Below are 72,089 nucleotides of genomic sequence, written 5' to 3' on the forward strand. Positions count from 1 at the left end.
AAGTGGTCTAACCAATGTCATCTACAGCCACAACATAACTTCCCAACTCCAATACTCAGTCAGAGGATTGCGAAAGCTTTCAAAACCCACAAAAAACAAACAGGAAAAAATGAAGGGTCAAACCGAAGTTTTGAGAGTCAGCTTGGAAGCATCAATGAGAAATCGGCGGACTGGGTTTATTGGGTACCCGTTCTCCTTAAATAAACCAAATACGTATTTCTCTTGTGCTTTTCGTAGTTTCTCTGTGCTGCAGTGTGTCGTGGCTCGTTGAAATAATGTCCTGGTGCAGCTACGTTTGTGGGTGTTGGAATGATTGCTTCTGTGGTTAAGTATTTGGTTTGTGGGTGTTGTTTTTCTGTAGACGCTAGTTTGAAGTTCCCCATTGACTGTTCGCACTACTATGACATCTAAAAATGGCACTTTGTTGTTGTTCTCCTTTTCAAACCAGGAGCCTGCGCTCAGGCCATGGACTCACCACTTGGAACACTAAAATAGACGAGTCGAAGGACACCACTGAAGACTAAAACACCAAGTCGAAGATTCATTCCATCCAAGAATTCCTGAACACCAAAGACACTAAGATAGAAGAGGATGGAATAATGTTGTCCTTTGACATAACAGCCCTATTCACATCTATTAACATCAACGTGACCAAAGAAAACTGAAGACACTAGTCGAAGAACCAAAGACACAAACACAGCACCAACTTCATCAGCAAAGACAGCACTGTCCAGCTCGTGGAACTGTGCATTATCACCCACTTCATATTCAGTAACAAGCCCTACAAACAAATCAACGAAACACCCATGAAACCACCAGTGTCAGGATTCCTAGCAGAAGCAATAATGCAGAGACTCGAACAAACAGCCCTTCCAACGATTCAACCCAAACTTTGTGACCGCCACTTTTATCATCAAAAAATGAAACAAATTAGAAGAATCCTACAACACCATCAACAATATCCTTATTGGCATAAAACTCACAAAAGAGGAGAACAACAACAAAGTGCCATTTCTAGATGTCACAGTAGAGCGAACAGTCAATGGTAAATTCAAAACAGCGTCGACAGGAAAACAATACATATGAACCAAGGACTTAACTACAGAAGCAAACATCCCTACACATACAAACAAATCTGCATCAGGACATTATTTCAACGAGCCACTACACACTGCAGCACCCAGGAACGACGAAGATCAATAAATAACTGTACAGCGCATTTGAGAAGGACGGGTAGCCAATAGACCACCGGGAAAATGCTTCCCTGACCGGGAATCGAACCCGGGCCGCGGTGGTGCGAGCACCGAATCCTCACCACTCGACCACCAGTGAGATGCGGCTGCGTAACGTCAGCCCTACTGAAAGTTACTGCTGCCTCACAGCGCCAGAGACCCGGGTTCAATTCCCGTCTCAGGCGACTGACTGTGTGGAGTTTGCACGTTCTCCCCGTGTCTGCGTGGGTTTCCTCCGGGTGCTCCGGTTTCCTCCACAGTCCAAAGATGTGCAGGTTAGGTGAATTGGCCATGATAAGTTGCCCGTAGTGTTAGGTAAGGGGTAAATGTAGGGGTATGGGTGGGCTGCGCTTCGGCGGGTCGGTGTGGACTTGTTGGGCCGAAGGGCCTGTTTCCACACTGTGAGTAATACAATCTAATCTAAAATCGAATCTGGGCCGTGGTAGTAAACAGGCTATCACCTGTGCATCCAACAATGTCATTTCTTGTATCCATTGCTCCCGATGTGGTCTCCTCTTCATTGGGGAGACTGGAGAATCCTCGCAGAGTCAAGACACAGCCCTTGAGGGAACATCTCCAGGACACCCGGAACAATCAACCCCATCGCTCTATGGCCCAACATTTCAACCCCCCTTCCCACTCTGCCGAGGACATGCAGGTACTGGGCCTCCTCCATCGCAGCTCCCTCCCCACCCGATGCCTGGAGGAAGAACGCCCCATCTTCCGCCTCAGATAAATTCAAACCCAGGACATCAATGTGGACTTCACCAGTTTCCTCATTTCCCCCACCTCAGTTCCAACCTTCCAGCTCAGCGCTGTCCACATGACCTGTCCGACCTGCCAATCTCCCTTCCCACCTATCCAATCCACCCTCCTTTCTGACCTGTCACCTCCATCCCCACCCCCATTCACCTCTTGTACTCTTTGCTACCTTTGGCCCAGCACGCCCCGACCCCCAATTTTTCTCTCCACCCTGGAGGCGTCCTGCCTCAATTCCTGATGAAGGGCTTTGGCCCGAAACGTCCATTTTCCTGCTCCTTGGAAGCTGTCTGACCTGCTGTGCTTTTCCAGCACCACTCTGATCTAAACTCTGGTTTCCAGCATCTGCAATCCGCACTTTCAACGACCCAATAAACCCAGTGTGCCGATTTCACATCAACAAACTGACACTAGCATTCACAACGTCTGCAGAAACCCTAGCCACATTACTTTACATTAAAGACATCTGGGAAATGAAGTCCAGACAACTCAACGCTCTGAGTATCACGGTAGCCCACAAACCTACCAACACACTTAAACAGCCCCTAGTGAACCTGAAATATCCGATACAATCAAGCAGTAAACGAATGTTTTTTTACAAAATACCATACAAGGAAATATATACATGAACTCTGCTGCACAGTTCTCTGTGGCAAGAAATGCTGGGATGAGATAAAGAAGTTTTTTTTCAGCCAAAACGAATCGGCACTGACTGGACAGCCATTTAAAATCAACGCTGTCAGCCCAGGATGGAAGATCCAACGGGATGAACAGCTTTCTTATTTCCTGAAGATTTACCAAGCTGAGACTGGGTATTGGTGTTTGTTGAAAATGTGTTGCTGGTCAAGCACAGCAGGTCAGGCAGCATCCAAGGAACAGGAGAATCGACGTTTCGGGCATAAGCCCTTCATCAGGAATGAGGAAAGTGTGTTCAGCAGGCTAAGATGAAAGGTATTGGTGTTTGTTCCCTTTCCACTCCCAGGAGCCACAGTGGTTGGGGCGGTGAGGTGGGGAAAGTGAAATGTGCGCATGAGCAGCGTGTGGAGCTCTTTCAGGTTCCCCTCCTCTGACAGCACTGTGACGTGATTCTGGTGTTCGCAGGGACACTTACTGACGCGAGACAGTGAAAAGAGTCTCGTTCTGCAGATCAGGAATTCAAACCGTATGCCGGTTTCAGGACAATGAGAAAGATTAATTGGGGTATGTGAAGAAGCTGTGAGCTGCATTTCAAACAGGTAGGTGGAGTCAGATGCGTCATCCATTGCGCCCCTGGCACTGTGCGTACCTGACGCCGCCATGCTGCAGAGTTCTATAGTTAACACGGACATGCGCAGCCATGGGAACATTCACAAGAGGAACAGCCAAAGATAATCACCATCACTACTTCCCTTCCATAGTCCCAACTTTGTGAAGCAGTATCTTTCACTGGCAAATAAAACACCTTTGTTCTCAGGTGCCTGCTTCATTTCGATCACGACTTCACGCCCCTCACTGTTCTCGTCTCATTTCCAAACACTTGGCTCATTGCCTCAAAAGCAGTTCTGTGGGTATCTGCTTGTTCCACCCTGACAGACAGTGGGTTGCAGATTCCCGACCAGTCCCAATGTGATTGAAATATTTCAACCCCTCCATTGATTTGCATCTTTAAAAAACCGTTGGAGCAATCTCCCTTGCTTTTTGAGACAGTTCTCAACTGTAGTCGGCAGGGTTCACACCTGCGTGGGGAAACCGCAATGGATTTCATATCCATCACAACTCGGTGATGGACATGAATGCATTCACCACTCGGCCCACCAACACAGAACCACATTGACAGCTTCAATTCCTAGGTCTATCCCTAAAGATGAAATGGACGTTCAGTTTAAAACAAAACCAGAAATTGCAGGACCAACGCAGCAGGTCAGGCAGCATCTGTGGAAAGAGAATCAGAGACAACATTTCAGAACTCTTTTCTTTCTCATCCAGGTACAGCCAAACCTGCTGAGTTTCTCCAGCAGTTTCTCTTTCTGTCTCGGAGTCTCAGCATCCGCAGTCCTTCATGTTAGAATTTAAATCAATTCAGAAACCCCTTTGTGCTTGCTCAGTGGCGAAGATTTCCTTTTGGGAAACATTTTGTTGACACCTTCGCAGCCAAGAAAGCGGTAGAAGCGAGATCAAAAAACACTCCGCCCCTGGGTGTTGTCGAACCACCAACCTTTCGGTTAACAGCCAATTGCGCCACAGAGACAGGACGCGGAGCCAGCCGCACCATCTCTTTGAGGAATTATGAACTATTCAATTCATAATTCAACCTGCCCCGCCCAGAATTACCATTGTCTTCTATCAGTTTTACTTTTTCATAATAAAGCCTTGGCATTCATTGTGGAGACATGGGGACAGTCTGATCCCATCATCTGCAGGCACACCCATGTCACGAGGAAGTAGCCCCCCCTCCCCTACACCGTACCATCGCCCTCCGAGCCATTCAGTGTTTTGCCTCTTCCCGAATTTTCTCATTGTCCCCGAGCCGACAAGGGGTTTGAATTCCTGATGTGCAGAGAATTCTTTCAATGTCTGAGATCAGTTCATGTCCCGAGAATATCAGAGTCAAACCCACGGCCTCTTAAACAAGGGGACGATGTCTGGACTGTCTCTCTAATTCCAAGAAAGCGGAAGGAGCGAGATCAAAAAACGCTCCACCCCTGGGTGGTCGCGAAGCACCAACCTGTCAGTCAATAGCCGAACCCGCTAACCAATTGCACCACAGAGACAGGAAAGCAGCATTTGTGCATAACAAACACTTGGAATACTGCAGAAAGCCAACGGGTCGAGCAGCATCTGTGGAAAGGTAAACAGAGCCGACGTTTTGAGTGAGCTACTGTTTTTGTTCAGAACTCGAGTTTCCTGCATGGCAATGAATTCCCAGGCGTGAGTAAACGTGACTTTATTGAGACGGGTTTTGTGAAGTTTGAGCGATAATGCAACCAACAGAAAGTCTTTTAAAATCGCCAGCGAAAAGCATAGTCAGCCGGATTCCAACCTGGGGCGGGGGAACCCCAAAGGGTGTCTAAGGTAGCAACGCAAATGTTCGGCCACAATTAGAGGCCTCAAGTTGTGGCCTAATATTTCTTATGGAATAGTTCCAACAGGAAAGGTGAGTCATGGCCGCGTCATAACCCCAATGTTTCCTGTTCCCCTGGATTTGATCAGAACAGAGGAGCAGATGGGAAACTGAACTGAACTGCATAAAGTGATGAGAGGTAGAGCGGGTGGGAAATATCCATTTCTATGTAAAGAGAGATTAATAGTCAGGGCCGAAAATAAGGAGCCACTTCAAGAAATTTGAGGTTCATTCAGCAAAGCTAATGTAGAACTGTTCACAAAAACTTGAGATGAAAGTCTGTCGTGTTATTTTAATGAGGAGTGTTGATGATGCTAATACAATTGATAGGATGAACGTAGTTTGGTAAATGTATTTGGTAACACTTCTGTTCTAGCCCTGTGAGCGAAACCTGGATCTGACAGAAAAAAAGGGACAATAACAACATCGGTCTGAAATTGGCTACGTGACAGAAAACAGAGGCATCATTAACAGTGGCTTTTGACCTGGAGAAGGTTTCTAGTGAAATTAGATTGAGGCTTGAGGTATGAAAGATCAAGGTAATTTAATTAAAACAAGGAAATGCTGTTCTCATTTGCAGACAGTGAAATGATTACAAGACGCAGATTAAATATTTCAGCAAGTGATACGAGGGACTGGGAAGATAAACATTATAACTTGTGAACAACAATGTTCTGGAGCACATCACACACATTCAAAGGCCGATAACATTCAGGTCCTAATTAATCAAGTGTCACTGTCAGATTGTATTGTGGTGATTTTTTGCTAAACATCCACTTGCATTGACCTGCTAATAGAGTGACAAGCCGCATCCCTGCCAGTCCAGGATAGAAAATCCGATAGGATGAACGTTTGCTTATTTTCTGAAGATTCACAAAGCTGAGACTGGATTTTGGTGTTTGTTCCTTTTCCACTCCCAAGAGCCGCAGTGGTTGGGACAGTGAGTTGGGGAAAGTGAAATGTGCCCGTGAGCAGCGTGTGGGGCTCTTTCAGCTTCCCCTCCTCTGACAGCGCCGTGACGTGACTCTGATGTTCTCAGGGACATTTACTGACGCGAGACAGTGAAAAGATTCTCATTCCTGCAGATCAGGAATTCAAACCGTATGCCGGCTTCAGGACAATGAGAAAGATTAATTGGGGTGTGTGAAGAAGCTGTGAGCTGCATTTCAAACATGTAGGTGGAGTCAGATGCGTCATCCATTGCGCCCGGCACTGTGCGTACCTGACGCCGCCATGATGCAGAGTTCTGACGTTAACACGGACATGCGCAGCAATGGGAACATTCACAAGAGAAACAGCCAAAGATAATCACCATCACTGCTTCCCTTCCATAGTCCCAACTTTGTGAAGCAGTATCTTTCACTGGCAAATGAAACACCTTTGTCCTCAGGTGCCTGCTTCATTTCGATCACGACTTCACGCCCCTCACTGTTCCAGTCTCATTTCCAAACACTTGGCTCATAGCCTCAAAAGCAGCTCTGCGGGTATCTGCTTATTCCACGCTGACAGGCAGTTGGTGGCAGACTTCCGGCCCCTCCACTGATTTGAATCTTAAATAAGTACCTGGAGAACAGTCTTCCTTTCTTTTTGACGACATTTCTCAACTGCAGTCGGCAAGGCTCACACCTGCGTGGGGAAACCGCAATCGATCTCAAATCCATTGTAGTAAACACTCAACCCACGAATAAAGAACCACACTGACAGTTTCATTTCCCAGGTCTCTCTGCCTGTGGAGCTGAGAAAGAGTGAATTATTGCTGGGTTTGTTTGAATCCAATCACTTCACAGGTTTCGAAAGGGTTAAATATCTGCAAATGGAGAGTCTGGTTGTTTCATCCCGAAAGATGAAATGAACTTTCAGTTAAAAACAAAAACAGAAATTGCAGGAGCAACTCAGCAGGTCAGGCTCCATCGGTGGAAAGAGAATCAGAGACAATATTTCAGAACTCTGTTTTCTCCCACAAGTTCTGCCAAACCTGCTGAGTTTCTCCAGCAGGTCCTCTTTCTGTTTCGGATTCTCAGCATCCGCAGTCGTTTATGTTAGAAATTAAACCAATTCAGCCTCATGTACAGGAATGAGAATCCTTTCAAATTCCCAAAAAATTGGCAGAGATTTCAAGGCATTTGAAAAAAAGAGTAAGTGACATTAGGTAGAATATTTTCTTGTCCCTGTCTGACCGTGACAAGGAGGCAGATTCAAGAACACAAAAGGGAATTCAGTGGTCATGTTCAAAGTAACAATGTGGAGATTTACAGGGAGAAGACGAGAGAATGATACGAATAGAGACTCTCATTTACTTGCTGTGTAGAACCAGCAGAGCTCAGGTGGGCCTCCAAGTGCGCTGTGACACGTGTCGTGATTCAGAGTGAACTCACAGTTCAACCAACGGAAGGTGGGAGTTTAGAAAAAGTTTATATTTACACAATCTCCTCACGTTAGCGCAACAACAAAATGGTTTAATTATCCGCCAGTGGAGAGAGCCCTGTTCCTGCAGAAGGGACAAACAGCTGGCTCAGGGATATCAGTCCACATTACTTTCTTTTCCGCCAGTTCAGAGGGAGAACATTGGAGGGACAAAGGAGTGAATAACGATCTGTGTCGGAGGGTGACTAACTGTTAATGGAGACTATTCCTGGGGGAGTTCGGTTCCAAACATTATTGAACTCGATGTTGAAGACTTGAGGGCTATAGTCTCTCCAAGTGGAAAATGAGGCGTTGGTGTTCCATCTGGAGCTTTACTTTGCTGGAACACTGCTGCATGCCTGAGATGTTGGCCAGGGAACAGTGACAGGCAACCAGAAGCTCAGGGACTTTTTTGCGGGCAGAACCGAGATGTTCTGCGAAGCAGTCACCCAGTTTATGCTTCATGCTCCGTTGGGGAAACGACACTGTGAGCAGAGAATGCAGTAGACTAATTTGTGGCAAATGTGCAGGTAAAGTGCAGCTTTACCTGGCAGGTATGTCCGAGCCCTTGAGTATTCAGGAGTGAGCAGGTCAATGTGCAGGTGGTACACATTTGGCTGAGGAAAGTGCCATGGGACTATGGGAGGTGGGTGTGGGGTGTTGAGAGTGAAGGAAGAGTGGACCCAAGGTGTAAGCCCTGCCCATTTACCTCCTCTCATATATAAATCCGTGAAGTTGAAAGAACATTCCATAGAATGATTCAGTACTACGTGACTCACGAACTAATTTGTATTCATGTTCCGGGGCTTGCTTCATTATTGTGTCACAGCAGCTGCAGGCCATCACCGGGGGCTCGCCCTATGACGTCATGGTGAGACTGGAAACCCCTGGACAGTTTATCAAAGAAACCTCCCAGTGGGTCAGGGCAACCCTGCTTCGGGAAGCACTGGGATGGCCAACCAATGTCAGTTTAGATGGGGAACACATCCTCGAGGCAAATTTCCCTTCCTTCTACTTAAAGTTCAAGAGCCCTCAGACCGAAATTCCCAGGTAAGTTTGGAAGAATTTTTTCCAGGTGTTCGCAAAGTATGTCGAAGAGCACTTTGTTAAAGTTTGAACGTTGCGAGTGTTGAAATTGTGTGATTCTGAGCGAAATCACAGTTCGAACAAACAGAATGTGCGATCTTAGACAGAGTTTATACGATTTGCACATCGGCGATATGTCTGCCAGTGCGTGATGGGAGCATAACCCAGAAGGGAAACCATCTCTCCTATTCACTCAATGTCGTCTTTAGCAGCTTTCCCGTATAACGGCGCACTGTTCTGCATCTGCTTCCCAAAAATCTTCGACATAATTATTTCACATCGATCTCCTGGCCCAATGTGCACAGTTGAGATGACACACTCGTGGAGGTCTGAGTGCTCTTCTCCTGTTCTCTGTACCCTCTGCTGAGGAGGGCAATGCTTGTCTCTGGTCATTCCGGTGTCAGAGAAAAGTTTAGAACAAAACGGTTTAATTTTCTGCCAGTGGAGGGAGCCCGGTTCCTGGGGACGGGCAAACGGCAGCAGGGAGGCAGAATGAGAAGCAGCAGTTCTGGAAACTCTTTGCCGCTTGCAATTCTTAGAGCAACGTCAAATGCAAGACTCAGCTGGTTCAAGAAGTAGGGCGGGGGTGCACGGGGGTTCTATGTATCACTCTTGGTCTAGGGGTATAATTCTTGCTTTAGGTCTTCTATGCAGACTTGCGAGAGATCCCGGACAAGCCCTCATTTCATGACTTGTGCCAAAGTGTTTTCAAAATTTTCTCAAAAAGTCCCTTCATTAAACGAGGTTGGGCTCCTTGGAGTACGAATGGTGCAGAAAGCAGGGAAGTGAAATGATTGTAGACAGCGTTAAACAGGTTGACGGGAGTGGTGCGATGTTTGAGGAATGTCAGCGATGAAGCTAGATTGGAAAATGAGGACAACTCTCCTCGGAGAACGGAAGTTTGAAATCTGGCCTGAAGGAACTTTTCCAAGTCATGCGGGGTCTCGACAGAGAAAGTAATGTAGTCAAAATGCTCCCACGCCTGAAAGGATCGGCAGAGTTTTAAAGTGATGAGGAAAAGAACTAAAAGTGACATTAGGAAGAATGCTTTCGTACAGGGTGTGGTTGGCGTCAGCAAATCCCGATCTGACATTTACACAGAGGCAATAGACGCAAAAGGGAATTCGGTGGTCATATTTAAAGTAACAATGTACAGAATTACACGGAGAAGGCAAGAGAATGATACGAATAGAGACACACATTTACTTACTGTGTCGACCCAGCAGAGTGAAGGTGGGCCGCATGGCGTCCGTCTGCGCTGTGACACATGCTGTGATTCAGAATGAAATCACAGTTCGACCAACAGAATGTGGGAAGTTAGAAATAAGTTTATATTTACACAGGGTTCGAGTGTCGGAGCTGAGTGACGCAGCGGGAGCGTGCAGGATTCCTAATCCAAAGGTCGGTAAATCGAAACTAACCGCAGCTTTACCATTTGTAATGTCACGCTGTTGTGTATCTTGCCTTTGCATCTACTTCCTGAGTGTCTGAATGCCATCTATCATACCGACGCACTCGTGAAGCTCACACGGTTCAAGTTGCACGCTTTTTGGAAGTCTGAGTGGTTTTCTCCTGTGCTTCGTCGGTTTTCTATGAACTAAATCGGAAAGCAACTTCTCTGCGATGCCAATGAGCTGATAAAGTTGAAACGCATGCCTTGCAGTAATTCGCCACGCCGGTTCGGACGTGAATGACAAGACGATCAGCATGTCAGAAACCGCATCACCGCTTAGACACAGTCCCCCAATATTAATATGCATTTCATGGGTTTTGAATAATCTCAGAGAGAGACAAGTGACAGACAGTCGCCGTGGACTCGATGGGCTGAACGGCTTCTATCTGCGCGAGAATGATGCTACGTGTTTATGCCGTCCCACTGCCTGTCTCTGGGACAGAGAGGCTGAGGGGGCAAAACTGGTTCATTTTTAACCGTCCCTTCCGTGTTGGACTGCCTGCAGTCCCTCAGCTCAGGGCCGTGGGGATGACTCTCAGTTAGTGAAGGTTTCACTCGGATTCTCTTCATCTGGGACACTTGGGGCTCAGATGTTAACTGCTGCGCGGTCGCAGCAAAGAAAGCGATGCCCACTTTGCAATAGACTTTCTGTAAGGTCGCTGCGTGAAGACGATTTCTGAACACCAAGAAGGTTGCACAACAATGGATTCAGTTGAATTTACCTGGACGAAGAGTCTTCGGTGTCCATTTCTTTCTACCCCGCCAGCACAGCATCTTTCTATCTCCGATAACAGACCTTCGGAGAAAGTTCACAATCAAAGTTGCTCACTTCCCACGCTTTAGTTTAACTGATACCTCTCACCCCAAGTGATTGAGAAAGAGAGAACAGAAGAGCATATGGACTCTTCTCTCCCCCGCCCCTCCCCCCCCAGAACAACGTGCAAGTAGAAACAAATTGGTTTAATTATCCGCCAGTGGAGATAATCCAGTTCCTGGGGATGAGACAAACATCAGCGCCCGGGGGACAGAATGACAAGCAGATGTTCTGGAAACTCTCTGCTGCTTACAATTCTTGGAGCAATGTGGAATGTATTTCACACTGAGCAAGTTTCAGCTGGCTCAGAGTCTCCAGTGTACATTGCTGTCTGAGTTTATATTTGCACATCGACGATATGTCTGCACAACAGCACCTGACACTACAGCAGTGAAGATCTTTTGACGTCATTCTCGAACGTGCAAGTCACACGCCAAATGAAAAGCTGAATACTTCTCAGGAAAAGCTGCCGCGAAATGCAGGAGAATGGCACAGCGGGTGCATGCTGGGATCATAACCCAGAAGCGAAACCATTTTCTCCTATTCACGCAATGTCGTCTTTAGCAGCTTTCGCGTAGAACGGCGCTCTGTTCTGTTCCTTGCCTTGTCATCTGCTTCCCAAAACTTAGGGTATCTGAGCTAGATATGTCACATCGATACACAAGTCAAATTTACACAGTTGCGCTGGCACCCTTGTGGAGCTCTGAGTTGTCTTGTCCTGTTCTCTGTCGGTGTGTCCTGATCTCGTGTGAAACCTCTTCTCTCAGATGGCAATGAACCGGTGAAGTTGAAGCACATGACTTGCTGTTTTAGTCCATTTCCTGCAGTAAAGAAACCAACGCCCGTGTAACAAAAGATTTTCTGCAGGATTGCTGTGTCAAGGCAAATTCTGAACATCAAGCAGGCTGCACAAAAAGGCACTCGTATCAATTTATCTGAGGGAAGAGTCTCCGGTGTCCATTTCTCTCTGTCCCGACAGCACAGCATTTTTCTGTCTCTTCGTTAACAATACCTTTGGAACAAGTTCAAAGTTGCCCATTTCCTACGCATGACTGTAACTGACTTATCCTGCCTCACACAATAGTGAGAGAGAGAGAGCAGAAGAGCGAATGGGCTCTGCCTTCCACCAGCACAGCTTGCAAGTAAAAACGAAATTGTTCAATTATCCACCAGTGGAGAGAGCCCGGTCCCTGGGGACGGGACAAACAGCAACGTCCTGGGAGCAGGGAGACAGATTGAGAAGCAGATGTTCTTGAAAGTCTTCGCTGCTTGTAATTCTGGGAGCAATGTACAATGTATTTCGTACTGAGAAAGTCTCAGCTGCTTCAGGAGGTGGCTGCATCCATGGGTGGTGGCTCGTTCGTCTGGGATATGATTCGAGCTTTGGGTCTTCTAGCAAATGCTGCCTTATGAGAGTTCCCGGGTTCCAATCCCAGGCGAACCATCATTCCTTAAATTGACCTGAGCAAAAATGCCCGATCAATTTTCTCAAAAAGCCGCTTCGTTAAATATGATCGGACTGTCTGAATTAGGGACGGCGCAGAGCTGCCATTGATGTGAACACGGCGAAGGAAAACACTTGTTCAAAGTGAGAACAAGTATTGCAGATTTTTCGCCCGCACAATCCGAGTCTAAACCAATCCTCCACCTGTATTACGCTCAATTCTGACGGTGACACTTCAGGAAGCGGGGAATTGAAGTGAATGCAGACGGCGCTGAACAAGTTAACGCGAATGGTACCGTCCTGAGGAATGTCAGCAATGAAGGGAGATTGGAAAGTTTGGGGCAGCTCTCTTTGGAGAACAGAGGGCTGAAAGCTGGTCTGATTGAAGTTTTCCAGGTCATGAGGGTTTTAGACATAGGAAATAATGCAGTGAAAATGCTCCCAGGTCTGAAAGGATCGCGAACGATTTGGCAGAGATTTAAAGTCATCAGGAAAATAAGTAAAAGTGATATTAGGAAGACCGTTTTCGCACAGGGAGTGGGGTCAGTAAGTCGCTGTCTGACAGTGACAAAGAGGCAGATTCAATGGACACAAAAGGGATTTCGGTGGGGCATGTTCAATGTAACAATGTGCAGATTTACAGGGAGAAGGCGACAGAATGAGACACTTATTTACATATTATGTTGAGCCAGCAGAGCTAAGGTGGGCCGCGTAGCCTCAGTCTGCGCTGTCACACATTTCGTGATTCTGAGTGAAATCGGAGTTGGACCAACAGAACGTCGGAAATTTGACAACGGATATATTCTGCCAACAGGATACTCCATCACAGCAATGAAGGTGTTTTGACATCATTCTCGAAGGTACAGGACACAATGCAGATTCAAAACTGAGTATTCCTTTGAATCACTGAGTAATTTGTTTACAGTTATTCAGTTGAGGTGAGCGGAGTTGCGCATTGTGAGCCACTCCAGTTGATAGGTCGAAGCCGTTTTCTCCTGTGTGATAGTCCCACCAGCACTCCAATTTGCTGTGCTTCCAGTCAGTAGATGCAGATTACTATCCCACACGGATACACGGGCCACGATGACCCAGCTGTGGTGACAAGCTTGTGAAGGTCTGAGAGCTCTTCTCCTGTCCTCTGCTAATCCTCCTCTGCTAATACCTTGAAAAAACAGATCATTGCTGTCAGGGCAGGGCAGGAATTAGGATAAGTGAATTCTAGTTTGTACCGGACAGCCTTCCCTATCTCCTACCCGAAATCTGTCTCCCATTTCCTCCACCTTTCAATGGATTCCAACTCGAATTCATCCATCCATCCTCCTGTTTTTGCCCAGCTCCCCTCACCGGAATGCGCTGACTCTCGGTTCAGTTTCTTAGTCACTTCTTGCCATTCCCAGTATACTGCCCACATCTTTATTTAGTTTTTTTAAAACAGAAACATTTGCTGATGCCAGCATATGAGTGTAATTGCGCTCATGCTCCAGATTCTCTCTCGCGTCATTCACAATAATCTGCACTGCACATGTGCAAAGAAGTGGATGCTGGAAGTGGGTGGGACGCATTCACCAACTCCCCATTCAATCAAGACCCAATCATGCCCACAGGGCCCCCTGTCTATTCTCTCTCGCTATCCCTAGCTTCCCCCCTCTCACACACATGTCATCCTCTCCGTCCATTCTATCTCCATACCCTACGCCCCCTGTCTAGTCCAGTCTCTCGTCCACCCTCTGCCTTCCTCCATCCAGTCCCTCTCCCTACAGTCATTCTCTCTCTCCTCCCACTCTCTGCTCCCCTCCATTCTCTCTCTTCCCCCACCCTCTGTTCTCCATCCATTCCCTCTCTCTTCCCCCGCCCTTTCCTAACATTCATTGTTGCTCTCTTTCTCCCCCACCCTCTGCCCCCTTCCATTTTCTCCCCACGCACTGACCCACGTCCATTCTCTCTCCCCACACTCTGCACCCCCATTCTCTCTCTCTCTGTCAAACGCTCTGCCCCCACCCTGTGCACCCACAGTTTTTCTCTAACTCCAATGCTCTGTCCCCGGGTCGATTTTTCTCTCTCTCTCTACCCCCAGCCTCTGTTTCCCGTCCAATTTCTCTACCTGCACCCCCATCCACATCCTTTCTTGTGCCTCGAGCCCTCTTTGATCACTGTATCAGCCCTTCTTAGGATAGAGAGAGCGTGGATGGTGATGACTCTACCTGGGAGATGGGAGGGTGTGGTGTGAGAAATGGCTGATCTTTAACATTGAGAATCGCTAAAATGATATTTTCAAAAACATCAAAAAAGTTTGAAAGCGAATTCAATTATTGTTTTTAAAAGCTGCATTTTTCTGAAACTTGCATTGAAATCTGTGCAATTAGGCCACAGTTGAGGACAAGCTGTAAGGATGGAATGGCCAATTCCTCGTCCTGCGAAGTTGGTTCAGATTAATTAGAAAGAGAGTCATAGAGTTGCAGAGCAGGGAAACAAACCTTTCGGTGCATGCCAACCACCTATTCTAAATTAATCTGGTGATCCATTTGCCACCATTTGGCCCATCTCTCTCTCAACCCTTCCTATTCATATACCCATCCAGATGCCTTTTAAATGTTGTAATTGTTCCAGCCTCGACCACTGTCTCTGGCAGCTCATTCCATACATATACCACGCTCTGCATGAAAATGTTACCAGTTCGGTCCCATTTAAACCCCCTCTCACCCGTAACCTATGCCCCTCAAGTTTTGGTTTTCCTCTACCCTGGGGAAAAGACATTCACAAATTGAGCAGCCAGGCAAAATGCAAAAGGAATAAATTGTTGAGCTCCAGGAAAACAAACAAGTCTGACTCCAGCCTTTTTTTCTCACCGATTGGCAGTTGGACCAGCATCTCCACTGGGCATACTGCGCAGGCTTCTCGGTGTCAGGAAGCATTGCGCATGTACGCTGGTGACAGCAAAATACTACGAATGCTCTTTGCTGTCAGCGGAAACGGCACTCAACATTCTTGATCGACCAATGGAAAGCCCTGAAGGACCGGAATGAGTGTGGTCCTCCAGCCATTGAGAGCCTCCCCACTATTGTCGGAATGCGGAAGTTGGACCATGCGCTTGTGAAAGTGTTCCTGCTCCTCTCTCTATGCATGAAGATTGAACTTCATCCCAGACTGCAACTTCTTTCCTCTGTCCAACATCTGTGAGTACAACATACTCTTCTCACCCCCTTTTCCATTTTATTTTTTCACTCTGGTGTTCAGTTCTTGACTTGCAGCAAAGTTGGTTCAGGTATGTGTCTTAATTGGCAAACACATGGTAAATGTAGTAACGCAGTGTGAAATTATAGCCTTTCCTATGAAATAAAAACAGAAAGGAGGTACATTGTTTAAATGGTGATATATTGGGATGTGGAGAAAGTGAGGACTGCAGATAACGGAAATCAGAGTCGAAAATTGTGGCGCTGGAAAAGCACAGCTGGTCTGACAGCATCCGAGGTGCCGAACAGTTAACGTTTTGGGCAAAAGCCCTTCATCAGGAATGATGTGTGGATGTACAAACGTGCCTCAGCTACCTTCTGCTCAGGCTTTCTACTCCAGTCAATGCCAGTTGTCACATAGGTGCAGCAAGCAATCAGCAAGGAAAGTGGTATATTAGCAAGAGGAATTGAGTTCAATGTGGGGGTGCCTTCCCGTTGTTTGGGAGATATTGAATATATTCAAAGCTGAGTTCATCTGACTTTTGAATGTCAAAAATAGTTATGGGGGAAGGCAAGAAATTTAAAAAAATATATATTTTTATTAGAAACATTTTCAAATCTCTCACAACACCTCCATATACAAAAAAGAACAATACCAAAATACAGAAAAATAGCAGCACAACAATGTCATATTATGATACTATTAATAATGAGCTACCTATTATTCTACTAGAACAAACTTAGCTTAAACTAAACTACAATCAAATTGAATAAAAATAAAATTAAACATAATTTAAGTTAATTTGAATTCTATCACATTACTTTATTCTATTTCACTCACCACACCTCCATTAAGGCTCCCATCCATGGGAGCACCAGTTATTGCACACGTATTCTTTTCACCTAGCCTTGCCCTCCCAGGGCCCCATGAGCGCCCAGACTGATTCCCACAGTTATACCACGGTTCTGATTAATACTGCTGATCAGTCTGCATCAATATAATTTAGAAAGGGCTGCCACGTCTTGTAAAACTACTATTTTGTGGTGCACCATATTTGTGAGGTCATCTTGGGGGCGATGCTCCATCACCAGCATATGCCACCCCATAAGCCCTGGGGGGTTTTCCAACGTCCAATTAATTAAAATGTTGTTCCTTGCACAGTGCATAAGAATGTTACAGTCTGTTCCTGTGTTCTCCGAGAGAAGGCAAATTTGGCAACCCCTGAAGAAGTACCGGATTCACTTTAACTTTAATCCCTCAGGATGTCCTTCAACTCCCTTACTATAGCACTCCAGTATCTCTGGATCTTATAACATGACCAATAGCAGTGTGTGAGTGCCTATACCAATTTTACATTTGGATCACCCTGGTGATGTGCCTATCTTGAACTTAGCTAGCCTCTCTGGCACCATATAAGCCCTATGTAAAATCTTCAATTGCATGCCCTGTGCTTTGTTATATATTGAAATTTCCCTTAGATATTCCCATATATATTGCCATACTTCTAATGAAATATCCTATCCTAGCTCCCGATTCCACATGCTAGAGAGTCCCTCCACATCCCCTAAGGTATGTCCCTTCTGTAAATGATACAACGTACTAACTGAAAGAGCACCTGAACACCAGAGTACTCTTTATTCCACATTTGACCTGTAATGCTGAGCCAGGAGCGTGGTATTCCTCTGTATATAATCCCTTGGCTGAAAGTACCGGAAAAGGTCCCTATTAGACAACGCATATTTCTGACTGAGCTGGCTAAATGACATCAAGACCTCACCCTCGAATAAATCTCTCAGACAGAAGATTCCTTTATTCTCCCATGACTTAAATCCGGAGTCCATTGCCCCAGGTTTAAATCCTTTGGTTGCCACCAGTGGGGTAATCAGTGAGGTCTTCAGCCAATTGCCCTTGTCTTGCCTCATTATCCTCCAGGTTTTCACTGGATTTAGAATGATTGTACTCTTACACTGCTCGGTCTCGGATTTCATCTTATCAATGAATAATAGATTAACTAGGGGACATCTCGACTGCAATGCTTCAACGTCAAGCAAAATCGACCCCGAGTCCCCTCGTGCCCAGTCACACACATATGCTAAGAAAGCGCTTATTTGATATCTCTTCAAGTCCAAAAGGTCCACTCCTCCTCACCCTGTGAGAGCTGCAATTTGGTAAACTTAATTAAGGGGCGGCTGCGACACAAAATAAAAGAACCTAGCCAACCATTGAGCCTCCGTAATACTCATCTGGGTAGCAACAACAGGAGCATTCTCATGGGGTACAACAGGCGAGGAAGAACATTCATTTTATTCAGAGCTATTCGGCCTAACCTTGATAACGGTAATCCGTCCCACTGCTGCTTTATCCTCTCCAGTAATTGTACATAGTTAGCTTTATACAGCTGGTGGAAGGCAGGGGTAATAAAAATTCCCAAATACAAAAACCCTTTTGACGACCATCTAAACAGGAACTGCATTCCATCCTTCAGATCAGGCACCTCCACTAATTCTTCCCCTCCCCCATCGGCATAGCTTCTGATTTTGTAAATTTGATCTTGCAGCCCGAAAAACTGCCAAATAAATTAATTGTTTGAATCAATCGAGGAACGGACTCCTCCAGATTGGCCAAGAACAAAAGGACATCATCAGCATATAGGGTAATCTTATGTTCCCCCATTCCCACTCCTGGCGCCATTGTTTCAGGGTCCCTCCTGAAAGCCTCAGCTAATGGCTCAATTGCCAAGGTAAATAGCAGCGGTGAAAGAGGACACCCTTGTCGACTACCTCTCCCAGGTTTTAATTTATCTGACTTATTGCCGTTTGTGATGACTGCTGCCTTAGGATCATTATACAACACCACCACCCATCTCGCAAAGGTTGTCCCCAGACCAAAGTGCTTGAGGACCCCAAACAGGTATAGCCATTCTATCTGGTCAAATGCCTTTTTTGCATCTCGGAAGGCCACTGAACCCAGGATCAAACTTTGCTGGCATACCTGCACCATGTTCAGTACCCTCCTGATATTGTTGGAGGAGCTACGGCCCTTAACAAAACCCATCAGATCTTCTTTCACAATACAGAACAACACCTTTTCCAACCTCAGGGCCAGCGTCTTGGGTAGAATTTTAAATTCTACATTCAACAGTGAAATGGGTCTGTATGAAGCACATTCTTCGGGCTCTTTCTCCTTCTTTAAAATGAGGGAGATATTAGCCTCCCTAAGAGAGGGCGGAAGATAATCCTGTGCATATGAATAGCTATACATCCTCAGAGGTGGCTCCACCAACACATTTATGAATTCCTTATAGAATTCACTTGGGAATCCATCTGACCCCAGTGTTTGCCACCTTGGAAATGCTTTATTGCTTCCTGCACCTCCTGTATTGTCATAGGCCCATTCAACAGGAAACATGTTCCGCGTTTATACTAGGGAGGTGCAGGATCTCAAAGAAGGCCTGCATTCTCGCTGCACTGTGTTCATCGCCCTCTGACTGATATAACTCTGCAAAGTATTCACGAAGTCTAACATTAATCTTCGTTAACTCACGGGTAACTGTGCCAACCTTCTATCTAACATACATAATAGATTGGGAAGCATTTTTCTTTCTAGCCAGATATCTACGTGGCTTATCTCCAAATTCAAACAATCTTTGTTGAGTAAAGCAAACCTTTTTTTTCCCAGTGTGTGCAATGAGTTGGGAGCAGCCCGGAGAGCTGCAGCTTGACCAGTGAAGGCCTATTATAATATACTTCCTCAGCTATCTGCAGCCGGGTCTCCAACATCTGTTGTTACTCCTTCCTCTGCGTCCTTCTTGTCGTTGAATAAAAAATAATCAGGCCTCATAAATATGCCTTAGTGGCCTCCTCCAGTATTTCCGGATTACTGGCCGTATCCGAGTTGATATCCCAGATGGCTCTGAACTCTTGTGATGTACTCAACAAATTTGCTCTGCCTTAACAGGAATGGGTCCATGCACCAGTGTTGTGCATCCATTCCACCACTCTTGATTTTACCATCTAAATACAATGGCACATGGTCCGAGACAGCTATATTGCCAATTTCACAAGCCAATGTTCTGTCCAAGCAATCCAATAGCATTAAAAAGTGTCAGTTCCCATGTGGTACTTGTTTGGGTTGGAACAGAAAATAAAGTCTCTTCCATTAGGGTGGAGATGCCTCCACTCAGCCACTAATCCCAACTCCTCGCACATGCCCACCAACTGCTTCGGTTGCGCAGGTGTACCTGCCTGGCCCCTTGGCACCCTGTCTACCTCGGGATCCATTAGGCGATTAAAATACCCTCCAATGACCATGCGGCGTACCCCAAGACTCATTAATTTAGCAACTGCATCAATTAGAAATTTAAGAGCGTGCCCCGGGGGGGGGGGGGGGGCAATACACATTCAGGACGCCATACTCTTCTCCATGTATGAGAGCTTTAAGAATGACGGACAGTCCATGTTTGCCCTTAATTGGCTCAATTATCTGCAAAGGGAGGTTCCTTCTTACCAGTATAGCCACTCCTCTACAGTTGGCGCTAAAGGAGGAGAAGAATACCCTATCATAACCTCCTTGCTGCAGTTTCAGATGTTCCTTATCAGTTAAATGAGTCCCCTGCAGCAGGGCGATGTCCACCTTTTCCTTCCTGAGGCTTGACAGCACCTTCTTTCTTTTAACGGGGGAATGGCTCCCTTTTACATTCTAGGTGCACCACCTGAACGAATCAGTAGCCATGGTCATCCAGGGCAGCCCGTGGTTTCCCAAGAGGAGGAAGCTTATCTGAGGTGCAGTGAGCAACAAAGACATTAACTCTATAAAGTCTAAAAACTGCTCCTATTAAAAACTCCTTCCTCTGCGTCCTTCTAAACACCACATATAACTTAAGCAAACGCTCAAATAACCCCCACTTATGTAGAGATCTCTTCCCCCCCCCGCCCCTCCCCACCCCAAACCCCACAATTGCCACCATCCTGGCTCCTTCCCACTGAGGCTGTGCCCCAAACGCCAGGCAATTCACAGATTGAAAAAAACATGTTATTTACATTCTGAGAGTTAACAATGGTTACCCATGTCCCCACACCCCTTCTCCATACATCTTAAGCACAGGTATAGCCACCCCCAATCCAAAAACAAAAGGACAGCAGTCAAAGAAAAGGCCCCACACAATACGTAACTGACCGATATACTAAATAATTCCAGTTTTTTTTGTCAAGGCAGTACGTATAAAGCCGATAACCACAAAAAAGGGGCAAAAAAGTAACATTGTCTGGAATGATGTCCCTCCCGCCTTCACCCCGACTCGATTTCTTTAATTCAGAGAATTCGCAAAGTCCTTCGCCTTTTCTGCGGAATCAAAATTATTTTCCGTCCCTCCATGAGTGAAACGCAATATGGTCAGGGACCTCAAGGAATATTGTGTATTCAGATCCCTTAATTTTCTCTTAACTTCATCAAATGCCCTTTTCTTAATCCAGGCTCCTGAGAAGTCCTGAAAATATATTATTCTTGAGCCTTTGTGCATTAAAGCCTGTGGATCTCTTCCCAGTCTTCTTGCTGTTTCAATCACTAACTGTTTTTCTTTATAATGCAGGGGCGCACGAGGACCACGCGGGGCTGTGGGTCCGACACGGACCTGCGCATTACGATCCGGTGGGTCCGCTCCACACTCAACAGGCCCGACTCCATCTCCAGCCCCGGGAATCCAATAAGGTCTTCGCCTTCCTCGCATTCCGGAAGACCCACGAGCTGTTAGATATTTCTTCTACTTTAGTTTTCCAGGTCATCCACTTGCTCCTGAAGGACCCGAACCTGGCCTTCCAGCGTTTGGATCCTTCCTCCTGAGACCTCCGCCACAGTCTCCGATGCCACGGTCCTCTCCTCCGCTGCCTATTCTCTTCGGGCCAACATTTGAATTTCCTGCTCCATGCTTTTCCAGCGTGGCAGATAGTGGTTCCACTGCTGCTTCAATCTTTTCTCAGAGTTTGGCAAACTCCAAGAGCAACTGCTGCTGTGCCATTAAACCCAAAGGGTCTGCCCTGGGAGTTTGAGCAATGGCTCCAGGCGCCCCCGATGCAGTAGGGGAGTGCCCTGCCTGCTGCACCCCTGTCGGCCCCTTTCCTTCATTTGCTTTCATTCTGGTCCTAAAGCTGTCAAACCACAATTATAGCAGCTCCTGACGTTCATTAAGTTTATATTAGCAATTGTTTTCTCCTACAGATGGTTAATGAGGTGGGGGGAGGGGTAAAAGCCCACCTTGCCGGGGGTATGGCACAGAGCCCAGCACAGCAGACCACTCAAACCACCGCCATCTTGGATTTCCAAGAAAATGGTTTTAAGAGCAGTACAGACAGCGACCGGGTCATACAGCACAGAAACAGACCCTTCGGTCCAACTAGTCTTTGCTGACTATGTTCTCAAACCCGACTTTGTTCTCAAACTCAAGTAGTCCCGTCTGCCAGTGATTGGCCCATCTCCCTCTGGACCTTTCCTATTCATGTCCATTTCCAAATGTCTTTTAAGCATTGTTACTGAACAGGCATCCACTACTTCCTCTGGACACCCATTGCACACACAAACCACTCTCTGTGAGAAAAAAGTGGAGCTCTTCATGTCTTTTTAAAATCGTTCTCCTCTCCCCTTCAAAATTTGCTCCCTCATCTTGAAAGCCCCAACCGAGGGAAAGGACACCTGCCTTTCACCTCATCTGTACCCTTCATGATATTATAATCCTCTATAAGGTCACCTCCCAATCTCCTCTGCTCCAGTGAAAGAAAACCCAATCTATCGACCTGGATGTAGGTATATTCATATTCAGTTATGATGTGTTCAGTGTTGGTGCAGGCTCAAATGGCCAACTCCTGCCCCCAATTCTCTCACACTGTGTTCAGGACAGCATTAGGAGATTGAGAAAGGGGAGGGATAGATATCTTGTTTCTTTTTATTTTTACAATGCACTTGATTCCACAAATAAAATCAACAGGTACAAGTACAGCACATGCAGTATTCCACATTGCAGCTTCAAGGTTTTGTGTCCTCTTCTTCCGCGTTGGCTCCAGCACATTCGGCTTCCTTCCCCCCTCTCCCCATCCCCGTCCTGAGCCGTTGATGCTTCCATTGTTTATAAAATCAAGAGAGGGATGGATAGGGTAAATAGACAAGGTCTTTTCTCTGGGACTGTAGAACTATAGAGTAATAGGTTTAGGGTGACGCGGCCAGGGGAGGGGGCGAGAAATTTAAAAGGAATCTCAGGGGCAATTCATGCAGAAGATGGCGCGGGCAAGGAAAGAGCTGTCAGAGGAAGTAGTAGATGCTGGTATAATTATGACACATTTAAAAGGCACCTGGATAGGTTTATGAATAGGAAGGGTTTAGAGGGATATGGGCCAAATGCTGGCAAATGAGACCAGATTCAGTGAGGATATCTGGTCAGCATAGACCAGTGGACCAAAGGACCTGTTTCTGTGCTGTATATCTGGATGACTCTGGTTTGCCACGCCAGTCTGTTCAATTTCTCTCTGGTGTCATAGCCTTGATGTCTCATTCTAAAACTCCCCCACCCCTGTGGGGGCACGTTAACCATTTTGTGTCTGATTGTTTGCCAAGAAGTTGCATTGCAGGTTCATCCTGAATTTACACACTATATTTTTACTTCCAAAAATCAGAACTGCTCACTCTCAACAGTATCCCAATGTCGTGGAAGATATTAATTTTCAGGTGGAGATATCCAAAATTCAGAGAGGTGTCAGTTGTGACTGTTTTGCTCTTCTGTCCCTGTCAGATCCTGAATCAGCACTTTCAGGAGAATTAGAATGGGGTCAGAACAGAGGGAGAGAGAGAGAGAGTGGGATGATGCTTTCAGTTTTGTGGAATAACAAAAGAAAAGAATGTTCTGCAGAAAGTAGAATTGCTTGTTCTGAATTTCTACCCTGGACTGACAGTGATGATTTTTGTAATCTCTTTTCAGAGTATTTGATCTGAAGATGAAATTTCAAAATCAACAGATGAAAGGCTTATGCCTGAACCATTGACTCTCCTGCTCCTCAGATGCTGCCTGACCCGCAGTTTTCGACTCTGATTCTCCAGCATTTGTGAGTCACTCAATCCACCGGGACTGCAACAATTTTCAACTGTGATCCAATTGGTTCCTGTTTCAGTACGTTTTCAGCATCATTGGGACTGGAAGAGAGCCCCTCCTGTTGCAGCAACGCACTGAGTGTGGAGCCTGAAACAGTTATCTGGCCTGGAAAGAAGAATTCAAGGCAGGGAGGGGACATACAAGCGTTTGTGTGCAACTGTAGCTTCGGCCATGGAGAAACCATGGAAGTGTGGCGACTGCGGGAAAGGCTTCTATGTCCCGTCTGCCCTGGAGACACATCGACGCAGTCACACCAGGGAGAAGCCATTCTCCTGTCCTGAGTGCGGGAAGGTCTTCAGTGATTCCTCTGCCCTGCTGAGGCACCGGCGGGTGCACACAGGGGAGAGGACCTTCAGCTGCCCTGAGTGCAGGAAGAGCTTCAGCTATTCCTCCGCCCGGCTGAGGCACAATCGGGTTCACACAGGGGAGAGCCCCTTCAGCTGCCTCAAGTGTGGGAAGGCCTTCAGCGATTCCTCCGCCCTGATGAGGCACCAGCGGGTGCACACAGGGGAGAGGCCCTTCCGCTGCGCCGATTGTGGGAAGTTGTTCACTTGCTCATCCCACCACGTGATTCACCGGCGGGTCCACACCGGTGAGAAGCCCTTCCCCTGCCCCAAATGTGGGAAGGCCTTCAGCGATTCCTCTGACCTGCTGGCCCACCGGCGGGTCCACACCGGCGAGAGGCCGTTCACCCGCTCTGTCTGTGGGAAGTGCTTTACACGCTCTTCGGACCTGCTGAAGCACCAGCGGGTCCACACTGGGGAAAGGCCCTTCAGCTGCTCTGTGTGCGGGAAGGGCTTTACCCAGGCCTCCCACCTGCTGACACACCGGTGGGTCCACACTGGGGAGAGGCCGTTTGCCTACCCCGAGTGTGGGCAGAGGTTCACAATGTCCTGCAGCTTGAACAAGCACCAGCGGAGGCACCAATGCTCCCAACAATCAGATTCTGCCAGTAACGCTGCTGAGGGTCACCCCCAGGACTGAACCTCCTGCCCTTTCTGTCAGTGGGGTTAGTGGGAGAGTTGGTAGGCTTTTTTTTTGTTTTCTCCTGTGGGAGTGGAGGGGGAAGGGGGGGTGGTAGCTCAGTGGTTAGCACTGCTGCCTCATAGCGCCAGGGACCCAGATTTGATTCCATCCTCAGGGTGACTGTCTGTGTGGAGTTTGCATGTAATTTCCCCCTGTGTCTGCGTGGGTTTCCTCTGCGTGTTCCAGTGTCTTCCCAAAGTCCAAACGTGCGCATGTTTGGGCGAATTGGCCAAGCTAAATAGTCCCATAGTGTCCAGGAATGTGTCGGTGTGGTGCATTAGTTAGGGGTAAGTGCAGAGTGATAGGGTAGGAGAATGTATCTGGGTGAGTTACTCTTCAAATGGTCGCTCTGAACTTGTTGGTCAGAAGGACCTGTTTCCACAATGTCGTGATTCTATGATTTTGTGAACATTGCTTCCAGTGGGCGCTGCTGCTCATTAAGCCCAGGACCCGGACAAACCTAAGACCACAAGACCATTGGAGCAGAAGTTAGGATATTTTGACCCATCAAATCTGCTCCACCATTTTGTTAGAGACAAAATAAAAAAACTGCAGATGCTGGAATCTAAAATAGACAAGCAGGAGACTGGGCACAACAAGGCAGGCTGACCAGGAGGTGGAGAAGTCAGCATTTCAGGTATTACCCCTCAGGACTGAAGAAGGGTTCTACCCGAAACGTTGACATCTCCATCAGAAATCATTTATCAGGATGTTGTTAGAACTAGAGGGCAGGTGTTTAGAGTGAGAGGGGAAAGATTTAAAAGGGACCTAAAGGGAAAGCTTTTCATGCAGAGTTTGGTGCGTGTATGGAACAAGCTGCCAGAGGAAGTGGAGGAGGCTGGTAGAATTTAAAAGACATTTAGATGGGGACATGAATAGAAAGGGTTAGAGGGATTTGGGCCAAATGCTGGCAAATGGGACTAGATTAATTTAGAATATCTGGTCAGCGTGGACGAGTTGTACTGAAGGATCTGTTTCCGCGCTGTACCTCTCTATGACTACTGGTCCTGATGTAAGTTTAGAATTGAGTAACTTTGAATAATTCAATCTTGTTGAATTCACCTCCTGAAAGGTTTCAAATGAACCCCTACAAGCGATGTGAGTTAACTACGCCGAGTTGGATAAAGTATCCCATCAAGTTCAACACGAATGCGCAGTTCAAGAAGTCAGAGGTCACACAACACCAGGTTACAGTCCAACAGGTTTATTTGAAATCCCAAGCTTTGGGAGCATTGCTCCTTCATCAGTGCTGCTCCTTCATCACTTCACCTGATGAAGGAACAGTGCTTCTAAAGCTCATGAGTTCAAACCAATCTACTGGGATTGTCACCTGGTGTTGTGTGACTTCTGACCTGTCCACCCCCAGGACCTCCACATCAGAGTTGACGAATGAGATCAGATTTTATTCAGCATGATTTAGTGAGATATTCATCTCGATATCCTTTTGCCTGAAACATCGATTCTCCTGCGCCTCGGGTGCTGCCTGACCTGCTGTGCTTTTCCAACGCCACACTCTCAACTCTGATCTTCAGCATTTGCAGTCCTCACTTTTTCCTGGTTCCTGTGGAAACTCAACACTGAGAGAGTTACAAAGAGACGCCAGTCATAGAGTAATATAGCACAGAGACAGGCCCTTCAGCCCAATATGGTCCATGCTGACCAAAATGTTTATCAACACTAACCTCATTTCCCTTCACTTGGCCCATATCCTTCTAAAGCTTTCCTATCCATGTATTTGTTGAAACGCCTTTTCAATATTGTTAATGTACCTGCTTCAACCACTTCCACTGGCAGCTGTTTCCCCAGGCGAACTGCACTCTGTAAATATTTTGCCCCACATCTTTTCTTCCATCTTTCTCCTCTCACCATAAAAACGCGTCCTTGGTCTTGAAATCCTCCCCCTAGGGAAGAGACAGTTACCATTAACCCAAATCAACCCCTCATGGTTTGAAAATATTGCCTCTCAACTTCCTCTGCTCCAGTGGAAAAACATCCCAGCCTATCCAGCCTAAATTCTAATTTGATATTAATGGCAGTGATGATTTTGGCTGTGTGTGTGTCAAGGATCTCACATTTCTAAGCCAATGCTTTGCCTCTTACGTTCACCTGATTTTAAAACGAATGGCACCCTATTCATTTAAAATGTCCATGTTTTCTGTGTAAAGTCGGTCCTGGTCAGGAAATAGGCAGTGGTGTCTGAAATTCCCGTAGACTTCTTGTGACCGGGTTCATATGCTCTGTTTTGAGATTAGATTAGATTAGATTAGATTAGATTAGATTAGATTACAGTGTGGAAACAGGCCCTTCGGCCCAACAAGTCCACACCGACCCGCCGAAGCGAAACCCACCCATACCCCTACATTTACCCCTTACCTAACACTACGGGCAATTTAGTATGACCAATTCACCTAACCTGCACATCTTTGGACTGTGGGAGGAAACCAGAGCACCCGGAGCACCCGGAGGAAACCCACGCAGACACGGGGAGAACATGCAAACTCCACACAGTCAGTCGCCTGGCTGGAGGGTTTGAAACAGCCTGCCCTGCAATTAACCCCTCTATGTCAGGGCTTTCCTTCTACAGGCAGAATTAATTGTCCTTTTGTCACACTATTATTAAACAACATTATCTTGCCAGTCCCAAGAAACAACTTATTGTGTTGCCATCTTCTTCCCATGGATGTTAACTCGCAGAAATTAAGCCATTTATCGTATTGAATCTGCTCTGCCATTCAATCATGGCTGATATGTTTCTTAACCCCATTCTCCCTGTAACCTTTGAGCCCCTTGATACTCAAGAATGAGTGAATGGTGGAGCAGACTCAATGGGCTGAATGGCCTAATTTCACTTCCTGTCGTGTCACATTTTCTCGTCGGCCCTTTCGTTTCTTGGTCCAGAAAGAGTTATTGTTGTATGATGTATGAGTAAATCTTCAGAACAAAAGATTAATGCAGCCTTTATTCATGTCTCATTATTAAAAACACTTTCTCCATTTACAGATGTGATTGAGAAGCTTCTCCCAATGAATATTAGCCTGACAAATGTTGTTATCAATCATTTGAAAGTCACTGCAGCTCTGTCATAGCACAGGGGAGGGCTCTTTCAGACACGACGCGTCATGCAGAAAATTTTCCCACATGAGTTGAGCAAAGTTGACGTCTTTTTAAGACATTGTGAAACTTGAAAGGGTTCAGAAAAGGTTTGGAATGATGTTGCCAGGGTTGCATGGTTTGAGCTACAGGGAGAGGCTAATACGCTGGTACTATTTTCCCTGAAGCTTTAGAGTCAGCCAGAAACATCTGTTGAATCAGGAAACATCTCTTCCTGCAGCAGCTTCAGACAGACTGCTTGATAAAACCAAAACGAGGGGAAAAGAATGGGACAACTGCCCTTTCATTGCAGAAGTGGTTTAGAAAAGAAAAAGTCAAACCCTTTTCCCGGATTGTTAACCATTAGCGAAAACCTTAATCCTAGATGAATGGGAAGCCTTTTACAACCCCTCCTGAAAATAAACCAACAACGTAATCTTAAAGGAGCAACATGATCACAACAAAAAGCACTTGAACTGAAACATTTGTAACAAAAGGCTATACAGTTAGCAGGACAAGAAAACGGTTTTCAATTTCACCAATCCATTTAAATCAGCCGCATTGGCTACCAAAAACGCATTAAATTTAAATCGTAAAGTTTTGACAACAGGACATATCATATCATAAAGAATTGGCGCTCTCAGTCATCTGTGTATTAGAGAAAGCATCATTTAGAAAAACAGAGAAGGACATTCCTGACACAGGAATCGAAGGAGGCATCCCCGATAGAAGATGGCACAGAATATTCCGGAAGACACATGACCTGGTTGTAATCTGAGAGATTAAATTCTATTTTGTGTTATCTGAGTGGGACATGTATTGATTGGAACAGCATACCAGAAGAATCTTGATTTATTCCAGAATACTCAGTAGTTAGGACGGATTTATTCAGTTTGTTAGTAGTTTTGTTCATTTGTTCACCGTGAGAGTTTGCTAAATAAATTGCTGATTGTCAATTTTAAAGTGTCAGGGATTTACTTTTAACACTACAGCAGGTTACACCACTTATCACACTGACTTTACAGATTAAAAGGCAACGTGCCACTCTTTGGACGTTTCAGTTTGAGATCTTGGTGAGTCGGGGAGGTGGGTTCAGCCTTCGCTTTATAACAGTATTGATGACATTCTCTTGAATGCAATGGAGTCAATATTAATCCCAGCCTCTTGGTTGTGGGTGAATCATCTTAATTTGGCTCCTGACTCAGAAACCGCACAGAGAATCAACTGCTGAAACAATGATTTGCACTTTATTGCATGGAGCAACCACAAATTAAACCCCTCAAGTTCATTCAGCTTCACCCCCCCCCCCCACCACCCCCCCACAACTTGGCTATCACCCGGTTGATGGCTGAATTTAACTGGGTTTCCACCGATAGTGCCCATCTCTGGAAGTGTCCAGGGGTTTGATGCAGTATTATTCTTCTAAGCACTGCTTCAGCTGCATCATTCTGGAGTTGAAATTTGGTGGCGTTTCCTCAACTTCCAATCTGTGGTGTGACTTTTGTTTTTAAGACTCTAACATCACCTCACATTGCTGGAGACCTCAGGTCTGTAGCTTACCTTCTTATCCTTGAGGGTGAGCTGTCTGTTTGAAACAGCCTGCCCTGCAATTAACCCCTCTATGTCAGGGCTTTCCTTCGACAGGCAGAATTAATTGTCCTTTTGTCACACTATTATTAAACAACATTATCTTGCCAGTCCCAAGAAACAACTTATTGTGTTGCCATCTTCTTCCCATGGATGTTAACTCGCAGAAATTAAGCCATTTATCGTATTGAATCTGCTCTGCCATTCAATCATGGCTGATATGTTTCTTAACCCCATTCTCCCTGTAACCTTTGAGCCCCTTGATACTCAATAATGAGTGAATGGTGGAGCAGACTCAATGGGCTGAATGGCCTAATTTCACTTCCTGTCGTGTCACAGTTTCTCGTCGGCCCTTTCGTTTCTTGGTCCAGAAAGAGTTATTGTTGACTCGTGAAGTTTGGGAAGTTCTGGAGTTTACAGGTGCACACCACGCTCCTCTCTGCCTCCTCCCAGAATAACGATTCCTCCTGAGATACTGGCAGTTCTTGAGATCTCTGAATATCCCGGAATACAAATCAGTGTGTCTGGAAGTCTCTGGTGCTACCCTGGAACAGAAGGATTATGGGGAGAAAATTCAGAAATCCGAAGAGCAAAGAGACTTGGGACTTCTAGCCCAGGATTCTCTCAAGGTAAACTTACAGGTTGAGTCAGTAGTTAGGAAGGCAAATGCAACAATGGCATTTATTTTCACAGGACTTGAATATAAAAGCAGGGATGTACTTCTGAGGATCTTTCAGGTTCCAGTCAGGCCACACTTGGAGTACTGTACACAGTTTTGGGCTCCATATCTCAGGAAGGATGTACTGACCCTGGAACATGTTCAGAGGAGGTTGATGAGAAAGGTCCCAGGATTGAAAAGCTTAACATATGAAGATCATTTGAGGACTCTGGGTCTATACTCAATGGAGTTTAGACGATGACAAGGGAACTAATTGAAACCTACAGCATACTGAACAGCTTAGACAGAGTGGATGTTGGGAAAATGTTTCCATTGGTAGGAGAAACAAGTCCCGAGGGCTCAGCCTTCAAGTAAAGGGAAGACCTTTTGGACCGGAGATAAGGGGAACTTCTTCAGACAGAGAGTGGTGTACCTATGGAATTCACTGCCCCAGAAGGCTGTGAAGGCCAGATCGTTGAATACATTTAAGATGGGGATAACTAGGTTCTTGAGTATCAAGAGGATCAAAGGTAACGGAGAGAATGGGGTTGAGAAACTTATCAGCCATGATTGAATGGTGGAGCAGACTCAATGGGCTGAATGGCATAATTTCTGCTCCTATAATCTGATGATATGCTGATGTGTGGAGGGGTGAGAATGGGGGAAAAGAGATAAAGAGGGGAACACAATTAAAGTGAAGCTGGATACAGATACATAGGAAATACAAGAATTGTACGATAAATTTCAGACCACTTAGAAGCACTGGCACACAGAGGGATCTGGCCATATACATCTCCAAAAGTGGCAATACAGGCGGGTAAGGTGATCAAGAAGGCACACAGCACGTTTGCCTTGAGTGTAAGAGTTGGCGAGTTATGTTACAGCTATTTATTCCGGTCACATTCAGAATATTGCGTGCAGTTCTGATCCCTACACTACCAGAAGGACATGGATGCTGTGGGAGAGGGTATAGAGAAGGTTCACTAGGACACTACCTGGTCTGGAGGTCTCATTATGAGAAGAGAATGGGATAAACCTGGATTATTTTCACTGTAAAGATGGGGCAGAGAGACCAAAATGATGAGACACACAGATTGACTGGACGGGGGCGGCGTGGTGGCTCAATCATTAGCACTGATGCCTCACAGCGCCAGGGAAACTGTTTCGATTTCAGTCCCAGGTCACTGTCTGTGTGGAGTTTGCACATTCTCCCTGTGTCGATATGGGTTTCCTCCGGTTTCCTCTCACAATCCAAATGTGTAGGTTAGGGTGGAGTAGCTATGCTAAATTACCCCAATGCCCAGGGATTGGAAGGTTAAGTTGGATTGTCCGTGTTAAAATTGCCCCACAGTGTTCAGGAATGTGAAAGTTAGGTACATTAGTCAGGGGTAAATGTCGAGTAATAGAGGTAGGGAAATGGGTCTGTGTTGATTATTCTTTGGATGTTTGGTGTTGGGCCAGATAGTCTGTTAGATAGTCAGAGGCTTCCTCCCCCCACCCCCCACCCCCAGGGTGGAAAAGTCAACTACAAGAGGGCACAAGTTCAAGGCGAGAGGGGGACAGTCTGAGGGAGAATTGAAAGGGAAGATTTTTCACACAGTTGGATGGTGGATGCCTGGAATGCACTTCCAGTGGATGTAGTGGTAAGAGGCACCTTAGCAACACTGAAGGTGTATCTGGATAGACACATGAATGGGAGATGAATACAGGGACAGAAACCATGCATCGGCAATAAATAGCAGGTCTAAGTTAGGATTAAGAATTGGCACAGGCTTGGGCGGGGAGGGGATAGGGGGTAAAGTGAACTTTCAAAAAGCAGGGGATACCTGTATGCTGATGAACGGGTGGGTGGAGGCTCAGGTGGAGCATAAACACTAACAGAGGCCAATTGGATCGACTGTGCTGAAGACTCAATGGGACAGAGACAAATGCATCTATTTCAGATCTACCTGCACTTCAGCCGCTTCTGGACTGTTTCCGTAGGGAAGGTGCAATCCCAGGCTCAGAGAGCATCAGCCCCCACTGGAAGTAAAGTGGGTGAGAGAGCGGCCATTCAGCATAAAGGAACCCCTTACCCCTCCCACTTCACCCACTAAACGGGGTTCAAGATGTGACTCTCAGCAGCGGTAACAGCAGAGTCCAAACCGAATCCCTGCGCCATCTCACTTGTGAAGTTGCTGGTGTCTCCACAAGTTGCACGACTGGGTGAAGCCCTTCCCACACACTGGACAGGTGAACTGCCGCTCCTTGGTGTGAATATGTTGGTGTTTGCGCAGGGTGGAGGAATCACAGAAGTCATTGCTCCACACGGAACAGGTGAACGGCTTCTTCCCAGTGTGGACGCAGAAGCTGGGCAGCAGGTGATACGACTGGGTGCAGCCCTTCCCGCACACAGAGCAGGAAAACGGTTTCTCCCCGGTGTGCATCCGCTGGTGCGGCAGCAGGTGGTGTGACTGAGTGAAGCCCTGCCCACACACGGGACAGATGAACGGGTTCTTGCTGGTGTGAACCCTCTGGTGGGCCAGGAGGTGGTGTAACTGAGTGAAGCCTTTCCTGCAGAGTGCAGGGGAACAGCCGCTGCCCATTGTGCAAACGTCGATGAATCTCCAGTGTAGATGGCGAAGAGAAACCATTCCCACACTCCCCACATTTCCACGGTTTCTCCATGGTGCAGGTGCCCTCGTCTGTCTCAGACCATAACAATCAGTTGAAAATTCACTCACGCTTACAGCAGGTGTGTGGTGTTACTGGTGAACCCTCTGATAATTGGAACACTCTCATTCAGTCTGTCAAGATTGTTCCAGTCACGACTCTGGTGTGAGGGTATGTGAGACTCTGAGTTTCCAGTCACACTGACGTTTAAAACCTAACTAAGCAGACAGACCTTCTCCCCTTTGTTTTAAAGGCCATCAATATCCACGTCCTCGTGAAACAAGTGACTGTCAGACTTTAATGTGATGTTTGGTCTGAGATTTCTGCCGCCAAATTCTTCTCTTGTAATATTCCTGTGAAGAGATTGCAAAGGTCATCACAGTCAGTCCATGAGAGAAAATCTGAACGTAATTCGCGTTACATTGGTACATTCTTTCCTCTCTTAATCCCAAAGATCTTTGTATCGATCTACATGTCACTGTAAACCAACAGGGTTATGGGGCAGACTGCATACCTCCACGAAGAGTTCACATGGACTCAAGTTGCTGAATGGACCTCTGTAGTGCAGTATTGACACTCTTACTAAAGATCTACAATATGCTGCAGTACGATATTACAAGCCCAGAAACAACTGCAAATCAGACAAGGACCTTTCAGAAGTTGGACCATAAACTTCTGAAGCTGCTGCTGCTCTTCCTCTCTTTCTCTCTGAATGAGGATTGATCTTCACCCAGACTGCAACTTCCTTCCTCTGTCCAAATATTTGTGAACACAGCCCTTTTTTTGAAGGATGGGATGTTTTCTGATCATCACAATTAAAGGGGTGTCTTCCTCCTGATATGCAAAGGGACGGTCAGTCAGGGGAGGGCAGGGTCACGTCTTGTTGTTGTTGTGTGGAATCTGTGACAGCTGCATCAATTCATCCTAACTCCTGTACTCAGTGCTCTGACTGATGAAAGCAAGCATGCCGAAAGTCTTCTTCACTGCCCTGTCTACCCATGACTCCACTTTCTAGGAGCTATGAACCTGCACCCCTACATCTCCTGGTTTGAAATACTGCATATGAAACTGATTTGGTGCTTGTTGGTATGTGTTATTATTTGGTGCTTATCTCGACTCTAATTCGGTATTTTATACTGAATGCCATGACTGATGAAGGCCACTGTGCCAAAGAAGTTCTATCTGTGACTCCACTTTCAGAGAACTGTGAACATGTAATCCAAGATCCCTCTGTTCCACTACACTCCTTAAGGTCCTACCATTCACCATGAAATTCCTACCTTGATTTGACTATACAAAACGTAAGACCTCACACTTATCTATATTAAACTCCATTTGCCATTAACCTTAAACCTATGCCCTCTCATTTTGGACTCCCCCACCCAAGGGAAAAGACCTTGCCTATTTACCCTACCCATGCCCCTCATGATTTTATAAATGTCTTTAATGTCACCCCTCAGCCTCCAAAGCTCCAGGGAAAATAGCTCCAGTCTATTCAGCCTCTTCCTGTAGCTCAAACCCTCCAACCCTGGCAGCATCCTTGTAAATGTTTTCTGAACCCTTTCAAGTTTCACAACACGCTTCCTGCAGCAGAAAGCACAGAATTGCATGCAGTATTGCAACAATGATGGAACCAATGTCCTCTCTGAAGAGGATTTTAAAACAATATTTATAACTGCAAGCAAATCGGGTTAGTTGGGCATGACTTTCCCATATCAGTTTGTTTTGGTTGTCCTTCATTAACCTACGCTTTATAATATATAAGAAAATATTTTGAGGGATGGGATTGTTGCTAGCACGTCCAACATTTGCTCCCCATCCCTCATGGCCTTTGGACCGAGCAATTGGCTACATGCTTGAATGCAGTTGAGAGTCAATCACATTGTAGTAGGTCTGGAGTCACATGATGTGAGCGTGTGCACGCGTGTGTACGGTTGTGAGTGGTAGATTTCCCTCCCTAAAAGAACACTTTCACAACACTCTGTAATGATTGGACAAAAACAACAGTTCTGGCAGCATCTATGAGGAGACGACAGTGTTACTGTTTTGAGTCCGGTGGCCGTTCAAAATTAGGCTGGATTCAAAACATTAACTGTTTTCTTTCCACAGATGCTGCCAGACCTGCTGCATTTCCCCAGCAATTGTGCCTTTTGTTGCTGATCTCCAACATCTGCAATTCATTGTCTTAGCCAATAATGGTTTCCTGGTTGCCAGTACAGAGACAAACTCTCACTTCCAAATCTTTTTATTCATTGAAAATAAAGTCCACTAGCATCCATGATGGGATTTTAATTTTTGTTCTCAGAAGACCGAGATCTCTGGGCTACTTAACCAGTATCACTACATCACAATCTTCCCTTCACTGACAGTGACATTGACAATCTTGTCCTGAATATTTTTCTTTATTCATTCATGGAACGTGACACTTCGTCTCCTAAAAAATAACCAAGTGCCAATTCAGAGGGCAGTTAAGAGTCAACCACATGACGTTGGATCAAGAGTGACACATTCACCAAACTGGGAAAGGACTGAAGATTTCCTTCCTTCAAAAAAGGTTATTAGTGAAGAAGATAGGTACTTATGACAATTGATAAGATCACCAAAGCAGCGATAAGTTTATATTCCAGATACATAAATTGATTTCAAATTGCATCGGGGCCATAGCAGCATCAATTTGAAACTCCAGATGTTAAATCCAGGAACAATTCCCAAATACCACCAACTCCCTACAATCTCTAGGCTTCCCAACACTGACTGGTCTGTAATTGCCAGTTGTATCCTTTTCCTCCTTACTATTTACTATTCAATTCAGCCCATTGAGTTGACTCTGCCATTTATTCAGATCACGATTATTCTGGGAAACATTTACTCCATTTTGCTGCCGTTTCCCCATAATCCTCAATTCACGTACTGATTAAAAAAAAACTGTCTCAGCCTTGAATGCACGTAACAACCCAGGCTCAACAGCCCTCTGTAGTATCAAGTTCCACAGATTTACTTCCCTCAGGAGAAATTCCTATCTGTCCTAAACATGCAATCTCTTATTTGGAGGTTATTTCCTCTGGTCCCACTTTTCCACGTCTCGCCTGTCAAATCTCCTCAGAATCTTGTCCGTGACAATAAGGTTACCTCTAATTCTTCTAACTTCTAATAAGCACAGGCCCAACCTATTCAGTTCTCCTCATAAGACATTTTTTCCATCCTGGTATCATCATGGCCAACCTTCTCTTGACTGCCTCCAATGCCAATATATCTTTCCTCAGGTAAAGGGCCCTAAATTGTTCGCAGTATTCAGTTGTGGCCTGACTAATGGCTTACATAAAACCTCCCTACATTTCTACTCTATTGAAAAGGCCAACCTCCCATTTGCCTCCCTGTTACTCACTGAAATTGGATGAAGAGATTCGTGGATGTGATTCCAAATCCCTCTATTCTAAAGCTTTCTCCATTTAATATTCAGTTCTTCACCTCCTGACAAACTGCATTACCTCCTTTCCCCATCTACCAAGCTTTCGCTCATTTGCTTAACCTGTCTATATCCCTCTTCAGATATCTAATGTCATCCTCACCACCTGCTTTCACATCAACAGTCTCTTCTGCAAATTTAGCAATAGTACCTTCACTTTACTTATCCAAGTAATTCGTATATATATTGTAAATAATGTTGGCCCCAGCGCTGATCCCTGTGGTACACCACCAGTTACAAGTTGTCATCCTGAACATGCCCCTTACCACAACTGTGGTAGTTAGCCAATCCTCTATCCATGCTAACATACAGCCTCCCAACACCGTGGGCTCTTTGCTTACTACTTCATGAGATGTGAATATCATTGGCTGTGCCAACAACTCTTCCCAAACTGACCTTGAAAAGGTGGTGCGGAACTGCCTCTTAAATTGCTTCACAAATATGGTGTGGATTGTAACAATGTTCAGGAGTGAGTTCCAGCATTTTGGTCAATAACAAAGGAACAATGCGATATATCTTGCAGTCGGAAGCCTGTGTTCACACTTGTTTGTTCTTGGTGGTTGAGGTCATGACTTGGAAGGTGCTTTTGAAGAACCACCACTCATGCAATCAAGCCAGACTGATAGATTGTGGCCCGAGACTCTGCCATTTTGACTTCCCTTATCAATCTACATTCTTTCCAGCGAAGTTTCAGTCTCAAACCGCCACGCAATGCCTTCTGTTACGGCTTAAAAGATAAGAATATACATGATTACCAACCGTATTTTGGGTTGTATAAATCTTTGCCTGCCAGAATTATTTTCCAAAAGACTTTAATTAAACTGGGTGACTGCATGAAATGGTTTGTTGGTCAGACTATAAACATCATCCTCAAAGGAGACAATGCCAGTAATACCATTGAACTCGTCTTTTTGTTTAAAAAGCACAAGTTCTTGATTTATTTTTACAACTTACTTGCATTCACACCTGCACATTCAATGTCAAACTCAGACAACATAAATGAAATTACACCATTAATTTTGTTTTACAACAATCCAACAGATTAATTAATAATACATGGTGAATACGAAGGCTGATTAATGTGAAATTAAATTTGACTGAAAATGTAAAATCGAGATGAGAGATAACAAATGGGGGAAGGGCAGAAGGCAAGAAATGCAGCATCATAGAAGGTGCTCCTCCAGGGAGTGTATTTTACCAACTACAACTGCGAAATATGAACAAACACTCTGACATGATCCTCCGGTTTTCATGTAAACCATACTCCCATACAGGAGGTCCCATTTAAATGAGTTAATAGATACAAGCCTTGAGCCAATCCAGCCTCCAGCCGGGCCCCCCGCTTCTTGGAGCTCGGAGAGGGGTTCCCACTCATTCATTCAACAGGAGGCGGCTCAATTTATTGTAATGGGCACGGAGGGTACAGTGGTCGCGTATCATGTTGAGGAGGAAGCTGTTTCGTCTCATTCAACAGAAGAGGTCCTATCTACTAGAGTTTTTTTTTGTGATGAAGCTGAAGTCTCCCATAGAGCCCTGAGGCTCAGGTTCAAATCCCACTGCTCCAGGGTGTGTAATAACATAACTGCCCAATCCACGTGCCAATTGGCATAGGGATAAGAAAATTAGGGAAGTAAACATGTCAACCTGTTCAATGCTATCTCCAATCATTTCACTTCCTGTCCATTCGTACTCCAGTAAGCCCAGCCTCGTTTAACGAAGGTTCTTTTTGAGAAGTTTAATCGGGCATTTTTGCACAAGTCATGTTAAGAAATCCATGATCCCTCGCAAGACTGTGCGGAAGACAACAATTGTAATTCTCGCGGGGAGGCTGAATTATGAATTCACTAATAGCCTCCCCTAAGCGATAGTGCAGCCCACGCCCATGCCTGTCTCTGTGGCGCAATTGGTCAGCGCGTTCGGCTGTTAACCGAAAGGTTGGTGGTTCGAGCCCACCCAGGGGCGGTATGTTCGCTTTTCTTCCTTGGCTTCGAAGCTGAACGCTTTTAATGGGGTCAAGAAAATGTTCCCCAAACGGAATTCCTCTCCACAAAGGGGTTTCTGAATTGAATTAATGTCTAACGTAAGGGACTGCGGATGCTGAGAAACCGAGACAAAAAGAGAAACTCGGCAGGTTTGACAGTGCCTGTCGGAGAAAACAGAATTTTGAAATGTTGTCTCTGATTCTCTTTCCACAGATGTTGCCTGACCTGCTGAGTTCCTCCTGCAATTTCTCGTTTTGTTTTTAACGGAAAGTTCATTTCACCTTTTGGGATGAAGCACCTCGACTCGCCATGTGCAGATATTTAACCCTTTCGAATCACTGTGAAGTGATTGGATTCAAACAAACTCTGCAATGATTCACTCTTTCTCAGCTCCACAGGCAGAGAGACCTGGGAAATGAAGCTGTCAGTGTGGTTCTGTATTCGTGGGCCGAGTGGCTAATGCGATGGACTTGAAATCCATTGCGGTTTCCCCACGCAGGTGTGAACCCTGCCGACTACAAAATGAGAAATGTCGTCGAAAAGAAAGGGAGCTTGCTCCCCGGCTTCTTCTTTCAGATTCAAATCAGTGGAGGGGGAAAAATATTTCACTCACATTGGGACTGGTGGGAATCTGCAACCCACTGCCTGTTCGGGTGGAACAATCAGATACCCACAGAGCTTCGTTTGAGACTGTGAGAAAGTGTTTGGAAATGAGATGAGAACAGTGAGAGGCTTGAAATCATGATCGAAATGAAGCAGGCACCTGAGGACAAGGGTGTTTCCTTTGCCAGTGAATGATACTGCTTCACAAAGTTGGGCCTGTGGAAGGGAATCAGTGACGGTGATTATCTTTGGTTGTTCACCTTGTGAAGATTCCCATTGCTGCGCATGTCTGTGTTAACGTCAGAACTCTGCAGCATGGTGGCGTTAGATATGCACAGTGCCAGGGGCGCAATGGATGACGCATCTGACTCCACCTACCTGTTTGAAATGCAGCTCACAGCTTCTTCACACACCCCAATTAATCTTTCTCATTGTCCTGAATTCGGCATACGGTTTGAATTCCCGATCTGCGGGAATGGGAATCTTTTCACTGTCTCGCGTCAGTAAGTGTCCCTGAGAACATCGGAGTCAAGTCACAGCGCTGTCAGATGAGGGGAAGCTGAAATAGCCCCACACGCTTCTCACGGGCACATTTGAGTTTCCCCAACTCACCACCCCAACCACTGCGGCTCCTGGGAGTGGAAAGGAAACAATCACCAAAACCCAGTCTTAGCTTTGTGAATCTTCAGAAAATCAGCAAACGTTCATCCCTTCGGATTTTCTATCCTGGGCTGAGAGGGAAGGGATTTGTCACTCTTTTGTCGCACATTGCAAGTGGATGTTTTGCAGAAAAGCACCACAATGCAATCTGATTAATCTGGATCTGGATGTTTTCGGTCTTTGAATGTACGTGTTGTGCTCCAGAACTTTGATGTTCACAGTTGAAAATACTTATCTTCCCAGTCCCCTGTATCGCTTATCGAAAATGTTTAGGTTGCGTCTTGTAATCCTTTCACTGTCTGCTCATGAGGATAGCGTTTCCGTGTTTTACCTAAATTATCTTGACCTTGCATACATCAAGCCTCAAGCTAATTTCACGAGAAACCTTCTTCAGTTCAAAAGCCAACTGTTAATGATGGCTCTGTTTCTTGTCAAGTATCCAATTTCAGATCGATGTTGTTAATGTCCCTTTTATTCTTTCAGATCCAGGTTTCGCTCACAGGGCTAGAACAGAACTGTCACCAAATACATTTACCAATCTACGTTCATCCTATCGATTGTATTAGCATCATCAACACTTCTCATCAAAATAACTCGAGAGACTTTCATCACAATTTTCTGTGAACAGTTTTACATTAGCTTTGCTGAATGAACCCCAAATTTCTTGAAGTAGCTCCTTATTTTCGGCCCTGATTATTAATCTCTCTATGCATGGGAATGGATCCTTCCCACCCGCTCTATCCCTCATCAATGTGTGTAGTTCAGTTCGATCTCCCATCAGCCTCCTCTGTCCTGATCAAATCCAGGGCAACAGGATACGTTGGGGCTATGGCGCGGACAGGACAAGCCCAATACTCACCTTTCCTGTTAGAACCATTCCATGAGAATTTTTACACCATAACTTTGGGCGTGCTGTTGTGGTCGAACACTTAAGGTGTTGACGTAGAGATCCTTTGGGGCTCCCCCGCCCAGGGTGGTAACCTGCTGACGATGCTTTCTTCGCTGGCGATTTTAAATGACTTCCTGTTGGTTGCATTATCGCTCAAACTTCACAAAACCCGTCTCAATAAAGTCCCGTCTTCTCATGTCTGGGAATTGATTGCCATGCAGGAACCTCGGGTTCTGAACAAACAACGTACCAGCCTCACAACGTCAGCTCTGTTTACCTTTCCACAGATGCTGCTCGACCTGTTGGCTTTCTGCAGTATTCTCTGTGTTTATTCGGCACAAAACCTGCTTTTCATTCAAGAACTTGAATCCGTGTCCTCTGGTAACTGACTCTGGTCAGTGGCAACTGATTCTTCTGATCATTAATCTGCCCATTCCCACCGCTTCTTCTCCCATCATTACCAACAGCCCCAGGAAATCTCCAGTTAACCTTCTTTGCTCCAAAGCGAACATTCCCAACCTTGGGAATGTCTCCACAAAATGGAAATTGCTCATCCCTGGACATGGCGCAAGGCGTACAATTGGGAAAAGATTTTGGCAAAATATTGTCAGTTAGGAAATGGAAAAATGTTCATGAAACAAAACAGAAATCCCAGTCTCCAGCTTTGTGAATCTTGAGAAACTCTTTGGGAAGCGTATTTATGGGAGAATGAAAGATGAACTGTCCGACGGAATGGGGCCGGTCCAGAAACCGTCCCCTTGTTAAAGAGGCCGGGAGATTGACTCTGATGTTCTCGGGACATGAACTGATCTGAGACATTGAAAGAATTGTTGTTCCTGCACATCAGGAATTCAAACATCTTCTCGCCTCCGAGCCAATGAGAGAACTCGGGAACAGGCAAAACACGGAAAGGCTCGAAGGGCGACGACCCGGAGTAAGAAAACTTGTTCCTCGTGACATGGATGAGTCTTCAAACTGTCCCCGGTGTCTCCACAATGAATGTCCCAGGCTTTATTATGGAAAAGTAAAACTGACAGACGACAATTGTAATTCTCGGCGGGGAGGCTGAATTATGAATTCACTAATAGCCTCCCCTAAGCAATGGCGCTGCCCATGTCGTCGCCTGTCTCTGTGGCGCAATTGGTCAGCGCGTTTGGCTGTTAACCGAAAGGTTGGTAGTTGGAGCCCATGCAGAGGCGATGAGCTTCTGGATGCCTGTCTCTTTAACACGCCACCCAGTTCTCTGGCCAACATCTCTGTCTCAGGCATGCAGCAGTGTTCCAGCAAAGCTCAGCTCCAGATGGAAGACCAACGTCTCATTTTCCATTTGGAATCCTACAGCCCTCCAGTCTTCAATATCGAGTTCAATATTGTTTGGACCCGAACACTCCCATGCCCTTGAAGCCTAGCTCGCCCACACGAGCCCTTGTTATCACATAGTCTGCTGTTACACACGACTTATTGTTATCCAGGAATAGTCTCCATTAACGGTTAGTCACCCTCCTACACAGATCGTTATTCACATCTTTGTCCCTCCAATGTTCTCCCTCTGAACTGGTGGCAAAGAGAGCAATGTGGACTGATATCCCTGAGCCAGCTCTTTGTCCCATCTCCAGGAACAGGGTTATCTCCACTGGCGGATAATTAAACCACTTTGTTGTTGCACTGACGTGAGGAGATTGTGTAAATATAAACTTTTTCTAAATTCCCAACGTCTGTTGATTGAACTGTGTGTTCACTCTGAATCACAACACGTGTCGCAGCGCATTTGGAGGCCCACCTTAGTTCTGCTGGTTCTACACAGCAAGTAAATGAGAGTCTCTATTCGTATCATTCTCTTGCCTTCTCCCTGCAAATCTCCACATTGTTACTTTGAACATGACCACCGAATTCCCTTTTGTGTTCTTGAATCTGCCTCCTTGTCACGGTCAGACAGGGACAAGAAAATGTTCTTCCTAATGTCACTTTAACTTTTTTTTCCAAATGCCTTGAAATCTCTGCCAATTTTTTGGGAAATTGAAAGGATTCTCATTCCTGCACATGAGGCTGAATTGATTTAATTTCTAACGTAAAGGACTGCGGATGCTGAGAATCCGAGACACAAAGAGGAGCTGCTGGAGAAACTCAGCAGATTTGGCAGGACCTGTGGGAGAAAACAGAGTTCTGAAATATTGTCTCTGATTCTCTTTCCACCGATACGGAGTTGCTCCTGGAATTTCTGTTTTTGCTTTTAGCTGAAAGTTTATTTCATCTTTCGTGATGAAACAACCAGACTCGCCATGTGCAGATATGTAACCCTTTCGAAACCTGTGAAGTGATTGTATTCAAACAAACACAGCAATAACTCACTCTTTCTCAGCTCCACAGGCAGGGAGACCTGGGAAATGAAGCTGTCCGTGTGGTTCTGTATTCGTGGGTCGAGTGGTTAATACGATGGATTTGAGGTCGATTGCGGTTTCCCCACGCAGGTGTGAACCTTGCCGACTACAGTTGAGAAATGTCGTCAAAAAGAAAGGAAGACTGTTCCCCGGTTTCTTCTTTAAGATTCACATCAGTGGAGGGGTTGGAAATCTGCAACCCATTGCCTGTCAGGGTGGAACAAGCAGATACCCACAGAGCTACTTTTGAGGCTATGAACCAAGTGTTTGGAAATGAGACGAGAACAGTGAGGGGCGTGAAGTCGTGATCAAAATGAAGCAGGCACCTGAGGACGAATGTTTTTTATTTGCCAGTGAAAGATACTGCTTCACCAAGTTGGGACAATGGAAGGGAAGCAGTGACGATGATTATCTTTGGCTGTTCCTCTTGTGAATGTTCCCATTGCTGCGCATGTCCGTGTAAACGTCATAACTCTGCAGCATGGTGGCGTCAGGTACGCACAGGGCCGGGGCGCAATGGATGACGCATCTGACTCCACCTACCTCTTTGAAATGCAGCTCACAGCTTCTTCACACACTCCAATTAATCTTTCTCATTGTCCTGAAGCCGGCATACGGTTTGAATTCCTGATTTGCGGGAATGGGAATCTTTTCACTGTCTCGCGTCAGTAAGTGTCCCTGAGAACATCAGAGTCACGTCACAGCGCTGTGAGGGGAAGCTGAAATCGCCCCACACGCTGCTCATGGACATATTTCACTTTCTCCAACTCACCTCCCCAACCACTGCGGCTCCTGAGAGTGGAAAGGGAACAAACACCAAAACCCAGTCTCAGCTTTGTAAATCTTCAGGAAATAAGAAATCTGTTCATCCTGTTGGATCTTCCATCCTGGCCTGACAGCGTAGATTTTAAATGGCTGTCCAGTCAGTGCCGATTCGTTTTGGCTGAAAAAAATCTTCCTTATCTCATCCCAGCATTTCCTCCCACAGAGAACTGTGCGGCAGGGTTCATATATATATTTCCTTGTATGGTATTTTGTAAATAACATTCGTTTGCGGGTTGTTTGTGTAGGGTATCCCAGGTTCATTAGCCGCTGTTTAAGTGTGTTGGTAGGTTTGTGGGCTACCATGATGCTGAGAGCATTGGGTTGTCTGGACATCATTTCACAGATGTCTTTTATGTAAAGTAATGTGGCTAGGGTTTCTGCACACGTTGAGTCTGCTTGTGTCAGTTTGTTGATGTGAAATCGACACACTGGGTTTATTGGGGAGGCAAAAGTGCGGATTGCAGATGCTGGAAACCAGAGTTTAGATCAGAGTGGTGCTGGAAAAGCACAGCAGGTCAGACAGCTTCCGAGGAGCAGGAAAATCGACTTTGCGGGCAAAAGCCCTTCATCAGGAATGGAAGCAGGACGCCTCCAGGGCGGAGAGATAAATTGGGGGGTGGGGGTGTGCTGGGCTGAAGGTAGCAAAGAGTACAATAGGTGAATGGGGGTGGGGATGGAGGTGAAAAGTCAGAGGGGAGGGTGGAGCGGATAGGTGGGAAGGGAGATTGGCAGGTAGGACAGGTCATGAGGATAGCGCTGTGCTGGAAGTTTGGAACTGAAGTAAGGTGTGGGGAGGGGAAATGAGGAAACTGGTGAAGTCTACATTAATGTTCTGGGTTTGAATTTATCCGAGGCGGAAGATGGGGCGTTCTTCCTCCAGGCATCGGGTGGGGAGGGAGCGGCGATGGAGGAGGCCCAGGACTTGCATGTCCTCGGCAGAGTGGGAGGGGGTGTTGAAATGTTGGGCCAGAGGGCGATGGGGTTGATTGTTGCGGTTGTCCTGGAAATATCCCCTCAAGCGCCGTGACTGGACTCTGCGAGGAGTCTCCAGCCTCCCCAATGTAGAGGAGACCGCATCAGGAGCAATGAATACAAGAAATGACATTGTTGGATGCACAGGTGAAAGCTTGCTGACGACCGCGGCCCAGGTTCCATTTCCGGGCAGGAAAGTAATTTTTAGGAAAGCTGACAAGCGGAATCCACATCTCCCTGGTGGTCTAGTGGTTAGGATTTGGCGCTCTCACTGCCGCGGCCCGGGTTCGATTCCCGGTCAGGGAAAACATTTTCAGGGGTGCAGGCTACCCATTCTTCTTAAATGCGCTGTGTAATTATTTATCGTCGTTCCTGGGTGCAGCAGTGTGTCGTGGCTCGTTGAAATAGTGTCCTGATTCAGATTTGTTTGCATGTGGAGGGATGATTGCTTCTGTAGTTAAGTACTTGGTTCGTGTGCGTTGTTTTCCTGTAGAGGCTGTTTTGAATTTACCATTGACTGTTTGCTCGACTGTGACATCTAGAAATGGTACTTTGTTGTTGTTCTCCTCTTTTGTGAATTTTATGTCAGCGAGGATATTGTTGATGGTGTTGTAGGTTTCCTCTAATTTGTTTCATTTTTTGATGACAAAAGTGTCATCACTGTAGTGGACCCAAAGTTTGGGTGGATCGTTGGAAGGGCTGTTTGTTCGAGTCTCTGCATTATTGCTTCTGCGAGGAATCCTGATACTGGTGGTTTCATGGGTATTTCGTTGATTTGTTTGGAGGGCTTGTTACTGAATACGAAGTGGGTGGTAAGACACAGTTCTACGAGGTTGACAGTGCTATCTTTGCTGATGAAGTTGGTGCTGTGTTTGTGTCTCTGGTTCTTCGAGTAGTGTCTTCAGTTTTCTTTGGCCAAGTTGATGTTAATGGATGTGAACAGGGCTGTTGTGTCAAAGGACAGCATTATTCCATCCTCTTCTATCTTAGTGTCTTTGGTGTTCAGGAATTCTTGGATGGAGTAAATGGAGTGGCAAGAATCTTCGACTTCGTGTTTTCAGTGGAGGCCTTTGACTAGTCTGCATATTGGTGTTCCAAATGGTGAGACTTTGGGCCTGAGGGGGGCTCCTGGTTTGAAGAGAAGAACAACAACATAGTACCATTCTTAGATGTCACAGTAGAGCGAACAGTCAATGGGGAACTTCAAACTAGCGTCTACAGAAAAACAACACACACAAACCAAATAATTAACCACAGAAACAATCATCCCAACACCCGCAAACGTTGCTGCATCAGGACATTATTTCAACGAGCCACTACACACTGCAGCACAGAGAAACTACGAAGAGCAGAAGAGGAATACGTATATAGTGTATTTAAGGAGAACGGGTACCCAATAAACCCAGTCCGCCGATTTCTCATTGATGCTTCCAAGCTGACTGTCAAAAATTCGTTTGGCCCTCCATTCTTTCCTGTTTGTTTTTTGCGGGTTTTGAAAGCTTTCGCAATCCTCTGACTGAGTATTGGAGTTGGGAAGTTATGTTGTGGCTGAACAGGACATTGGTTAGACCAGTTTTGGAATATTGTGTGCAATTCCGCTCTCCTATCAGAAGGATACTGTGAAATTTGAAAGGGTTCTGAAGCACCAGTGGGTCCACAGAGGGGAAGAGGCCCTTCTGCTGCCCTGAGTGTGGGAAGGCCTTCAGTGATTCCTCTGCCTGCTGCCGCACCAGTTGGTCCACACCGGGGAAGGCTGTTCTCCTGCCCCAAGTGCGAGATGGCCTTCAGCAGTTCTTCCCACCTGCTGAGACACCAATGGGTCCACACTGAGGAGAGGCCGTTCTTCTGCCCCGAGTGCAGGAACGGCTTTGCTCTTTCCTCCGACCTGCTGGCCCATTGGTGAGTCCACATGGGGGAGTGGTCGTTCAGTTGCCCTAAGTGCAGGAAGTCCTTCAGCAATTCCTCAGCCCTGCTGAGGCACCAGTCCGTCCACACCGGGGAGAAGCCGTTCTCCTGCCCCGAGTGTGGGAAGGGCTTTATCCGCTCCTCCACACTGCGGAAGCACCAGCTGGTCCACACGGGGGCAGGGGGGGGAGGGGGGAGGCCATTCTGCTGACCTGAGTGCGGGAAGGCCTTCAGCAATTCCTCCACCCTGCTGAAACACCTGTGTGACCTTCAGCAGTGGGAGGCCCTTAAGCTGGCCCGAGTGTGGGAAGAGGTTCATGTTTGCTTGCAACTTGCGGAAGCACCAGCGGGGGCACTGCTGCTCATTGAGCCAGGGACTGCACATTGCCAATGAAATGATCCAAATAAACCTCAGACCGCAAGACCATCGGAGCAGAAGTTAGGCCATTGGGCCCGTCGAGTCTACTCTGCCATTCGTTAGAGACAAAATTAGTGCAGATGAGATTAGCTACAGGAAATAGGCCATTTGTCCCAACAAGTCCACACAAACCCTCCGAAGAGTAACCCATCCACACCCATTTCCCTCTAACTAATGTACCTAACTCTATGGGCAATTAAGCATGGCCAATCAACATGACCTGCACATCTTTGGTTTATGTAAGAAGACAGGATCGCCCAGAGAAAACCCATGCAGACACTGGGAGATTGTGCAAACTCCTCACAGACAGCTATCCAAGGCTGGAATCAAACCTGGGTCCCGTGCGCTGTGAGGCTGCAGTGGTAACCACTGAGCCACTACATATTGCAACCCGAAGTTGCAAGCAGGAGGTTGGGAGAATACAGCCTCAGAATGTGGAGTAGTCAGCGTTTTGGGTATTAACCCTTCTTCAGGACTGAAACGTTAACTTCTCCATGAGAAACGATTTATGGGAATGATGCTGGGGGTTGTAGGGTTTGAGCTCCAGGGAGAGGCTGAATAGGCTGGAGCTGTTTTACCTGGAGCATCGGAGGCAGAGGAGTGACCTAATAGAGGTTACAAATTCTTGAGGGGCATGGACAGGGTAATAGACAAGGTCTTTTCTCAGGGGTGGGGGAGTCCAGAACTAGAGTGCGTAGGTTTAGGGTGAGAGGCGAAATATATTAAAGAGACAACGTCTTCATGCAGGGGGTGGTACATATATGAAATGAGCTGCCAGAATATATGGGTCAGGTGCTGTCAAATGGGACTAGATTAATTTAGGATATCAGGTCAGCATGGACAAGTTGGACTGAAGGGTCTGTTTCCATGCTGTACGTGTCTCTGACTACTGGTCCTCATGTAATTTTAAAATAGGGTCCAAGTAACTTTGAATAGTTCAATCTTATTGAGCTCACTTCCTGAAAAGTTTCAAATGAATCATCTGAGTGATACTGTTTAAACATGCTAAGTTGGACAAAGTATCCCATCAAGTTCAACACAAACCCAGAGTTGAAGAAGTCAGAAGTCAGAACACCAAGGGGACCAAACTGATCACAATATTCCAGGTGCAACCTTATCAACGTCCTGTATAACTACAACATAACTTGCCAACATCTATACTCAATTCCCTAATTGATGAAGGCCAGTGTGCTGAAACCTTTCTTCACTGCCTTGTGTACCAATGTAATCAGAGATATAGGACCTACTTTAAACTGATCCACAATCCAGCTACTGGGAGCCCAGAAGCAGAGTAGTGCTGCGTGAGTGTGCTGGGCACATAACCCAGAGGTCGATGGGTAAAAACCATGTGATGCTATTGCCCAATGTCTCCGTAAGCTGCTTTCATTCACAATGGTGCTCTGTTCTGTATGTTGCCTTTGCATCTGCTTCCCAAAGCTTCTTCAGTGGAGGAGTGGCAGCTGGAGCCCAGGAGTTCAACGACCCGCCGGAGCTTGAGGAAGGTCCAAGCTCCAAGAAGCGGGGGGTAAGGCTGGAGGCTGGATTTGCTCAAGGCTTGTATTTTTAACTCATTTAAATGGTACCTACTGTATGGGGCTATGGTTTACATTAAAACCGGAGGATCATATCAGAGTGTTTATATTTAGCAGCGGTAGTTGGTAAAATACACTCCCTGGAGGAGCACCTTCTATGATGCGGCATTTCTTGCTTTATGCCCTTCCCCCATTTCTTATCTCCCAGCTTGGTTTTATGTTTTTTTGGTTAAATTTAATTTCATATTATTCAGACTGGGTATTGACTGTGTGCTATTAATTTGCTTCTTCGAATATTGAAAGTCAAAATTAATGGTGTAATTTCATTTCTGATGTCAGAGTTTGACATTGAATGTGCAGATGTGAATACCAGTAAGTTGTGAAAATACATCAAGAACTTGTGGTTTTTAACAAAAAGAGCAGTTCACTGATATTCATGGCATTGTCTTACTTGGGAGTGATGATTCAAATCTGACCAACAAACCGTTTCATGCAGTCACCCAATTTAGTTAAAATTTTCTTTAATTTAATTAAAGAAAAGAGCTCTGTCAGGCTAAGATTTATGCAATCTATTTATAAGATTATGTCCATTGCTTGCAATATGGTCTCATCCACATTGGGGAAACTGGCCGCCAACTCGCGGAACGTTTCAGGGAACAGCTCTGGGACACTAACACTAAACGACCGACGCCCTGTGGCTGAACGCTTTAACTCGCCCTCCCATTCCGCCAAGGACATGCAAGTCCTGGGCCGCCTCCACTGCCAAACTCTTGCTACCCGACGCTTGTAAGAAAAACACCTCACCTTCTGACTTGGGACCCTCCAACCACATGGTATCAATGTAGATTTCATCAGTTTCCTCATTTCCTCTCCCCCACCTTGTCCCAGATCCAACCTTCCAATTCGACACCAACCTCTTGACCTGTCATACCTGTCCACCTTGCTTCTCACCTATCTGCTCCACCCTCATCTCTGACATATTACCATCAATCCCTACCTCCATCTACCTATTGCATTCCCAGCTGCTATTCATCCAGCCCCACTTCCTTCCCATTTACCTCTCAGCCCCCTTGGGCCACCCTTTATTCCTGATGAAGAGCTTAGGCTCTAAACCAAGACTGTGATGAAACAACATTCTCAACAAATAGGAAATAGCTCCCAAGTCAGATTTCATTCCCTCTTCTGTTTCCCAGTTCTTTCAGAAATAAGATATATGTCTTTTTCTTCCACTAGAAAGTGATCTTCCACTTTGCGCTGTCTGAAGTGTTATGCCACATTATTACTTCAGCCACCTTTTAAGAATCCTTTCAACCTGTTTTTCTAACAATTGTGGAGGTGACAAAAAGCAAACATTACACTCCTCCTGAATGTCCCATTTCTCCTCCTATGAGCCATTTTGTCATGTTGTCTGTGTTACAAGCAGCCGAGTGCACTTGGTTTCTGAATTGAAATTTGGCCATTGAAGTGATCAGAATTACTATATATCGATGGATAGCTATGTTTGCACTAACTGTAATTATCCACCAATACGATGTCGTTTGTTCCACCAAAACTGGAAACAATGCTTTGTGATTATATTGCAGTCGGATGTAGAAAATCATCCCAGCGATCTTAACGTTATTATAGTTTACTGTGGCCATACAGCATTGCGAGGCAGTTTGATGTGACTCACACTTGGATGGAAAGAATGTAGATTGATGAGAAGTCAAAATGGCAGTGTCTCTGGCCACAATTGATCTGTCTGGCTTGATTATATGAGTGGCGGCTCTTCAAGAGCAACTTCCACTCCATCACTTCAACCAGCAAGAGGAGATAAGTGTGAACACAACATTCCAACTGTGACATATACGCATTGCTTCGATGTTATTGATCAAAATCCTGGAACTCGCTCCTGAACCTTTATTATAGACCACATCATATTTGTGAAGTAATTTAAGAGGCAGCTCACCACCACTTTTTCAAGGACAGTTTGGGAAGACTTGCTGGCAGAGCCAATGATATGCACATGATATTGGAAACAGTCTAATCGTATGGATAGATGATTGGCTAACCAATGATACAGAAGGGATAAGGGGCATGCTCAGGATCGCAACTTATAACTAGAAACGTTCCACAGGGATCAGTGCTGGGGCACAAAATTATTTACTATATTTATATGAATTACTTGGATAAGTAAAGTGAATGTACTATTGCCAGGACTGCAGTAGAGACAGTTGATTAGAATGCAGGTGGTGAGGATGACATGAACTCTTCATCCAAGTTCAGTGAGTAATCGGGAAGGCAAAAGGGAGATTGGCCTTTCAATGGAATATAAAAGTAGGGAGGTTATAGTGAACTTCCGCCTGGAGGTTTTGATTGAAAGTGCAGTGAAGATTCAACCAGCTGACAGTGGATCTGAATCACATGTAGATCAGACCAGGTTTGGACAGCAGGAAACCAGATAAGTTTTTACAACAAACCACAACGATTTCATCATTTGACTCTTAATTCCAGATTTATATTGAATTCAGATTCCACCATCTGCCGTGGCAGGTTTTGAACCCAAGTCCCGTGAACATTACCTGGGTGAATGGTCTGGTGACAATAAAGTGGCCATCGCCTCCCCTGAACACATTGGCATATTGTGTTCAGAGGTAACAAAGGAGCAAGAGGTTTCAGCAGCTGCTAAGTTGTTGATATTACACAAGGGAACATCAGCACTCTCAGTAATGGCACAAACTGAAGTCAGTGTCCTGTATCAGAGGTAAGGGCTCGGGATCCACAAGAAATAGGAACAGCAATACGCCATTCAGCCTCTTGAGCCTGCTCCTCCATTCAGTAGGATCGTGGCTGATCTGGCATTCCCCACATCCACTTTCCTGCCCTTTTCCTGTAACTGTTCATCCCCTGACTGATCACGAATCTATCGATCCTAGTTTTAAATGTGACAAGAAGGATGTCAACAGAGTTACTGGGGTTGGGGGAGGGGCGGGGGGTGCTCAGGTCGAACTTGGGGACTAAAACAATGGCTTCACACTTCACAATATTTAACTAAGGGAATGTTTATGGTTATCCAATGCTGGAAATTGGGCAGGCATTCAGATGAAATTATTGATAAATTATGAATGACAAAGGAGTCGGGAGAGAAGTGGTGTTCAGGCACAGTTGGATATCATCAGTATAGATGCCAACACCAGCAGCTACGGTTAAATAAATAAGAACGGAAGACGCTAAAAGCAGACCCTCCCAGAGGATATAGCGATGTTGGAGAGGGTCAGTACTGTCATTAACCCTGATCAAGGCTGTCCGCAGGTCGACGAGGGAATGTTCATCCCTGTCACCGTTGCAAAGGATGTCAAATATGACCTTGATAAGAACTGTTTCAGGGGTAGAAACCAGACTCGAGGGCTTTAAATACAGAATTCTGGAAAAGATGGGAATGGCTAATTCAATAATGTTACATCCAAACCAAAACTTCCATTGGTGCGATAATTATAGAAGTGTTTTGGTTTTTATTTAGATGATTCTCAGCAATACTGAGTAAGAAGCAACAAAATTAACACAAGAAATATTGCAATTGCTACAATATGCCTGCTCCCAATAGGAGACCATCTGGTGTTCACTTAACTGTCTGCAAGGCGCAATATTGGAAAGGAATTATCCAGTTCATAGCTATAAGAGGGGAGACACAGACTGCTTGATACAAAGGGCGGGAGTAGGCCACTAGGCCCTACGAGCCTGCTGCAACATTCAATAAGATCATGGCTGATCTGAATACAACCTCAGCTCTACATTCCTCCACATCCCCGACAATCTGTCACCCACTTGGTTCGCAAGAACCTATCTACCTCTGCCTTAAAGATTTTGAATTCACTGCCTTTTGAGGAAGACACACAACCATGAGAAAGAAAAAAAATCATCCTCATTTTTGTCTTCTACTTTTAAAATATGACCCTCTATTTTCAGATATTAAGATAGGGATACAAGCTGCATTCAAATAATACCTGTGGTACAGTTAACTATCTCAAAGTGCTTCACGTGAACATAATGAGAATTCCTTTAAAAATCACAATAGTGGAGCACAGATTAGGACAGGTGACCAAAGACTTGGTCAAAGGGGCAGGTTTAGGGCAATCTTTTAAACAGGTTCAATTTTCCAAACATCAGAGGACAAAGACGTAAAGAGCAAACACAAAATAGCAAAAGATGGGAAACAACAGTGTGGACATAATGTCACAGGATGAGTAATCCAGGGAACATGAGTTCAAATCCCACCACAGCAAGAGGTGAAATGTGAATAATTCAAATCATAAATGGGGAACACAAAATTAGTCTCAGTATGGTATCGATGGCACTGACGTCAATTGTCATAAAAGCCCATGTTCACCAATGTCCTTTCAGGAGGGAAACTGCCAACCTTACCTGGTCTGGCTTACATGTGACTCCAAACACACGGCAATGTGGTTGACTCTTAAATTGCCCTCTGAATTGGCATAAGCAAGACACCTTGCACTTAGGGTGGATAACAAACATCAACCTTGTGAAAGTGTCAGAACAGAAAGTGCTGGAGAAACTCAGCCAGTCTGGCAACACCGGTGGAGAGAGAGAGAGAAAGAAACAGAGTCAATATCCTGGCATGCGCCCAGAACAGTTGTGAAGAAGGGTCACAGCACCTGAAATGCTAACTCTGCTTCTCTCTCCACTTGTGCTTCCAGTCCTATTGAGTTTCTCCAGCAATTGGTGCATTTTTGTGTTTCAGATATCCAGCATTGCAGTTCTTTATTACACTGAGTTAGGGAAGCTCAAATCCGATAAAAGAATAAAATAGAAGGGATGGAATTACTCAGCAAGTCTGGCAGCAGCTATGGAGATAAAAACAGTTAGTTCTTCGGGTCATTGAATGATCTTACATCGGGGACAAACTTTTGGCAAGCTGCAAGAGTAAAAGGCACTGGTGTAACTTCAACATCTGGGAGAACTCTCTCAGCCATGGAGGTCAGACTGACTCAGCATTCTGGTCCTGCTCATGACCTGTTAACTTCTCCATTTGTTGTTCTTGTTATATTTCTACATGGTTGACACATTCCTATGTTTTAAAATGATATTCCAAACTGACAGGAATTTTCCATGTAAGTAATCATACATTAGAGGGTTTGAAACGTGAATGTAACTTTTAAACAAAAAGTATTTATTCATGCATGGGGTGTGGGCATCGCTGGCAATGCTTGCATTTATACCATCCTTAACCACCCTGTGGTTGGTTGGAAAAGTGAATGAAGGTGTCTGAGATTGTCTTGATTAGCACAGCAATCTCAAAGATGGGTGTGCTCAGGTAGAAGTACCCTCCACTCCCACAGCAAGTCTGCATTCACTTCAATTACAGATGCCATCTCACACTCCCAGGAAAAGGACAGCATGGGATTACAATCAGAATAAAGCTTCCTCTACTCTTAAATTGAAAGTGAAGCTACCTCAACACTGTTCCCAACAAACACTGTCAAAACAGAGAGAGCATTGGGTTAGATACAGAGTAAAACTCCCTCTACACTTCCCCATTCATTCAGTCCCTGGACAATGACAGCAAAGGGTTAAATGAACAGTAGAGCTTCTTCCATTATGACTGACACTTTGTACGTTCTACACCAATCCTCAAGGATAATTCAGAACTGAGCCTATCTGGTACTGAATTCACACACCCAAAGGGAATGACAGCAACAGAAAATCAGGTAAAACACACACAATGTACAACAAAACTAGACCGTTATTGGGATCTAAGATATTTAAATGAGAGGAGATATGATCCCTGCAATGATCTGAATGTGAGCTGAACAACTTTCTCACTTGAACAATATTCTCTGGGAATGCAATGTCCACCTCACTGCTGTCTATTCAGTTCCTCTGCTCTCGTTCAGGGCTGAGTTGCGGCTGACCACATGGTGGCGTGGGCGTCAAGAGGTTAGACAATTAAGGTCAACTTGGATTGAGGGCATCCTGTGTCATGCCAGTGAGGTCGAGGGTCGCTGATTTACTCAACTTATAATCGGGGACAAGGAGATGTCAGGCTGGGCTTGTATCAATTTGCGTTTAGAAGAAACAAATGATCTGATGAAGCTGTATAACATGTGGAGAGGACTGAATGTAAATGTAATGTCCACTCATTTCTAGCCAGAGACTAGCCTCTCATTTAAGATAGGAGAGTTTTGTTTTTCTCTCAAGTGTTCCCAAGTCTTTGAAATTCACTTCTTTAGAAAGCAGCATGTGGTGGTGGCACGGTGGGTAGCACTGCTGCCTCACGGCATCAGTGATCTGAGTTTGAACCCACCCTTTGTGAGGAGTTTGCACATTCTCCCCTTGTGTCTGCGTTGGTTTCCTCTGGTGCTCTGGCCTCCTACCACAGTCCAAAGGATGTGCAGGTGACTGTAGATTGACCATGGGAGATGCAGTGTTACAGAGATAGAGTAACGAACTGGTTTTGGGTGGGACGGTCAGTCAATGTTGACTCGATGGGCTGAATGGCCTACTTGCACGCAATTGACCTATATCAAGCAACAGTATACTCTTGCTTTATGGTTACCGGCATCAAATTACATTCGTGGTTTTGTTATTTCATCGCTTACGTCATCATATTCAACTAACTGCAGCATCTCGAAACTTGCTTAATTACAATATCCAATATCAGCAGAGTACTTTTTCTTTTTGTCACGACCATTATCTTGAAATCTGACGTGTGACCTCTTCATTGCTGTCAAAGTTCCTTATTTGTCCCTACATTGTCATGGTTTTACTTTGTCGAATGACTTCCTGGCTTTTGCATTTAAGACCCTATATTCTGCCCTCGTCAACACTTTCCCTTCCAATTCTGTACTAAAGATTTCATGAAAAACCTCAGAGTGTGGTGAGACTGTGGAACTCACTCCTATATTGAATAGTTGGGGTGAAAGACATTACAACTAAGGGTAAGCAACCAAATACAAATGAATGTCACTCTCACCAGATTCACAACAGAGTGAAATTAAAACATGCAATGTCCCTCAATTTCTCAACTGTTCCTAACCAGACTTGATGAAGAACAGATCTTGCACATCAACATTATAATTTAAGCAAAAACCAACAATTATAAATACGGCAACTTTTCTAGGCCAAAGTTAAGTAGATAATCTAATTAATAGCAATGAATTAAACCCTTTGATCAAGTCCCCCATCATCTCAGAAATAGAAATTTCAGCGGCAAATTAAGAAAGATTTTTTTTTAAAAACTTACCAATTCAAACAAACAGTTTCCAACAATGTATTGCCAAGCCTTTGTGCAATACTTGGACTATGAGTGTTTCACAGACACGTAACTGTAAATCCAATTTAAAAGTCACTGCTGAATGTGAATAGACACCCCAAAGTTTTCAGCTATTTCTTACAGGCTGGGACTCATTCCCAGAAAGTGCCAACAATTCTTTAAATGGACAGTAGAATCTAGAGAGAACAGCTCCTGGGCTCAACAAGCAGCAACGCCCAATGGAAGCAAAGTTGGCGGCGGGACAGGGCGGGGCAAGGGCATAAAACAAAAAAGCCCACTGACTCTCCCACTGCACAAACACACTGTCAGAATGCACAGGGGCTCAGTCCTGGGAGTGACCCACAGCAGTTTCATCAAGAGGACCACACTTGATGAACACATCTTGCACACCAGAATTATAATTTAAACAAGAACAAACAATTATGAATACCGCAAATTTACTAGGGCAAGGTTAAACAAAATAATCCAGTTAATAGCGATGATTTAAGCCTTATGATCAAGTCCTCCACCATCCCATAGACACAAAATTAAGGGGTAAATTAAGGAAGAGAATTTTTTAAATTATCAATTGAAGCAATCAATTCCCAACAATGGATTGCCAACCCGTTGGGCAATTCTTCGATGATGAGTTGTTCACAGGCACATAACCGTAAATTTAATTTCAAAGTCACTGCTGAATGTGAATGGAAACCCTGAAGTATTCAGCTATTTCTTACAGACTGGGGCTCGTTCCCAGACAGAGCCAATAATTCTTTAACTGGACAGAAAACACTAGAGAGAACAGCTCCTGGTCTCAAAAAGCAGCAGTGCCCACTGGAAGCAAAGTTGCGGGGGTGGGGAGCACGACGGCATAAAACAAAAAAAATCCGATCGACTCTCCCGCTATAAGCACTGTCAGAATGGGCAGGGGTTCAGTCCTCGCAGTGACCCACAGCAGTTTCACCAGCAGAATCAGATTGTTGGGAGCACTGGTGTGCCCGCTGGTGCTTCTGCAAGGTGCAGAATGATGAGAACCTCCGCCTGCACTCGGGGCAGGTGAACGGCCTCTCCCCGGTATGGTCCCCGCCTGTGCCTCAGCAGGTGGGAGGAATTGCTGAAGGCCTGCCCGCACTCTGGGCAGGGGAAGGGCCTCTCGCCGGTATGGACCCGAAGGTGGGATGCCTGGTTAAAGCCCTTCCCGCACTTGAGGCAGGAGAACGGGCTCTCCCCGGTGTGGACCCGCTGGTGCCTCAGCAGGGCAGAGGTATCGTTGAAGGCCTTCCCGCACTTGGAGCAGCTGAAGGGCTTCTCCAATATGTGGACCCGGCGGTGGGTCAGCAGGACGGAGGAATAGCTGAAGGCCTTCCCGCATTCGGGGCAGGAGAATGGCCTCTCGCTTGTGTGACCCGCTGGTACCTCTGCAGGACAGAGGAAATGCTGAAGGTCTTCCCGCACTCAGGGCAGCTGAAGGGTCTCTCCCTAATGTGGACCCGCTGATGGCTTAGCAGGCGGGAGGAATTGCTGAAGCCCTTTCTGCACTCAGAGCAGGAGAACAGCCTCTCTCCGGTGTGACTGCACCCATGAGTCTCCAGGTCAGATGGGAAATGGAAGCCTTTCCCACAGTCGCCACACTTCCACGGTTTCTCCACGGGACGGGATTCCTTGGGTTTCTCCATGACCGAAACTGCAACTGCACACAAACGCGTGTACAGCACCTCCCTGCCGTGAATTCCTCTTCCCAGTCTCTATAACGTTTACTAGCTCCACAATCAGAGTGCTGCAACAATAGGGTCTCTCTTCCAGTCTCACTGATGCTGAAAACGTACTGAAACAGGAACCAAAACGCTTGGTTCCTTCTCACAGAATCATAGTCGAAACTTGTTCTCGTCCCGATGCATTCAGTGACTGTCAGACTTTGACGTGAAATTGAGTACTGCAAATGCTGGAGAGTCAGAGTCAAAGTGCAGTGCTGGAAAAGCACAGCAGATTAGGCAGCATCTGAGGAGCAGCAGAGTCAATGTATCAGGCAAAGCCCTTCAGCTATTGATTTTGAAACTTCCGTCTTCAGATCTTCAAATAATCTGTAAAAAGAGATTACAAAAATTATCATTATCAGTCCAGGTTAGAAATTCCAAACAAGCAATTCTACTTTCCGCAGAACATTCTTTTCTTTTTCCACAAAATTGAAAGCACCATCCCACCCCCTCTCACCCTCTATTCCCACTCCGCTCAAGCTGATTCTCCCGATGGTACTGATTCAGGACTCACAGAGACCGAAAAGTGAAAACATCAAGACAGACACCTCTGAATTTTGGATACCCCCACCTGAAAGTTACTATCTTTCACGATATGTCGGAGTGAATAAGTCTGCTTTTGGGAAGCAAAATCAAAAGTGTCAATTCAGGATGAACCTTCAATGCAGCTTCTTGAGAAACAACCAGACACGAAATGGTTAACATCTGGGGAGGTGGAAGTGAGGAGGTGGAGGAAATGAGATATCAAGGCATTGGCGCCGACACCAGACAGAAACTGAACATACAGGCATGACAATCATTACGGGCAACTCAGAGTCATAGAGATACACAGCACAAAAACAGGTCCTTCGGTCCAACTCATCAGATAGCCTAAATTATTCTTGTCTCTATTACCAGCACTTGGCCCATATTCCTCTGAACTCTTCCTATTCAGACACCCATGCAGATGCCTTTTAAATGTTACAATTGGACCTCCATCCACTACTTCCTCCGGCAGATCATTCCTTACACTTGCCTCCCTCACCCCAAAAATACTCCCCTCCTGTTCTGGACTTCTCCCATCCCAGGGAATGACCTTGTCTATTTACCCTACCCATGCCTCTCATGATTCTATAAACGTCTGCAAGGCCACCCCTGAGCTTCTGGTATACCGGGGTAAACAGTTAAAGTAATGCACTGCGTTTACTTTTAGCTTCACACTCACCGAAACTTCTTCCCGTGTAAGACATTGTTTCCCTCCCCCAAACTGTCCATGGGAAAAACCATGAGTTCTGACACTCTGGAAATGGGGGAATGCCACGTAGAATTCCTACAATGTGGAAACACGCCATTCAGCCCAACAGGTCCACACCGCCTGTCCAAAGTGTAACCCATCCAGACGAATTGCCCTATCCCATTATTCTACATTTACTCCTGACCTGCACACTGTGGGCTCGTTTAGTTCGGCCAATTCACCAGAACATTTTTAAATTTTGGGAGAAAACCAGAGCACCCGGAGGAAACCCACGCACACACGCCAGGGAGAACGTGCAAACTCATCACAGACAGTCGCCCCAAAATTGGAATCGAACGCGGATGCTTGGTGCTATAAAGCAGCAGTGCTCACCACGGATCCATCGTGGTACCTATGCGTACAAAGTAGGTGGTGAGTGGGAACTTTGTTAATTGTACCACACAGTGGATTGTTGAGTAAGGTTAAATCTCACGGGAATCAGGGAGAGCTAACCAACTGGGTACAAAATTTAGATGCGCATTGTTATAGATGCTGGAATTCTTCCTGAAAACAACAAATGCTGGAGATCAGAGTGGGTCAGGCAGCGCTGTGCTACTCTATGACTGGATAATGTGGATGTGGAGATGATGTTTCCACTCGGAGAAGGGTTGAGGATGCCGAGTCATTGAGGGCATTTAAGACAGAGATAGGTTCTTGATTAGTAAGGGGTCAAGGGTTATGAGGAGAGGGCAGCAGAATGAGATGGAGAAACATATCAGCCATGATCGACTAGTGGAGCAGACTCGATGGGCCAAATGGCCTCATCCTGCTCCTGTGTATTATGGTATTAAAGCTGGACAAATGACTTAAGGGGTTCTCACAAACTATTTCAGAATCCTGAAGAGGAGTTGTTGGACTCGAAACGTTAACGCTGCTTCCTCCGCACAGATGCTTCCAGTCCTGCTGAGTTTTTCCAGTGTTCTCAGTTTTTGTTTCAGATTTCCAGCATCCACAGTTCTTTGTCTTATTTATCGCAGTCATTTCTTGCCCTTCCCAAGTGTCTGGAACTTCATCTCCCTAATCTACAAACTGTTCACTTACTCGAGAAATGACAACTATCTCCTTATCAGAGTAGACCCCTTTGTTGCAAAATGATTGTCCAATTCTGGGATCAAAATTATTGCATTCGTAATTACTTACGCCAGGGACTCTCAATATCTCAGGCAAGAACACAGCCAGATTGTTTCAGACAGTACATTGATGTGATTTGATACAATTCCATATTCCAGACTTTACCAGAATGTTGCTGGTAATGGAGGGTTTGAGTTAAGAAGAAGCTGGGATATTTTTCAAACGGAGCCTAACATATTGAGAGATAACCATATACAGGTTTTTACAATCAGGAGGTGTATAGCTAAGGTGTCATTTCCAGGAGGCTCAGAATATTACATTGCTCCAGAAGATGTAAAAGGGGGTCAAAGCTTCAGCAGAAATCAAGCAGAGCTGAGGACAGACAACATCTAGCTCTGTGGGAACAGGGAGATCAGAGTACAGAGAAATCAGGACCTGAAATCCGAGCTGACACCAGACTACCATGTTATCAGTGCTTTGATTAGCAGTGCCCACCCTCTACCTTTACTGAGCTTCCCACTCGACTTGAATGCCACGTATCCCCTCGATATTCCGGATCCAATCCTGACATTCTGAAGCCATATCTCTGTAAGGAGTCTCAGATCTTAATTATTCTCTTCAACTGGTGCAGTCTATTGATTCGCTTTTGTTACAATGCAGCATACATTAACATACTGAGCTTTTAGTTTTATTTTTTTTTGTGATGGCTAGAATCCAGTTTTAATTGCTAGTACATTTATTCTCCTTGTCCCTTTCTATCATTCTCTGGTGTTTGGTTTCCACATCACTGCATTTCTCACCGGCCTTGATTGGCCAGTGTCCAGGGATGTGCAGGTTAGGTGGGTTAGCCATGGGAAACGCAGGGTTATAGTTTCAAAGTAATAAAAGAAGTAGGCCATTTGACCCATCGACCCTGCTCCGCCATTCATTAAAATCATGGCTGATCTATCAATCATATCAGCTCCTCCTACTTGCATTATCCCAACTACCCTTACTTCCCCTACTACGCAAAAACCTATCCAACAGTGTCTTAATGAAGCTGCCTCTACTGCTTCCTTGAGCACAGAATTCCGTAGATTCACCGCCCTCTGGTACAAGCAGCTCCTCCTCATCTCTGTCCGAAATCTACTCCCCACTATTCTTGCAGCCTAGTCTCACCCACCAGCGGAAAAGACCTGATGGGGTGGTAATGGTGGAGTGGTTGGGAGGTGTGTCTGGGTGTTATGTTTTTGGAGGGCTCAGTGTGGGCTTGATGGCCTGAATGGCCTGCTTCCACACTGTAGGGATTCAATGATATACTGCAGCTATGTTTGTCCCAGATCACAGCACCCAGAATGTCCCATCTTCCACAAACGGAAAGACAAATCCCACCCTGCCCTCTTGTATGTGTGTTATCTCAATGCTTAATCATTTCTAGTGATTGACAGCATTGGAACTACAATGTTGGAGCCTGACAGAAATGAGCAGTTTAAAACAAAAACGTACCTAACCCTTCACTAGGCTCCCCGCGCAGCACACTGTACTTACTGCCGGGAAAACTTAAAACACTTCATCCCCACAGTGCAATAAATTCCCACTTTCTAACAAAATCCTGGATGTGCTCACTCACCCAGGTGCTATCTCACAAATGGAAGATTTCTGCTCCTCGTAAGGGCAAAACATCTTTGAAAACTGCTTCTGAAAGTCCACTCTTCACAACGACACTTCTGCTTTCGCCAAAGATCATTAGAGTCATGCAGCACGGAAACAGACCCTTCGTCCAACTCGTCCGTGCCAACAAGATTTCCAAGATTAATCTCGTCTCATTTGCCAGCATTTGGCCCATAACCCTCTAGAAACGCTTCCTATTCATATACCCATCTAGACGCCTTTAAATATTGTAATTGTACCAGCCTCCACCATTTCCTCTGGCAGCTCGTTTCATACATACATCACCCTCTGCATGAAAATGCTGCCCCTCAGGTCCCTTTAAAGTCTTCCCCCCCTCACCTCAAACTTATACTCTCTACTTCAGGACTCCCATATCCTGGGGAAAATATCTCCGTTATTCACCCTACACATGCCCCTTATAAACGTCGAATGGTCACAGACGCTCCAGGGAATACAGCCCCAGCCTATTCAACCTCTCCCTGTAGCTCAAAGCCTCTAACCCTGGCAACAACCTCCTAAATCTCTTCCGAACCCTTTCAAGTTTCACAACACCTTTCCGACAGCAGGGAAACCAGAACTGAGTGCGGTATTCCAAAAGTGGTCTTTCCAATGTCCTGTGCAGCCACAACATTACCTCCAAACTCCTATACTCAGTGTTCTGACCAATAAAGGAGAGCGTACCAAACGCCTTCTTTGCTATCCTATCTACTTGCAATTCCACTTTCAAAGAACTATGAACCTGCTTTCCAAGGTTTCTTTGTTCACCAACACTCCCCACGAATTTACCATTCACCATATAGGTCCTGCCCTGATTTGCCTCATCAAAATGCAACAGCTCATATTTGTCTAAATTAAACTCCATCCGCCACTCCTTGGCCCATCGACTCATCTGATCAGGTATAATTTGTATCAAACTTTCTTTCCTCTTATTCCCTAAAAGCTGAAAATCTCCATCCTCCACCCTCTCCCTCCATTTTCACTTTGTTGAATCTAATCCCGGCTGTCCTCATCCTGAAGGGTTTGGTTCATGCTGATTAACAGGCCCACATTCAAGGGGGATCTAACTGAACCGTACATAATATTGTACAGCCTGGACAGAGTGGACATTGAGAAGATGCTTTCATTAGGAGGAGAGACTAATACCCTTGGGCATAGCGTCAGCATTAAGGGAGAATGGAGATTAGGAGAAAGTTCTTCAGCCAGAGAGTGGTGAATCTATGGAATTCACTGTCACAGAAAGCTGTGGAGGCCAGGTCACTGAGTATGTTTAACACTGAGATAGAGTATCAAGGATTGAGAGTTGCGAGGAGAAAATGGGAGAATGGGGCTGAGAAACGTAACAGCCAGGATAAATTGGGAGCAGTAGACCACTTGATCTTTCCAGCCTGCACCAGCATTAAACACTTCATAACTAGATATGAATACACCTACATCTAGGGTGGATAGGCTGGAACTTTTCTCACTGGAACATAGGAGATTGAGAGATGACCTTATAGAGGATTATAAAATCATGAGGGATACGAATGAGGTGAACAGCTGGGGGTTTAAAAATCAGGGAGAAATTATTTTGAGGTGAGTAGAAAAATATTTTATAAAGACAGGACAAGGATCGTTTTTTAAGAGAGCGGTCTGAGTGCAGAATGAATGTCCAGAGGAAATCATAGAGTCATAGAGGTGCACAGCACAGAAACAGACTGTTTGGTGCAACTTGCCCATGCCGACCAACGATCCCAACCCAATCTAGTCCCACCTGACAGCACACGGCCCCATATCCCTACAAACCCTTCCTATTCATATTCCTAACCAAATGCCTTTTAAATGTTGCAATCTTACTAGCCTTCACCACTTCTTCTGGCAGTTCATTCAATAAACGTACCATCCTCTGCGTGAAAAAGTTGCCCCTTAGATCTCTTTTATATCTTTCCCCTCTAACCCTAAACCCATGCCGTCTCGTTCTGGATTCCCCCAGCCCAGGGAAAAAACTTCGTCTATTTCTCCTGTCCATGCCCCTCATGATTTGGTACATGTACAGTTACAACTTTTAAAAGACATTTGGATAAGTACATGAATACGAAAGGTTCGAAGGTTTATGGGCCAAACACTGGTAGGTGGGACGAGTTTCGTTTGAGAACATACTCAGCATGGACTAGTTGGATGAAGGGTCTGTTCAGTGCTGTCAGACTCTGTGACTGACCTGTACTGGTCTTAAAACCATTTCCTTACCTCTCCCCATAACCATCCACTTCTTTGTTGTTCAAAACTCAGATGAACTCAGCCTTGAATATGTTCAATGACCCCACTTCTGAACTCATTTCCTCTTCGTAATATACCACTTGCCTTGCTCATTGCCGGCTGCATCTGCCCGACAACTGGCATTGACTGGTGTGGAGAGACTCTGAGACCCCTTTGTACATCCATACATCATTCCTGATGAAGGGCTTGTGCCCGAAACGTTCACTGTCCTGCTCCTTAGATGCTGCCTGACCTGTTGTGCTTTTCCAGTGCCACATTTTTCGACTTTCACCTCTCGTCCTCACTTTCTCCACATTCCAATATATCACCATTTAAACAATGCACTGCTTTTTTAAAACAGCAAAGGCTATAACTTCACATTGCGGAACTGCACTTGCCATGTGTTTGCCAATTGAGACACAGACCTGGACCAACTTCGGGAAGAGGCAAAACACTGAGCTCTGAACAAAAACCGTAGCACACTCAAAACGTCGGCTCTGTTTACCTTTCCACAGATGCTGCTCGACCGTTGGCTTCCTGCAGTATTCGCTGTGTTTGTTCTACACAAATGCTGCTTTCCATTAAAGAACTTCAATCCCTGTCCTCTGGTAACAGACCCTAGTCAGTGGCAATAGGCTCTTCTGATCATTAATCTGCCCATTTCCACCACTTCTGCTCCATCATTGCCAACAGCCCCTGGGAATCTCCAGTTAACCTTCTTTGCTCAAAAGAGAACATTCCCAAACTTGGGAAATGTCTCCACAAATTTCAAATTCCTCACCCCTGGACATGAAGCAAGTGTTACAATGGGGAAGGGTTTTGGGCAAAATATTGTCAGTTAGCAGGTGGAAAAATGTTCAGGAAGTAAAACAGAAATCCCAGTCTCCAGCTTTGTGCATCTTTGGAAACTCTTTGGGAAGTGGAATTCGAGGAGAACGAAGGATGAACTGTTCGACTGAGCAGAGACAGTCCAGACACGTCCCCTTGTTTAAGAGGCCGGGAGATTCTCTGGACAGGAACTGATCTGAGACATTGAAAGAATTCTCTGCACATCAGGAATTCAAACCCCTTCTCGGCTCGGGACCAATGAGAAAATTCGGGAATAGGCAATACACTAAAAGGCTCGCAGGGCGATGGCCCTGGTGTAGAAGGGCTAGTTCCTCGTGACATGGATGTGCCTGCAGATGGTGGGATCAGACTGTCCCCATGTCTCCACAATGAATGTCCCAGGCTTTATTATGGAAAAGTAAAACTGATAGAAGACAATGGTAATTCTGGGCGGGGCAGGTTGATTTATGAATTGAATAGTAGCTTCCTCAACGAGACGGTGCAACAGCCCCCCGGGCCTGTCTCTGTGGCGCAATTGGTCAGCGCGTTCGGTTTTTAACCGAAAGGTTGCTGTTTCGAGACCACCCCGAGCCAGAGCGTTTGTTGTTCTCGCTCCTTCCGCTTTCTTGGCTGCGAAGGTGCGCGTTTTTAACGGTGCCAGGAAAATGTTTCCCAAACGGAAATCCTCTCCACTGAGGAAGCACAGAGGGGTTTCTGAATTGATTGAATTTCTAACGTAAAGGACTGCGAATGCTGAGAGTCCGTGACAGAAAGTGAAACTATGGAGAAAGTCAGCAGGTTTGGCTGTGCCTGGATGAGAAAAAACGAGTTCTGAAATGTCGTCTCTAATTCTCTTTCCACAGATGCTGCCTGACCTGCTGAGTTACTCATGCAATTTCTGGTTTTGTTTTTAACTGAACGTCCATTTCATCATTCGGGATGAAACACCCAGACTCGCTATTTGCAGATATTTAACCCTTTCGAAACCTGTGAAGTGTTTGGATTCAATCAAACTCTGCAACGATTCACTCTTTCTCAGCTCCACAGGCAGAGAGACATGGGAAATGAAGCTGTTAGTATGGTTCTGTATTGGTGGGCCGAGTGGTGAATCCGAAGGACATGAAGTCCATTGCGGTTTCGCCACGCAGGTGTGAACCCTGCCGACTAAAGTTGAGAACAGTCGTTAAAAAGAAAGGGAGATTGCTCCACGGCTTTTTAAAGATGCAAATCGGTGGAGGGTTTGAAATATTTCAATCACGTTGGGACTGGTCGAGAACCTACAACGCACTGCCTGTCAGGGGGAACAAGCAGAAACCCACAGAGCTGCTTTTGAGGCTATGAGCCTCAAGTGTTTGGAAATGAGACGAGAACAGTGAGGGGCGTGAAGTCGTAGTCGAAATGAAGCAGGCACCTGAGGATGAATGTGTTTTATTTGCCAGTGAAAGATACTGCTTCGCAAAGTTGGGCCTGTGGAAGGGAATCAGTGACGGTGATTATCTTTGGTTGTTCACCTTGTGAATGTTCCCATTGCTGCGCATGTCCGTGTTAACGTCAGAATTCTGCAGCATGGCGGCGTCAGGTACGCACAGGGCCGGGGGCGCAATGGATGACGCATCTGACTCCACCTACTGTTTGAAATGCAGCTCACAGCTTCTTCAAACACCCCAATTAATCTTTCTCATTGTGCTGGAGCCGGTTGGAATTCCTGATCTGCGGGAACGAGACTCTTTTCACTGTCTCGCGTCAGTAAGTGTCCCTGAGAACATTAGAGTCACGTCACAGCGATGTCGGAGGAGGGGAAGCTGAAATATCCCCACACGCTGCTCACGGGCACATTTCACTTTCCCCAACTCACCAGCCCAACCACTGCGCGCCCTGGGAGTGGAAAGGGAACAAACACCGAAACCCAGTCTCATATTTGTGAATCTTCAGAAAATAAGAAAACTGTTTATCCCTTCGGATCTTCCATCCTGGGCTGACAGGGGTGATTATAAATGGCTGTCCAGTCAGTGTCGATTCGTGTTGGTTGAAAAAATCTTCCTCATCTCATCCAAGCATTTCTTGCCACAGAGAACTGTGCGGCAGAGTTCATGTATATATTTCCTTGTATGGTATTTTTAAAATAACATTCGTTTGCTGGTTGTTTGTATTGGGTATTTCAGGTACATTAGCCGCTGTTCAAGTGTGTTGGTAGGTTTGTGGGCCACCATGATGCTGAGAGGTTTGAGTTGTCTGAACATCATTTAGCAGATGCATTTAATATAAGGTCATGTGGCTCGGGTTTCTGCACACGTTGTGTCTGCTTGTGTCAATTTGTTGATGAGAAATCGGCAGATTGGGTTTATTGGGTCGGCAAAAGTGAGGACTGGAGATGCTGGAAGCCAGAGTTTAGATCAGAGTGGTGCTGGAAAAGCACAGCAGGTCAGACAGCTTCCGAGGAGCAGGGAAATCGACGTTTCGGGCAAAAGCCATTCATCAGGAATAGAGGCAGGACGCCTCCAGGGTGGAGAGATCAATTGGGGGTGGGGGGCGTGCTGGGGCGAAGGTAGAAAAGAGTAAAATAGCTGAATGGTGGTGGGGATGGAGGTGACAGGTCAGAGAGGAGGATTTAGCGGACAGGTGGGAAGGGAGATTGGCAAGAAGGACAGGTCATGCGGTCAGTGCTGAGCTGGAAGGTTGGAACTGAGGTAAGGTGGGGGGAGAGGAAATGAGGAAACTGCTGAAGTCCACATTGATGCCCTGGGTTTGAAGTGTTCCGAGGCGGCAGATGAGGTGTTCTTCCTCCAGACGTCGGGTGGGGATTAGCGGCGATGAAGGAGGCCCAGGACCTGCATGTCCTCGGCAGAGTTGGAGGGGGGTTTGAAATGTTGGGCCTGAGAGCGATGGGGTTGATTGGTGCGGGTGTCCCCGAGATGTGACTTGACTCTCCAGTCTCCCCAATGTTGTGGAGATCGCATCGGGAGCAATGGCTGCAAAAAATTACATTGGTGGATGTACATGTGAAAGTCTTCTTACTACCGTAGCCCGGGTTTGATTCCCGGGCAGCGAAGCAATTTTCAGTAGAGCTACGAAGACGCATCCGCATCTCCCTAGTAGTCTAGTGGTTAGGATTCGGCGGTTTCCCCGCCGCGGCCCGGGCCGGATTCCCGGTCAGGGAAGCGTGTTGATTTGCCAGCCGTTCCTTTTGAATGGGCTGTTCAGTTATTTATTGATCTTAATAGTTCCTGGGTGCTGCAGTGTGTTCCTGTCGACGCTGTTTTGAATTTACCATTGACTGTTCGCTCTACTGTGACATCTAGAAATGGCACTTTGTTGTTGTTCTCCTCTTTTATGACTTTTATGCCCATAAGGATATTGTTGATGGTGTTGTAGGTTTCTTCTCATTTGTTTCATTTTTTGATGACAAATGTGTAATCGCTGTAGCGGACCCAAAGTTTGGGTTTGATCGTTGGAAGGACTGTTTGTTCGAGTCTCTGCATTATTGCTTCTGCTGGGAATCCTGATACTGGTGGTTTCATGGGTATTTCGTTGATTTGTTTGTAGGGCTTGTTGCTGAATATGAAGTGGGAGGTAAGGCACAGTTCCACGAGGTTGACAGTGGTATCTTTGCTGATGTAGTTGGTGCTGTATTTGTGTCTTTGGTTCTTCGAGTAGTGTCTTCAGTTTTCTTTGGCCACGTTGATGTTAATGAATGTGAACAGAGCTGTTATGTCAAAGGACATCATTATTCCATCCTCTTCTATCTTAGTGTATTTGGTGTTCAGACATTCTTGGATGGAGTAAATGGAGTGGCGTGAATCTTTGACTTGGTGTTTTAGTCTTCAGTGGAGGCCTTTGACTAGTCTGTATATTGGTGTTCCAAGTCGTGAGAATATGGGCCTGAGGGGAGCTCCTGGTTTGAAGAGGAGGAGAACAACAACAAAGTGCAATTCGTAGATGTCATGGTAGAGCGAACAGTCAATGGGGAACTTCAAACTAGCGTCCACAGAAAAAACAACACAAACAAACCAAATACCTAACCACAGAAGCAATCATCCCAACACCCACAAACGAGGCTGCATCAGGACATTATTTCATTGAGCCACTGCACATTGCAGCACAGAGAAACTACGAAGAGCACAAGAGAAATACGTATATAGTGTATTTAAGGAGAACGGGTACCCAATCGACCCAGTCCGCCGATTTCTCATTGATGCTTCCAAGGTGACTCTCAAAACTTCGGTTTGTCCCTCCATTCTTTCCTGTTTGTTTTTTGTGGGTTTTGAAAGCTTTCAAAATCCTCTGACTGAGTATTGGAGTTGGGAAGTTATGTTGTGGCTGTGCAGGACATTGGTTAGACCACTTTTGGAATATTGTGTGCAATTCTGGTCTCCCTCGCATCAGAAGGATATTGTGAAATTTGAAAGGGTTCTGAAGCACCAATGGGTCCACAGATGGGAAGAGGCCATTCTACTACCCTGAGTGTGGGAAGGCCTTCAGTGATCCCTCTGCACTGCTGACGCACCAGTTGGTCCACACCGGGGAAGGCTGTTCTCCGGCCCGAAGTCCGAGATGGCTTTCAGCAGTTCTTCCCCCCTGCTGAGACATCAGTGGGACCACACTGAGGAGAGGCCGTTCTTCTGCCCCGAGTGCAGGAAGGGCTTTGCTCTTTCCTTCGACCTGCTGGCCCATTGGTGGGTCCACATGGGGGAGAGGTAGTTCAGTTGCCCTCAGTGCAGGAAGGCCTTCAGCAATTCCTCAGCTCTGCTGAGGCACCAGTCCGTTCACACCTGGGAGAAGCCGTTCTCCTGCCCCGAGTGTGGGAAGGGCTTTACCCGCTCCTCCACACTGCTGAAGCACAAGCTGGTCCACACGGGTGGTGGGAGGGGGAGGCCATTATTCTGCCCTAAGTGCGGGAAGGCCTTCAGGAATTCCTCCGCCCTGCTGAAGGAACAGGGTGTCCACACCGGGAGGGACCTTTCTGCTGGCCCGAGTGTGGGAAGAGGTTCATGTTTTCGTGCAACTTGCGGAAGCACCAGCGTGGGCACCAACGCTCCCAGCAATCAGATCCCACCCATGTCGCTGCCTTGGGTCACACCCCAGGACTGAACCTCCTGCCAGGTCTGACAGTGGGTGCAGTGGGAGAGTAGGTGGGCTGTTTTTGTTTCCTGCTGGACTGCAATTGTCTCCCCCACCCCCCACAATCACAACCCCATGATGGCACAGGGCTAGCACTGCAGCTGCATGGCACCAGGAACCCAGGAATAATTCCACCCTTGGGGGTCTGTGTGCAATTTATGGAGTGTCGGAAAATGGATCTGACTGGGTTACTCTTCGCAAGATCAGTGCAGACGTGTTGGGCTGAAGGACCTGATTCCACATTGCTGAAGTTCAACCATCCTATGAGCTTTGCTTTCAGTAGACACTGCTGCTCATTGAGCCCGGGACTGCACATTGCAAATGAAATGATCCAGAGGAACCTAAGACCGCAAGACCATCAGAGCAGAATTTAGGCCATTCAGCCCGTCGAGTCTACTCTGCCATTCGTTAGTGACAAAAGTAGTGCAGATGAGATTAGCTACAGTGTGGAAACAGTCCATTTGTCCCAACAAGTCCACAGCGACCCTCCGAAGAGTAGCCCATCCAGACCCATTTACCTCTGACTAATGTACCTAACTCTATGGGCAATTAAGCATGGCCACTGCACATGACCTGCACATCTTTGGTTTATGGAAGAAAACAGGATCACCCAGAGAAAACCCACGCAGACACTGGCAGAATATGCAAACTCCTCACAGTCAGCCGCCCAAGGGAGGAATCAAACCTAGGTCTCCAGCGCTGTGAGGCTGCAGTGGTAACCACTGAGCCACTACATATTGCACCCCGAAGTAAGCAAGCAGGAGGTTGGGAGAATACAGCAAGCCAGGCAGCACCAGGATGTGGAGTAGTCGGCGTTTTGGGTATTAACCCTTCTTCAGGACTGAAACGTTGACGTCTCTATGAGAAACGATTTACAGGAATGTTGCACCCTGGTCAATGTACAGCGTGCTGACTTTTAATCTGATTTTCCAACAGTAAAGGAAAACTGTCAAATCCTATTCAGTACACTTTGAGTACTCAATGCCTTGCTGTTACAATGCAACGTTTTGTTTTATTGACAGATGACATGTATTAAAACAATTGATAATTTGACTACAGGAGGATTTGAGCTACAGGGAGAGGCTGAATAGGCTGGGGCTGTTTCCACTGCAGCATCGGAGGCAGAGGAGTGACCTAATAGAGATTACAGAATCATGAGGGGCATGGACAGGATAATAGACAAGGTCTTTTCCCTGGGGTGGGGCAGTCCAGAACTAGAGGGCATAGGTTTAGGGTAAGAGGCGAAATATATGAAAGGGACAACTTCTTCATGCATAGGGTGGTATATATATGAAATGAGCTGCCAGAGTATATGGGTCAGATGCTGTCAAATGGGACTCGAATAATTTAGGATATCAGGTCAGCATGGACAAGTTGGACCAAAGGGTCTGTTCCATGCTATTCGTGTCTCTGACTACTGGTCCTGATGTAAGTTTAAAATAGAGTCCAAGTAACTTTGAATAGTTCAATCTTGTTGAGCTCACCTCCTCAAAAGTTTCAAATGAATCCCTCTGAGCGATACTGTTTAAACATGCTGAGTTGGACAAAGTATCCCATCAAGTTCAACACAAACCCAGAGTTGAAGAAGTCAGAAGTCAGAATACCAAGGAGACCAAAACTGGTCACAATATTCCAGCTGTAACCTCATCAACGTCCTGTATACCTACAACAGAACTTGCCAACATCTATACTCAATTCCCTAATTGATGAAGGCCAGTGTGCTGAAACCTTTCATCACTGCCTTGTGTACCGATGTAATCAGGGATATAGGACCTACTTTAAACTGATGCACAATCCAGCTGCTGGGAGCCCAAGTGCAGAGTAGTGCTACGTGAGTGTGCTGGGCAGATAACCCAGAGGTCGACGGGTCAAAACCGTGTGATGCTATTGCTCAATGTCTCCGTAAGTTTTCATTTACAAAGGTGCTCTGTTCTGTATCTTGCCTTTGCATCCGCTCCCAAAGCTTCTTTAGTGGAGAAGTGGCAGTGGCAACAATCCCCCGGAGCTTGAGGAAGGTCCGAGCTCCAAAAAGCGGGGGGTAAGGCTGGAGGTTGGATTTGCTCAATGCTTGTATCTATTAAATTATTCACATGGTACCGACTGTACGGTGCTATGGTTTACATTAAAACCGGAGGATCATATCAGAGTGTTTATATTTAGCAGCGGTAGTTCGTAAAATGCACTCCCTGGAGGAGCACCCTCTATGATGCTGCATTTCTTGCCTTATGCCCTTCCCCCATTTCTTATCTCCCATCTTGATTTTATATTTTTTTTGGTCAAATTAATTTCACATTAATCAGTCTTGGAATTCACTGTGTGTTATTAATTTGTTTGTTCGAATATTGTAAGTCAAAATTAATTGTGTAATTTCATTTCTGATGTCAGAGTTTGACATTGAATGTGCAGGTGTGAATTCCAGTAAGTTGTGAAAATAAGTGGAGAACTTGTGGTTTTTAACAAAAAGAGCAGTTCACTGATATTCATGGCATTGTCTCATTTGGGAGTGAGGATTCAAATTTGAACAACAAACCGTTTCATGCAGTCACCCAATTTAATTAAAAATTTCTTTAATTTAGTTAAAGAAATTAACTCTGGCAGGCTAAGATTTATGCTATCTATTTATAAGATTATGTCCATTGCTCGCAATATGGTATCATCCACATTCGGGAAATGACGCC

The 72,089-nt window shown here is 45.8% G+C and overlaps 2 non-coding genes across 2 annotated transcripts; both read left to right on the forward strand.

Moving 5' to 3' along the window:
• Positions 1-37,960: 37,960 nt before the first annotated feature.
• trnan-guu (transfer RNA asparagine (anticodon GUU)) lies at positions 37,961-38,034 on the forward strand. Its single transcript has one exon. It is a non-coding gene; the product is annotated as a tRNA-Asn (tRNA).
• A 6,581-nt stretch (positions 38,035-44,615) lies between these two features.
• On the forward strand, positions 44,616-44,687 carry trnae-cuc (transfer RNA glutamic acid (anticodon CUC)). Its single transcript has one exon. It is a non-coding gene; the product is annotated as a tRNA-Glu (tRNA).
• The last annotated feature ends 27,402 nt before the right edge of the window (positions 44,688-72,089 follow it).

Source organism: Chiloscyllium plagiosum, unplaced genomic scaffold, assembly GCF_037043375.1.
Source record: "Chiloscyllium plagiosum isolate Xiang-an unplaced genomic scaffold, Cpla_swu_hap1 HiC_scaffold_27, whole genome shotgun sequence".
Taxonomy (NCBI): Eukaryota; Metazoa; Chordata; class Chondrichthyes; order Orectolobiformes; family Hemiscylliidae; genus Chiloscyllium; species Chiloscyllium plagiosum.